We start from the raw sequence: 72,089 nt of genomic DNA, 5'->3' as shown, positions 1-72,089 counted from the left end.
TTAATAGAGAGGAGACAAATGTTGATCTGAATGAAGCACTGGATGTTTTGTGTGTCTCTTTTGCAGTGTGCTAACAGCACCTTTCATGTCACTTGTATCGGATGTTATATTTGCGTCTAATATGCTCATGGGTGTTTATATATCGAATATTAAATCCATTCTTTAATTTCCCAGTAAGCAGTATTTCCATCAGGTATAGGAAATCCATTACTTTTAGTATGAATGGAAACATTGAGCATAATTACATAATTTTTATGACATATGTCACTAACAGTTTACAATTTTTTCTGTTAATTAAAAAAAAATTTGATATGTATATGGTGCAAAATTCTGTTTTGTACATGGATTTTCTTAAGTGGGAGCAATTTCAACTCTTCAGAAATGCCTACAGTTGCATTGATGGGCTAAATTTTGTAATTCTGTATTTGATAGCTTAACACAACTACTTGTCTTTCTTTCATGATTTTATTCCCATTTTGAAGACTAGATGTATATGTGTATACCTTGAATGTAACTTTCGGGCTTGGAGATGAGAAATTAGGATTGTTGAAGCAAATGCGACAAAATTGGATGATCGACCATGATCATATTGAACGTCGATGCTGGCACGAAGGGCCGAATGGCCTACTCCTACACCTATTTTCTCTGTTTCCAATTGGGGATATATGTGATAGGCATTTAATTTTATTCAGCATGTTCCCAATGAAACTATACGTTGGTTTCTGAGGATTTAAGATCAATGCCAACTGTATGTCAATTGCTTCAGAAATTGGTTACATGTAGTAGATAGAAGGAGAAACTTAATGATGTTGAAATAATCTTGAGCTCTGGACCAAGTATGTCAAATCGTGTAATTTCCCTAATGGCAGTTTTCTCAACTGAAATAATTGTGCAACTTTTAGTGTTTTTTTAATAATAAAAGAACTTTACAAAAACTTCTGTTGTATTGTTGAATGTTTTATCATTACCTATATGAAGAAGATAGTTTCAGTTGAAGAGTCCATCAGTAATTGTGCAGTGGCTTCTTTTGAATGGCCTTTAAATTATCCACGTCTGTTTCAGAGCACTGCTGCAGTATGATAAGATGGTAAAATCGGATTCAGACCATCGAGTGTGCATTCATTCCTTCTTCCCATCAGCCTACTTTTTCTACTTCTCACTCACTGTAACTGCAATATTATTTGAAAAGTTAATATAAAAACTGCAGAGGTTGAAAAACCTAAAGCAAGAAAACAGAAAATATTACAACTATTCAATGGGTCAAGCAGTATCTGTGGAGGAAAAGGGCTAATGTTAAAGGTTTATTACCTTTCTACAGCTGGGAAAAGTTAGAATACAACAATATTGTAGAGTGAGGGAAGGGGTGTTGAAAACAAAGGGAAAGTTTGTGATTAGACGGAGACCATGAGAAACAATGCCATAGAAAGTGATGACACCAATCAAGAGGCTTTTAGAAACAAACTTGCAGCTCAAGCAGCACCAGTGGAGGGAGTAGAACTGTGATAATGCTACAGTTTCAGCTGATACAAACTGGAAGTCTTGGTCTTGATGTTGAGTCCTGGGGCCTGTGCCTTTCATGGATGGAAGTTGAGACGTTACTCGTTGATGGTGGGTTTCATTGAAACAGTGTAAGAAGCCATAGACAGAGATTCATTTGTTCATATAGAAAATAATAAAAATGTTTTTTCTCAGAATCTATATTACTAAAAGTAAGAATTTGACAACTTCCTGTTTTTCTGCTTCATGATTTTTGAAAAACGCTGCCACTTATGGCTGTGATTTTTGGCCATCTTACTCAGAGTCCCCCTCCACTGCGCACGTCAAGAGGATTTTTCCCATCGGTGAAAAATAAAAGAATTATTAATGTTTTAAAAATGTTGACATTCTCTCAGCTGCCCCTGCTGGTGGGAGGGGGAGGGGCTATAAAACCCAGAAATGTTGTGCCTCACTCAGTCTCTCTGAGCTGTGAATAACATTGAACACATGTCTACTCAACTGTGAGTGCCCTTAATGTGGTTTGAAAATGAAAATGTGGTTGCTTTGAAATGCTGCACTGCAAATGGTTGTTGGGGATGGTCACTGCTTTGAAATGCTGCACTGCAAATGGTTGTTGGTGGTGGTCACTGCTTTGAAATGCTGCACTGCAAATGGTTGTTGTTGGTGGTCACTGCTTTGAAATGCCGCACTGCAAATGGTTGTTGGTGGTCACTGCTTTGAAATGCCGCACTGCAAATAGTTGTTGGTGGTGGTCACTGCTTTGAAATGCCGCACTGCAAATGGTTGTTGGTGGTGGTCACTGCTTTGAAATGCTGCACTGCAAATGGTTGGTTGGTGGTGGTCACTGCTTTGAAATGCTGCACTGCAAATGGTTGTTGGTGGTGGTCACTGCTTTGAAATGCTGCACTGCAAATGGTTGTTGGTGGTGGTAACTGCTTTGAAATGCTGCACTGCAAATGGTTGTTGGTGGTGATAACTGGACAACTTCCTGTTTGCACTTTATATTGATTTTAGATAAAACGCTACCACTTACGACTGTGATTTTTGGCCATCTTACTCGGACCCCTCCACTCATCAGGTGCAGAGGATTCTTCCTATCAATGAAAAATAAAAGTGTTATTAGTGTTTAAAAAAATGTTGAAAATCTCTCTCCTGTCAATCATACCATGAAAGCCATGCCCCTTCCGGTGGGAGGGGGAGAGATTATAAAACCCAGAAGTGTGGGTGTGGCTCAGTCTCTGCAAGATGGGGGAGGGAGAGGTCACGACTCTGTCTGAGCTGTGAATTAACTGAACACATTGAATGTCTTCTGAACTGTGTGTGTGGTGTTTTGTGTGGTTTTATGGTGGTTTCACCTTGCTTGAAATGGTAGGAAACGGCATTTGAATGTGGTGGCCTTGTACCCTGCATGAAATAGTATGAAACTGCATTTGAAGTTGGTGGCTTTGCACCCTGCATGAAATGGTATGAAACTGCATTTGAATTTGGTTGTCTTGCACCCTGCTTGAAATGGCATGAAATTGCACTTGAATTTGGTGGCCTTGCACCCTGCTTCAAATGGAATTAAACAGCACTAGCATTTGGTGGCCTTGCACCCTGCTTGAAGTGGCATAAAACTGCATGAGTTTGGTGGCCCTACACCCTGCTTGAAGTGGTAGGAAACTGCACTTGAATTTGGTGGCCCTGCACCCTACTTGAAGTGATAGGAAACTGCACTTGAGTTTGGTGGCCCTGCACCCTGCTTGAAGTGGAATGAAACTGCACTTGAATTCGGTGGTCTTGCACCCTGCTTGACGTGGTAGGAAACTGCACCTGAATTTGGTGGCCTTGCACCCTGCTTGAAATGGTAAGAAACTGCACTTGAATTTGGTGGCCTTGCATTCTGCTTGAAATGGTAGGAAACTGCATCTGAATTTGGTGGTCTTGCACCTTGCTTGAAATGGAATTTCAAGGAATAGCTGTGAGTCAACTGCTCGCCCACCAGCCCTGAGTGAGGTGCCAGCACATCAGGCTTGAGTGACTGAGCTGTCAACCCAAAAATCCATTTGGCCCACAATGTCCATACTAACCCCTTTGGAAACCAGTCACTTCAGCCCACAATACCCATACTAGTGCTCCAGAAAGCCCTCCCCCCACTGCCCACAAATATTGGAATTGGTGGAGAGGTGGAATATTGCGTTGGGGAACCAGGCCTCCCGTGTGAACATGACAAAGTCACGTGAATATGCAATTAAAACCTGAGCACGAAAAGTTGGGGTTTTAATCTTAAAAACATAGCTGAAACTGAAGCTAAGGTGACATATTCGCTGAAATGATGCACAGATATTTCCATTTCTGGTTTTAACAGATGCTTTTGCATACTTGGCTTTAGCCAATTTAAATTACAAAAGAATTAACAATTTGAATTTGTAAACTGCATTGGTGCAATGCAAATGGCACAATTAATGTACTGAGCCACTCTACATGTTAAGAAAAATATACTGACTATGTTGCATTATCAGTCTGGATTTTTGAGAACAGAGTTTATTTTTGAAATTAAAAAACAACTTGAATTTAGGTAACACCATTAATATGAAAAAACACCCAAGAAGGATCCTGACCTGAAACATCACCTGTCCATGTCATCCAGGGAGGCTGCCTGACCCACTGAGTTACACCTGTACTTTTTTTTTAATGTAAAGCACCATCTGCATTTCCATGTGTCTACATCCCAAGATGTCTTGCAGAAATATGATCAAATGAAATGTCCCATTCTTCTCAGTGACATTAGGGCAGATGACCAAACGCATGGCCTTGGGCAAATTATTAAAGGAGGTAACAGAAGTTGAGTAGGTGAGATGTTTATGCAGAGATATTCAGAACTTGGGCCCTAAGGAGCAGGAGAATTGTTGCTCTGTGTGGAGTGGTTAAATTTAGGCACGATTAGCAGTAAAATTGTATTAAAGAAAAAAATCTTGCTGGCTTCTTCCAGGAGAAGTAACAGAAAGAGTAGTTTAGTTTAGTGTGGTGGCCAGCCATGGGTAGCGAACCCTTGGCTCAGGAGGGAGAAGTTGAGCATCTCGGAGTGGGAGGCGTGGGTCATGGGGTCTGACCCGGGGTATTTAAGGTCGGGTCACGCCCGGTCACGTTGTCAGAGTTCGAAGCAGCACAGTGCAGTAATAAAGATCATTTCATTCACACAACTCATTTTCGCCTCATTCGTGGATGGTCTCCTGGAGTCCCCGCTACATTAGTTTACTTTAGAGATACAGCGGACAAACAGGCCCTTTTGACCGACTGAGTGCAAGCCACCAAGCGATTCCCTTGCACTAACACTATCCTACCCACACATTAGGGACCAATGATTTTTTTTTACTGAAGCCAATTAACATACAAACCTGCACGTCTTTGGAGTGTGCAAAGAAACTGGACCGCCCCGAGAAAACCCACACAGGTCATCAGGAGAATGTACAAACTCTGTACAGACAGCGCCCATAGATGGAATTGAACTGGATTCCTGGCGCTATAAGGCAGCTCCAAGCAGAAAGAACAGAGAGGGGTGAGACCACACAGAGATTTGAATACAAGGGTGAGAATTTAAAATTGAAATATCCAGCAGGACAATATATGTCAGCTTGTGAAGCATTACTGGATAGAAAGGACACCAGGTTGCAAGTTAAGACCCGAGTTGCAAAATTGTGGATACATTTGAAGAAACGTGGCCATATACATTAGTCAAGGTTAGAAATAACACAATCTTAGGTGTGGTTTAGAAACAGATCTGTTGAGGCAAGAGTGGAATCTGCAATGTCACTGTGGTGAAGATAGATGGTGATGGTATGTCACAAGATCAGAAGTTCCTCTTGGGCTCAACCATTGCTAATTTGCAGTGTGATTCATTTTCAGAGAGAAGCCAGGAAGAAATATGGACATGAAAAAGAGAGTGAGTTGGATGCCCAACACTGTAACTTCATGTTTCACAATTTAGAGTCTGTTAGAAATGGAAGCAGCAGTAGGCCACTCAACTCTGTAGAAGAAGAACTCTAGTATTCAGTAAGATTGGGATGGAACCTTTGTATCAACCCCAGTGTTGAAATTGATCCCCATGTTTGTTGATTCTGCGAATGTCCAAAATTCCTTTGATTACGTTTTTGATTATATTTGAGTGCTCACCTATGGCCTTCCAACAAAATTCCAAAGATTCCAATCCCTCTTGATAAAGATTTAATCTCAGACTTAAATGATCATTGTCCTGAGACTAAGACTCCTGATTCTAAGCTTTTGAGCCAGGATACATAGTCGCTTACCGTGTATCCTGTGTTCAATTCTTGAACAATCTTATGCAATTCAATGAGATTAAAAATGGATCAAATCATAACTGAAGAAGAATGCTGAAAATTACAAGGTTCGAACGATAATGACAAAGTATAATACAGGGCAGCAATGCAAAAAAAGGTATTTCTGCATGTCGTGTGCCTGCTTTGGAGAGTTTAGCATCTTTATGTACCATTTGTACAGTGATAACAACATAATGTTGATATCAATTGTTGAATTGTAGAGAATCAGTGTAGTTTGCTGGAGGTAGAAATACTGTCTACATTCACCATTTACTTTAAAGAACCAGCACATACACACAAAATTGTTATTGGTCCTAGATCATAAATTCATGTTTTGTTTGTTCCCTAAACTCTGTTCCACACTGTAAGTCAAGTACCCATGAGTTATAAATCAATGACAATTTCTAAACCCACCATATTTTGGATTCCAAGTATATGAATGTTTCATTACACATTTGCACCTGATTAATGTTCAGGAAGGAAACCAGTGTATGTGAAAATTTGTCAATTTTAAGTTCTATGAAGTTTTCAAGTTAGTTTATTGCAGTAAAGCACAGCACGTTAATGCCATCTTCAGAAATGTGTAATAAATATTGTGGTTGCAAGATAAGTAATGTAAGTATTTCTTCAAGTAGTTTAAAAGCTTTGATGGACATTAGCACCAAAGATGTTGTTAATAGGTTAACTGACTATTATAAGGTACTGGTCAGTGTAGAAAGAGGCAAAATAATCAAGGGTAATTGATGGGAATGTAAGAGAAAATAAATTGGGGGTTTGGGAGAACAAGGAGAGGGGAAATGATAATGATAGAATTGATCAGCTGAGAGCCAGCAAGGACTCAATGGGCCGAATGGTCATCTTCCACGTACTAATATGTAAGTTATTCAAGGAAGAAGATCTATATCAAATGCATATAGTCGTGACTCATTGTCATTCCATCTTAAATGTCGTGCAGGAAATTTAGGGACTTCTGTTCAGAGTAAACAACACGGTATGTGGGTTTGCCTAGTTTGAGAATAAACAATATGAGCATCCTACATTAAGTAACAGGCGTAAAGTTGTAGCCCGTTTCACAAATACTTGATTCTGTGAAGCATGATTGTGGTTCAGAGAGAATCTGCTATCATGGAACATAGAGCGTAGAATAACACAACACAGGAACCTTTGGTATGTTGCAAGCCTTCTTTACCACTCTACTTACTTGTGTTGCCACTTTTAAGGTGCAGTGGACTTCCACGCCAAGAAACCTCTGCTAAATTTGTTGCAGCAATATTTTTTTTTTAAGATCTTTTCAAATTTTGTATTTTATTTTTAACGTTGTATGTTTCATGTGAATGTTTTTAGCCAAGAACTTTGACCAAAAGCAGATTAGGTAACAAGAGTTTTTTGGCTACAAAAGAGATTTCATTATCTGAGCAATTTAAACATAGCAAAGTACACATAACATGTGTACTTTAGGGGGTGAGCAAATAGTCCAGAAATAGAGGCTGAGTTGATTTAGTGCAGTTAGATAGGTTCATAGAACCCAAACCCAATCTCATCTGAATGTTGTTGTTTAGCACACAATGCCAGGAGTTATTTTAGCTGCAGTGACTACGTTTTACATCATGTTACAGTATTTACCAAGGGGAATCATGCAATAGCAAGAATGTGAAAAAAGTTTACCAGAAGACTACAGTCTCCAGATTCCAGTATCTGGAAGAAGAAACATGGTGTCTGCTCATGATAAACTCTTCGCAATGCTTGGATATTGGGGTCTTGTCCAACTCCTGCTCCCCAACCTGGAACATCCAGCAGTGAAGTGTCATCTCCTCTACCTCCCAAGGTGATCCAGCTCCATTACCAAGACTACAGTTAACCTCAGGTAGATGTTTGGCTTGCATTGGAGAGGCAATACACCATTGTTAACAGGCAACAGAGGGCGTAGTCCAAGGACTTTCTCCATCATAACTGAGAACGTCAATATGACTCACTTGAAGATGATATTTTCATACTATCATCAGCATGTTTCCTGCAGTTCTTGAGGAATTCATTTGACCACTACTACCACACCATCAGAGAAGCTTTTGCACCCTCACTCTCTCCCTCACATTTTGGATAATTGCACGTCTGTTTTCCTTCTTACAGTGTATTAACAGTGATGGAAGAGCATAGCTCTCATTGAGAGGTGCCAGAATCCAAGAAGCTGATTGTTGACCAGGAATAGAGAGCCAAGGAACCATGCACATGTTCTCATTGGTGGGTAGCAGTGGACAGTGTCAACAGCTTTAAGTTCTTGGGCGCACTAATTTCTTATCATCTTTCCTGAGCCCAGCATATCACTACAATTAAAAAAGAAAACTCTCCAACATCTCTACTACCTCAGTAGTTTGAGGAAATTTGGCATATCACCGAATACTCAATCAAAGTTCTGCATGTACACTGTGGAGAGCATCCTTAGTAGTTGCATCAGCCTGCCTTTTTGTTGGATAGGTCAAACAATTCTTGTTCCAAATTTACACTAGCACCATCCCCTAACTCTTTCTCCATTACATTGATGTTTGCATCAGAGCTGCATCCTGGTGCAGAGCTCATACATTTCAATACCACTAACTTCTACCCTACCCTAAAATTAACTTGGACTACTATGACTCCTTTCCCCAATTTATTGATCACCCTTCATCACATGATACAGACTATCCATTGGCGTTTGCTACAAAGCAAACTGCTTATACACTGCTTATACACTCCCGTTGAGTATAGGAGCAAAGAGGTCCTCCTGCAGTTGTACAGGGCCCTAGTGAGACCACATCTGGTGTATTGTTTGCAGTTTTGGTCTCCAAACTTGAGGAAGGACATTCTTGCTATTGAGGGAGTGCAGCATAGGTTCACAAGGTTAATTCCCGGGATGGCGGGACTGTTATATGTCGATAGATTGGAGTGGCTGGGCTTGTATACTCTGGTATTTAGGATGAGAGGGAATCTTATTGAAACATATAAGATTACTAGACTAAGTGGGACCCATTGGGTCCCAGCATCACACGGGAGGGCTGGTCCCCCAATGCAATATTCCACCTCTCCACTAATTCCAATATTGGTGGCCAGTGTGTGTGGGGGGGGGCTTTCTGGAGCACTAGTATGGGTGTTGTGCACGGAAGGGACTGGTTTCCAATGGGCTAGTATGGACATTGTGGGCCGAATGGATTCTTGGGCTGGCGGCTCAGTCACTCAAGCCTGTTGTGCTGGCAGCTCACACGGCTGGTGGGCTCGCAGTTGACTCACGGCTATTCCTTGAAATTCCATTTCAAGCAGGGTCCAAGGGCACCAAATTCAAGTGCAGTTTCATACCATTTCAAGTGGTGTGCAAGGCCACTAAAGAGAGCGAGTTGTGACCTCTCCCTCCCCCATCTTGCAGAGATGCAAAAGTGTGCTTTGGTTTGAAAGTGCTAAACCTGTGTTGTCTTTGGTTTTGAAAGAACTTAAAGCTGTTGACACTGTCCACTGCCATCCACCAATGATAACACGTGCATGGTTCATTTCCCTTTCAAAACCAAAGGCAAGGCAGCTTGCTTCAGCACTTTCAAAACCAAAGGCAAGGCAGCTCGCTTCAGCACTTTCAAAACCAAAGGCAAGGCAGCTTGCTTTAGCACTTTCAAAAACAAAGGCAGCTTGCCTTAGCACTTGCCAAAACAAAGGCAACACAACTTTAGCACTTTTAAACCAAAACACACTTTTGCATTTTCAAACTACATTTTCAAACCACATTAAGGGCACCGACAGGTCAGTAAAACCACTCACAGTTTAGTAGACATGTGTTCAGTATTATTCACATCTCAGACTGAGAATTGCGACACTCGCTCTTCCTTCTTGCAGAGAACTGAGGCACCTCCACACTTCCGGGTTTTATAGTCCCTCCGGAAGGGGTGTGGCCTTCAGGAGAGAGCATTTCAACATTTTTTAAACACTGATAACTCTTTTAATTTTCATCGATGGGAAAAGTCCTCGGCACCTGATGAGCTGAGGGGACTCCGACTAAGATGGCCAAAATTACAGCCGTATGTGGCAGCGTTTTTTCTAAAATCAATATAAAGCGCAAACAGGAAGTGGTCAAGATTAAACTTTTAATTATATAGAAAGCAAGGCAGCTCTAATTTGGCAAGGCAGCTTGCTTTAGCACTTTCAAAACCAAAGGCAAGGCAGCTTGCTTTAGCACTTTAAAAGCCAAAGGCAAGGCAGCTTGCTTTAAACCCCCTTTTCACGGGGCGACTTGACGCAAGAGGTAACCAGAGTTTAACATCGTGGAAACCTCGTGCGGTAACAGTAAGGCATTCGTGGACCACCGTGGCACTAACGGCAGGTAATCGTGTAACTTGGGTACTCGGGAGAAAATTCAAACATGTTTGAATTTGTCCAAGAGTGACTTGTACACTTGTGGTTGAGCATTGCAACATTTTATGAACGTAGTGGCCAGTGCGATATCCGTAGTAACTCTTGCGGTCACCGTGGGAACTCCTGCGAACGGTGAACCCGGAAGATGGATAGAGTGAATCCAGCCAGTTTGCTATTTACATACAAATCTAATAAAACTAGCTAACAAGCATTTAATTAATGTCAGTGTGTCTCTTTTTGTCTGAAAGCAGTTTCTAACTGGAGGAACTCCGCGGGCCAGGCAGCATCTACGGAGGGAAATTGGCAGGCGAGCCTTCCCTCAGGCTGCCTTATCTCTCTACCCCCCCAACTCCCACCCACAGAAATGCTGGAGAAACTCAGCGGGTGCAGCAGCATCTATGGAACGAAGGAAATAGGCAATGTTTCGGCCCGAAAAGTTGCTTATTTCTTGTGTATGTGTCGGAAGGAACAGCAGATGCCGGATTAAAGAGAATGAGTTCGACGGCAGGCAGCATCTTTGGGGAAAAGGAATGGGTGACATTTCGGGTCGAGACCCTTCTGATATGCTGCTTGTCCCGCTGAGCTACATGTTGTGTCTATCTTCATTTTAATCCAGCATCTGCAGTTCCTTCCTGGCCGAACCCGATTGAAAGATGAGAGGCTGGGCGATAGAAATCATTAATTGAATTAAATAACTAGATACACGTCTAATCGTATCTACGGGATTGAACAGGCTAGATGGAGGAAGAATGTTCCCGATGTTGGGGGAGTCCAGAACCAGGGTCCCAGTTTTACAGTCTACCGTGGGAACTCTTTAATTACAGCGGGAAACCTTCAGTTTCCCAGGGGGTCGGGACGGGACTGGATTTGGGAGGGAAAGGCGGGGGAGTCGAGGGAGAGGAGGGGGAGACAGATGGGGGTGTCTTCATTTAGTAGCGGTGGGTGTCTGTCACTGAAACGGGCAGGTGAGATTTCACATTCACCTTGTGTGTGCCTCTCTCTCTATCTCTCTCTCTCTCTCTCCCCTCCCTCCCTCTCACACAGGCATGAATGGAGGAACTCCGCGGGCCAGGCAGCATTTACTGAGGGAAATGGACAGGCGACCCATTCTTCAGGCTGCTTTATGTCTCTCTCTCCCCCCCCCCCCCCCCCCCCCCCCCCCCCCCCCCCCCCCCCCAACTCCCACACACACACGCGAATGCTGGAGAAACTCCGCGGGTGCAGCAGCATCTATGGAAAGAGAGAGAGAGAGAGAGAGAGAGAGAGAGAGAGTGAGTGTCCTGGCCAGTCCTTTGAAGATAGACACCAGTTGCTTGGAGCAACTCAGCGGGACATGCAGCATCTCTGGAGAGAAGGAACGGATGGCGTTTCGGGTTGAGAGCCTTCTTCAGACTGAAAGTTTCACCTCTCAGTAGATCATGAAATAACACAATCATCACGGTCAATGTGAGATACAGTGTTTATTCATATTTGACAAAATAAAAAGACGACTTCTTGCACATATTGAGAGAAGGTGCATCACACCAAACAACATTTGTCTAAAAAAACATAGATTATTCTTCAGCTCATTAAAGAGCTCGGGTGAAAAAAAACAATATAGTGTGTGACAACAAAGTAACATCATTTGTGCAACGTAATTAACTACACTACAGTCCACGATGTTCATTCACGATTAACGGGAAAGATCGGGAGACGGACAAGTCACTCGCACAAATGACAGAATTGCCGAGTACCGTGGGAACTCTTTACTCTACCCACGTTATATCGTGTGATATCATGCTAGACCCCGACCACTCCACTCTGGCTACATCTTGCGTCAAGTCGCCCCGTGAAAACTAGCCATTAGCACTTTCAAAAGGCAACACAGCTTCTTTTAGCACTTTCAAAACCAAAGGCAACACAGCTTTAACACTTTCAAACCAAAACACACTTTTGCATTTTCAAACTACATTTTCAAACCACATTAAGGGCACTGACAGGTCAGTAAAACCACTCACATGTTTAGAAGACATGTGTTAAGTGTTATTCACAACTCAGACTGAGAATTGCGACCTCTTGATCCCCCATCTTGCAGAGAACTGAGGCACCTCCACACTTCCGGGTTTTATAGTCCCTCCAGAAGGGGTGTGGCCTTCAGCAGAGAGAAACTCAACATTTTTTAAACACTAATAACTCTATTATTTTTCATCGATGGGAAAAATCTTCTTGCGTCCTGAGCAGAGGGGGACTCTGAGTAAGATGGCCAAAAATCACAACAGTAAGTGGCAGCGCTTTTTCTAAAATCAATATACAGAACAACAGGAAGTGGTCAAGATCAGTAATAGAGATTAATGGTTTGGACACCCTAGAGGCAGGAAACATGTACCCAATTTTGGGGTAGTCCAGAACTAGGAGCCATAGTTTAAGAATAAGTGGTAAGCCATTTAGAACAGAGATGAGGAAACACTTTTTCACACAGAGAGTTGTGAGTCTGTGGAATTCTCTGCCTCGAAGGGCAGTGGAGGCTGGTTCTCTGGATACTTTCAAGAGAGAGTTACTGCATTTAGTATTCCCGACGTGGCCTCTATTTCACATCGCAAGACCAAATCTTGATTTGGCAACCATTTCGCTGAAAACTTGCTCTTAGTCCACCAAGGCCAGCAGGATCTCCTGGTTACTAACGATTTTACCTCCCCTTCCCATTCTGACCTTTCTGTCCTGGGCCTCCTCCATTGCCAGAGTCAAGCCACATGCAAACTGGAGGAACAGCACTTCATATTCCACTTGGGTAGCTTACAACCTAACAGTATTAAAATTGAATTATCAAATTTTAGGTAAGAAATCTACAAACACCCACCCCCCCATCTATATGGCAATCCTATACATGGCAGAGATGGGATGGAACGAGTAGCTGTCAGGAATACAAATCTTGCACCTTCAGAGTTTCCTTTACCTAGCAGCAATGATTTGGGTAACATCCCAGGAATATAAAATCAAAGGCGTCTTTTAGAATGCTGTTATAGCGTGATGCAGCACCTAAACAAGCTACTTGGCCCAACTCATCCATGTCGACCACGGTGCTCAATCTAAGCTAGTTCCCATGCTAAACAAAAGGAGAAAGTTGACAACAGTGAGCAAGTGGTCCAAAATATATTACCTCATGGGATGAGTTTTAAATGATATTGAAACTAAAAACACTATGTTCTTTAGCGTGGCTGTTATCAGTTTGTAGCAGCTGGTGGAATGTGAAGGGAAGCAGTATAGCCCTGCAGGAACTGGCTGTGCTGCAGAGCACTGTGGAGTAGGTGGCACTAGCAGCTATTTGCAGGGGAGCTCCAAAACATGATGGGATGGTACAACACAACACTATCACTGTACCGGTGACACCAAATTAAATCCAAGTAATTGCAATTAACTGACATTTACATTGATAAAATTGAAATATTGGAAATATTCAGCAGGTTAATTTATGATCTGTAAAGTTGAAAAATTGGTATTCAGGTTTTGACCTTTTGTCAGAAGTGGGAGTTCTGTGACTTCATGAATATTGTGACTCTTAAAAATGAAATGTGAATTGCCTAGAGCTTTTACAAGATTTTACAACTGAGTTCTCTGGACCAGCCAACTCGTTTTCAGTTGCAATGATGGCAAAGCTATCATTTCATGTATCACTCTGTCAAATCATTTAAACCCCACAGCTCCAGGGACCCACGTTCCATCTGGTCAAGGGTGCAGTTTAGTTTGGTTTAGTTTAGAGATACAGCCCTTCGGTGCACCGAGACCGCGCCAAACCAGCGATTCCCGCACACTAACACTAATCTTACACACACTAGGAACCATTTACAATTGTACCAAGCCCATTAACCTACAAACATGTATGTCTTTGGAGTGTGGGAGGAAACCGGAGCTTCCTGGAGAAAACCCACACAATTCACGTACACACTCGTACAGACAGCACCCATGGTCAGGATTGAACCCAGGTCTCTGGCATTGTAAGGCAGCGACTCTACCACTGTGCCACTGTGCAGTCTGTGTGAGATTTTCCTGTGAATGTGTGGAATACAACTCAAAGGCATGCTAATAGGTGTATGCAAATTATCCCTCAGTGTAGGTAAATGGAAAAAGAATCAAGGAGGGTTTTGTGAGCGTGGGAGAGAATAATTTGCATGGTTATAAACGATTAAGAAATAGGGAAAACTGCTATAAACTTTGAAAATGACAGCAGCTTCAGGAATCTGAATAAATGGGAGAATTCACTTTCTGCATAAATTCTACAACCTAGGTTCCTGTGGACAGATAAACACATACAAAGGATTAGTGAAGACTAGGAATTGTCTTGTAGATGAAATCTATTTTGAAGATCTATTTTGACAAGATCTTCAATATTTTATGCATTACCCATTCTATAAGAATCCTTGAAGCACCACAGCTCCAGAACCCTAGGTTCCATCCTGATCTAGGGTGCTACCTGTGTGAGATTTCCTTGTGATTGAGTGAAATATTCCTGGCTGTCTTAGTTTTCCCATGCAATCCAAAGCATGCTAATAATGTAAAGTACTCCTTAAATAGATCTTCACCGGGATGTTAGACACATGTTATTGCAGATGCTTGTTTACAAAATAAGATACAGAGTGCTGGAGCAGCTCAGCAAGTTATGCCCCTGTCCTACTTAGGAAACCTGAACGGAAACCTCTAGAGACTTTGTGCCCCACCCAAGGTTTCCGTGCGGTTCCTGGAGGTTGCAAGGTGGCTGCCGGACCTGCAACCTCCGGCAACCACCTTCAACTAGCATCGCAACCGGCTTTGACTAAAAAAATACCGATTTTTAAAACGGCTACCTATTTTTAGTCGCGGCCGGTTTTGAATTTTTTGAAATAATCGCCGGAACATAGAAGAAGTGTAAACCACTTTCGACCATTAGGGAGACTGACAAAAACCTCCGGGAACCGCACAGAAACCTTGGGTGGGGCACAAAGTCTCCTGAGGTTCCGTTCTGGTTTCCTAAGTGGGACAGGGACATTAGGCAGCATCTCAGGAGAACCTGGATGGATGATGTTTTGGGTTGTGATCTTTCTTCTGTCTGCTGAAAACAAGACACAATGTGCTGTAGTAGCTAAGCAGGCAAGGCAGCATTTCAGTCTAAAGAAGTGTCTAAAATATCGCCTATCCATGATCTTCTGAGATGCGGCCTGGCCTGCTGAGCTACTACAGCACTTTGCTCCTTATATTCACTGGGATGTTACTTGGAACATAGGAGGCTGAGGTGTACAGGATTATGGGGGGTGTGATATAGTGCACACTCAGTCTTTTTCCTTGGGTAGAGGATTCTAAAACTAAAGGGCATTGACAAAGTGAGAGGGGAGAGATTTGAGAGAGACAATAGACAATAGACAATAGGTGCAGGAGTAGGCCATTCGGCCCTTTGAGCCAGCACCGTCATTCAATGTGATCATGGCTGATCATCCCTAATCAGTCCCCCATTCCTGCCTTCTCCCCATATCCCCTTACTCCGCTATCTTTAAGAGCACTATCTAGCTCTCTCTTGAAAGTATCCAGAGAACCGGCCACAACCGCCCTCTGAGGCAGAGAATTCCACAGACTCACAACTCTCTGTGAGAAAAAGTGTTTCCTCGTTTCCATTCTAAATGGCTTACCCCTTATTCTTAAACTGTGGCCCCTGGTTCTGGACTCCCCCAACATCGGGAACATGTTTCCGGCCTCTAGCGTGTCCAAACCCTTAACAATCTTATATGTTTCAAGAAGATCCCTTCTCATCCTTCTAAACTCCAGAGTGTACAAGCCCAGCCGCTCCATTCTCTCAACATATGACAGTCCCACCATCCCAGGAATTAACCTTGTAAACCTACGCTGCACTCCCTCAATAGCAAGAATGTCCTTCCTCAAATTAGGAGACCAAAACTGCACACAATACTCCAGGTCTCACTCGGGCCCTGTACAACTGCAGAAGGACCTCTTTGCTCCTATACTCGAGTCCTCTTGTTATGAAGGCCAACATGCCATTCGCTTTCTTCACTGCCTGCTATACCTGCATGCTTACTTGCATAGACTCATGAACAAGGACCCCCAGATCCCGTTGTACTTCCCCTTTTCATAACTCAGGAGCAACTTTTTACTTGGAGGGAAAACAACTTCATATCTAACTCATAACCAAGCTGACCTCCCGGTGGCTAAGCACTTCAACTCCCCCTCCCACTCTGCCTCCGACCTCTCTGTCCCGGGTCTCCTCCATGGCAACAGCGAGCAGCACCGGAAATTGGAGGAGCAGCACCTCATATTCCGTTTGGGGAGTCTGCACCCCGGGGGCATGAACATCGAATTCTCCCAATTCTGTTAGTCCTTGCTGTCTCCTCCCCTTCCTCAGCCCCCCTGCTGTCTCCTCCCATCCCCCAGCCTTCTGGCTACTCCTCCTTTTCCCTTTCTTGTCCCCACCCACCCCCCGCCCCCGATCAGTCTGAAGAAGGGTTTCGGCCCGAAACGTTGCCTATTTCCTTCGCTCCATAGATGCTGCTGCACCCGCTGAGTTTCTCCAGCTTTTTTGTGTAACCTTCGATTCCCCAGCATCTGCAGTTCCCTCTTAAACAACTTAATATCTAGAATGAGCTGCTAGAGAAAGCTATAGAAGTGGATCCAATTTCAACTTTTAAGGTCCTTTGGATACATATATATATTAGGAGTGGTTTAGAGGGCATTTGCACCAAATGCAGATAGAAGTGACTCACCCAGAATGCCAGAATGTATGGACAAGGTGGGCTGAAGGGACTCTTTCCATGCTGTTCAGCTCTATGATTCTATGACTCGCATGTAAATAAGTGATAAAAGGGTCAAGGAGGACTTGATGAGTTGTAGGAAAGAACAAATTGCAGGATTATAGGGAAGTAAGGGAATTGGACTGATCCCAATAGATATGAGCGACTTTCATGTATGTTATGAAAAAGTGACAAAATGTTCAGATTTCTCAGATTTCTATATCAAGGAATAATGCCAAATTTTGTAAACTGTGGATTGATAAACACTGAGATTATACGTGCGTTTTGATCAAACTGTATCTAATGAAACATTCAGAACTGGTTCTTTGGGAAGCTGTTAATGGCAAAATGGTCAATTTTATTTTATGGATGTTTAAGAAACAGCATTTGCTTCTGCCTATAACCGTATAATGCACTTTTGTTTGTGTTACTTAATCTTGCATCCAAGTTTATTAATTGCACAGAAGCAGACTTGTAGATAAATAGAAGTTTGAAGATTTAGAGATGAATAAAGATGTCTAAATTAGTTTAGAGAGACAATGCGGAAACAGGCCCTTTGGCCGACCGAGTCTACACCGACCAGCAATCCCCGCACATTATCATTATCCTACACACATTAGGGACAATTGTTTATTTATACCAAGCGAATTAACCTACAAACGTGTACGTCTTTGGAGTGTGGGAGGAAACCAACGATCTCGGAGAAAACCCATGCATTCACGGGGAGAACATACAAACTCCGTATGGACAGCACCCTTGGTCGGGATCAAGCCCAGGAAATAAGCCTAGGTACTGTAGGGCAGCAACTCTACCATTGTACACCATTTTAAAACTAAATTAGTTTCATACAAATATATAAAAATGAAAAATAAGAATCCTTCAAATGATGGAGGCAAAAAATCATAATTTTGGGGAACAGGGACTTATTTGTTTTCATTTTACATCTGGAAGTGTATAATCACTGAGAAATAGTCAGATCTAATCTCTGGCACCGTTTTGGAATTGTTCTCGGAATAACTTGAAATTTCCATTTCCGGTTATAGTCAGCGGGCATGATCAGTGCACAGAAGCTACCAGTGGCTGTCTGTACTCTTGCCATATTCCTAATGCTTTCTACCTCAATGCACTTAATGACTTTCCTCCTAAACTTTGACCAAACAGGCTGCAGTATTTTCTAGGCTGCAGTATTGTTGAGAGATAATAGGAATCCACCTATGTAAGCAACAGCTGAACATGCCGATAAAAGGCAAATACAATCTTTTAGAACTCTGCCCATAGAGAATCTGAATTTGTAAGCAAGGAGCTTATTGATTACTGATTCCAAAGTCTGTGAACTGGTATCATGGTTCAATTTTTGCTAAGTGTACCATTTTTAAACATAGGTTACATTCTTTAGGCCAAGTGGTTTGCAAGATTTGCATATCACCTGTCTGATTCTAACTGATGAGAAACAGATTACTGAGTTATCGGCTACCGGGCATTTTAGTGCAGCATTTAAAAGGCCAGGGATGATAGAAGATTTCAAAAGCATTGTTAACCTCTGGTATAATTCAATTGATTGGTACGCAGTTTCAATGGACAGATGTGGAATATTATGCCACAGAGGGGTCATTTGGCTCATTGTATCTGGATCAGATATTTGAAATTAGTTAAGAAACATAGAACATAGATCAGTACAGTACCAAATATGCCCTTCGGCCCACAATGTCTGTGTTGAACATAATGTTAAGACCAAATTTCATACAATGTATTTCTCGTCTTAACCATGCATATTGGTTTTTGTTTAAAAGACAAAGGCAAATATCTTTTCAAATATTCTTCAGGTATCTATGTCCACTCTTTTAGGAAGTGCATTCCAAATGTAACATTATTCATTATTTTAAGACCATTACTTTAAGGCATGATATGGGAAATGGAAGTAAGTACTGCTACTCACATCTTCAGGGACTTGGGTTCAATCCTGGCCTCAGAGTTTATACATTCTTCTGTGACTGTGTGAGCTTCCTCCAGATGTTCCTGTTTCTTCTCTGCATTCTTGCTATTGAGGGAGTGCAGCGCAGGTTCACCAGGTTAATTCCCGGGATGGCAAGACTGGCATATGATGAAAGAATGGATCGACTGGGCTTGTATTCACAGGTTTAGAAGGATGAGAGGGATCTTATGAGAGGGGGGTGGGGGGGGGGGGGGGGGGTTCAGTTGAGACCCAGTGGAGGCCATGGTCCCGTCTCTCTCTCCCTCATAATTCACCCCTCTCCCTCGCACACCCTCTGCGGCAATGGTGGTCCCATGTACCCGTCCCTCGGGTCCGTCTCCACCGCCATTGCAGTAACTCACCCTAACGGCCTTCTCGGAAGAGATCTTCTCCACCAGATCATCAAAACTCGTGGTGCCCACCGTGACGAACACCGACTCCATCCCCTAACTCTCCTCCCCGTGGGCAGTGGGAAAGGTCAGAAGGGATAGAGGGGGGTATAGGGGGAGGTGAGGAGTGGGGGATAGAGGGATAGGAGGGTGGTAGGGAAGGGAGAGGAGTCATGGAAGGAGGGAAGGAGTTGTGGGACGGGTCGCATTGGGGGAACGGGTGAGTGGTGGAATATTGCACTGGGGAACGGGTTGAGGTGGGGGACCAGGTCTCCTGTGTGACAGGGACCCAACGGGTCTCACTTATTCTAGTATCCCTCTAAACCTGCCTTTTCCATGCAATTGTCTAAATGTTTCTTTAACATTGCAATAGGACCTGCCTCAACTACCTCCTCTGGCAGCTTGTTCCATACAGCCACCACCCTTTGTGTAAAAAAGTTACCCCTCAGGTTCCCATCTTTCTCTTCACTTTATGGGCCTGTCCTACTTGGGTGACCTAATCCACAAGTTCTGGCGAGTTTGCCTCGACTCATACTCGCAGCATGGTCGACACGAGGTCATAGGAGGCCTTCGTAACTCTCCTTCATGCTCGAGAGTGGTCTCCGCGTACTCGAGGCCTCAGCTAGGTCGCGGCGTTTTTTGCAATATGTTAAAAAATGCCCGCAAGTACAAAAAGGTCGCCATGGAAAAAATCAATACTTTTTTTTACTCGTAGGTTTAGTCGTAGTAGGTCGTAGTAGGTCGGCATGTTAATCGAGGGTAGCCGAAGGATAGTCTTCATCATAGTCGAAGGGAGGTCGAAGGAGATCGAAGGAGATTGTCTTCACTCTCCACTATTCGGCGTCCAATTTTCCCGAAGTTAGTCATAGATAGTCGTAGCTAGTAGAAGCTGGTCTTCAACATAGTCGAAGGAGGTTGAAGGAGGTCTTCTGCTTAGTCGAAGGAGGTCTTCAACATGTCATTTTTTCAAACTCTTCTAAACTTGCCAATCAGGTCGCCCAAGTGTGACAGCCCCTTTAAACCCATGTTCTCTGATTCCTGATTCCCCTACTCTGGAAGTTTGCCCGGGCTATTCCTCTCAGTGCGTAATAATTCAGGGGTGCTTTTTACCAAATTCAGCCCTTTGAGTTCTGCCCTGTACCAGTTGTTTAAGAGCCCTGGGTCTCTCTTTGCATCCTTTTGAAACATTACATTTTATTAGTGTCCTGAAATGTAGTCCAAAATTAGCTAAGTAAAAAGGAATTGCGGCATCTAGTTTTCAGCACTTGATGTGCTAGGCGCAAGAGAAAAGTTGGAAGTCTGATTTCTTGGCCCCTGCAAGCGTAACCGTTTGATCACATCACCACCCTCACATGTGGGTCTTCTTTGCAGGCCAGTGGGAGGTTCAGCAATGCTTGCTTGGACCATAGGAAGTAAGAGACCATTCAATGTCCACACTAGTCTTTTTTGAAACACGTGCCAGAAGCAAAGAGCTAAAAGGTCCTCCTGCAGTTGTACAGGGCCCTAGTGAGACTGCATCTAGATTATTGTGTACAGTTTTGGTCTCCAAATTTGAGGAAGGACATTCTTGCTATTGAGGGAGTGCAGCGTAGGTTCACAAGCTTAATTACCAGGATGGCGGGACTGTCATATGCTGAGGGAATGGAGCGGCTGGGCTTGTATGCTCTGGAGTTTAGAAGGATGAGAGGGAATCTTATTGAAACATATAAGATTATTAAGGGTTTGGACAAGCTAGAGGCAGGAAACATGTTCCCGATGTTGGGGGAGTCCAGAATGAGGGGCCACAGTTTAAGAATAAGGGTAAGCCATTTAGAATGGAACACTTTTTCACACAGAGAGTTGCAAGTGTGGAATTTTCTGCCTCAGAGGGCGGCGGAGGCCGGTTCCCTGGATACTTTCAAGAAAGAGCTAGATAGGTCTCCTAAAGATCGCGAAGTCAGGGGATATAGGGAGAGGGCAGGAACGGGGTACTGATTGTGGATGATCAGCCATAATCACATTGAACGGCGGTGCTGGCTCGAAAGGCTAAATGACCTATTCCTGCACCTAGTCTCTATTGTCTATTGAAATTGGGAATGAGCAATTACATTGGGTACCAACTTTACACTCTGTACCTTAGATGCTGCTCCAATCCCCATCACTGGCTGACAGGCCAGGAGAGGCCATCACCAGGCCTCTCCTGGCCTATAAAAACCCAGGCATTCGAGCTTGTGCGGAGAAGGTGAGAGAAGAATGGTCAATAGTGTCTGTGTTTTTTAAATTAATTGTCACATACTTTAATTGTTAACACAGTGAAATCATTTTTTTACAAACAATCCAGTAGAGTATCACCATGCCCCTGATTAGCAAGTGTATAGAAATGATCTACTGAGCTGCATTCAGGTGCCATGTTTTTGGTGCCATGTTCAAAGTCCATGCTCTAGTTTGTATGAGCGGTGCCTGTATGAGGCAAGTCCCAGGATGTTGCTGGCCTCCAGCTGTCTTCTTCATTGGATGCCACGTTCCCCTCCTTGCATGTCCTTTGTTCCCCAGTGTCACTCCTGCAGCTGACCACTAGGGTGTGGTGGGCCAGACCTCAATCCCCTCTTTTCTCCTACTGGTCTCGCTCCAAAGTTGAAGAGAAAGGGGTAGAAAATAGGACACCTCCCTGCTAGCCATTTTCCCCTGTCGCAGACTGAATCACTGGGGCAAAGCCGAGACGCACCAACACCACCATGTGGTCAATACTAGGCTACTGGGAGGAAGCCGTAGAAAGCAAGTGCTTCTGCTGAGGCTGAAACTGAGTGGCCAGCACCTCCTCCTGCCCATGGACAATGTGGGACTGTGCTAATACACGGAAGCAACAACTGAGCCACCAGGATCTCCAGAGACCACTAGCGCTGCCTCTTCAAGCACCAAAACTGAGCTGCCATGATAAACCTGAGCCTGCTCGCACCTCTTCTTGAGGCTAGGGTGAACTTGAGGGAGAAGCCTAAATGCCCTTGTCCCACTTAGGAAACCTGAACGGAAACCTCTGGAGACTTTGCACCCTACCCAAGGTTTACGTGTGGTACCCGAAGGTTTTTTGTCAGTATCTGCTTCCAGTACCTGCAACCTCCGGCAACCACCTGCAACCTCCGGGAACCGCACGGAAACCTTGGGTGGGGTGCAAAGTCTCCAGAGGTTTCTGTTTAGATTTCCTAAATGGGACAGGGACATAAGATTACCATGTCTACTTTGAAGACCAGGACTGAGCTGTTGGGACGAGCCCAAGATCGCCAGTGCCTTTACACATGCACCCTGATGTAAGCGCCTCCATGTGGATGGTGACTTTCTTGTCATTATAGATGTTAGTGTTTTACATCTGTTGTTTAACTGTATTTAAAATTGTTTGGTGGAATTTGAACGTGTAGATGGCTCACTTGTCAAATAGCATGATTATGGACTGGTCAAAGACCTCCCACACTGCAGTATCAAACAAGATCAGGCCATAAAATCAAACTGCCAGACCGATACGGGGCAGGACAAAGCCAGGCAGTCGCCACCTTGTATAACTTGGTGACTGAGGGGGATCTGTGGCGCCTTCACGCCCACGTTGGTTTTGCATACAGCCTGTCACCACAGGCGAATCGCCAGCTGCCTCACGAGCAGGTCCAGCCACAAGTGCTCAATAACAACTCCAAGGTCAGACACACTAATTGTTCTTATCTGCACACGGGTTATGATTAGTGAGAATGTAGGTAAAAGGGGCTTCTGGAATAAACGTGACATGAGGTGTCTGGCTCAGCTAAGTGTCGTTTGTTTTTTGATATCTGTCATCGGATTCAGTCGATCCTACAATGCTATCATGCTCGATGTGATCATACATTGTTCCATGCTAAGCTCGATATTTGTTGATTAAGTCTCGAGTCCAGCGCTTTTATTCACATGCCAGATGTTAACTTTCCAATCAATGCGACTGTGTGACATTGGTTTACATGGAGGATTGACACAAAATGTTGGAGTAATGCAGTGGGTCAGGCCACATCTCTAGAGAAAAGGAAGAGGTGATGTTTTGGGTTGAGACCCTTCTTCAGACTGGGCGTTGGGAAGGGAGGAAACTAGAGGTATGAAAAGGTACAAAGGACAAATGAATGAAAGGTATGAAGAGAACAAATCAAAGGAAAGGTGGAGCCCAAAATAGTCTATTGTTGGATTGGGACAAAGGTGATCACAAGTGAATACAAATAGTGAAACTAAGTAGGACGATAGTGAAACGAATAGATTGGGAGAGAGGGAATGCAAGGGTTGAATTTTCTCGGGCTATGCCAATAGATCAATGGTTTTGGCCAATGAAAAGTACGAGAATTGAAGATGGGGCTGGTTGATCAGGCTTGAGGTGGAGTAAACCAAAATGCTCTTTTTCAGTTATTCCAGTGTGTGCATAAAATTCATTTGGCCACAGAGAGGCATTGTCTCATGTACAGATTTATTTATAAAACTATTTTTCTAATAAAAGGGGAATAACTCTGGTATTGATATGTTAAATCTATTAGAACACCAAACTGGAATGGATTGAAGAGAAGATATGTTTTACCCGGTTAAAACATTTTATGAGAGTCAAGTCAGATTTACAGTAATCCTCAATCCTAATAAATATATTAAATTGACAGAAATGTGTTTTGTTGCTCGTACAAAATACGTTATATTAGCCTTGATATGGGAGGATTTAATGGTTCAATCGTTCCTTTATTTTAGCTCATGCACAATTGGCAAACCAACATCTGCTGTTCACTGTTTCTACATTGTATTTCAAACTGGGGACTGCAACCAGTAAAGTCCCACGGGGATTGGCACTGGGTTCTTTGTTTGTCATGTATATTAAAGATTTGGATAAGAATATGTGGCATGATTTGTAAATTTGCTGATCCTTCAAATTCGTATGAATAGACAACAGGTGCAGGAGTAGGCCATTCAGCCCTTCGAGCAAGCACCGCCATTGAATGTGATCACAATCAGTACCCCGTTCCTGCCTGCTCGGCATATCCCCTAACTCCACTATCTTTAAGTGCCCTTTCAAGCTCTCTCTTGAAAGTATCCAGAAAACCGGCCACACTGCCATCTGAGGCAGAGAATTCCACACTCACAACTCTGTGTGAAAAAGTGTCTCATCTCCATTCTAAATGCCTTATCCTTAAACTGTGGCCCAGGTTCTAGACTCCCCCAACATTGGGAACACGTTTCCTGCCTCTAGTGTGCCAAACCCTTAATAATATGTTTCAGTAAGGTGTCCTCTCATCCTTCTAAATCCCAGAGTATACAAGCCCAGCCGCTCCATTCTCTGAGCATATGACAGTCCCACCATCCCAGGAATTAACCTTGTGAACCTACGCTGCACTCCCTCAATAGCAAGAATTTCCTTCCCCAAATTAGGAGACAAAAACTGCACACAATACTCCAGGTGTGGTCTCACTCGGGCCCTGTACAACTACAGAAGGACCTCTTTGCTCCTACACTCAACTCTTCTTGTTATGAAGGACAACACGCCATTCTTTTTCTTCACTGCCTGCTGTACCTGCATCCTTACTTTCATTGACTGATGAACAAGGACCCCCAGATCCCATTATACTTTCCCTTTTCCCAACTTGACACCATTTAGATTATAATCTGCCTTCCTGTTTTTGCTACCGAAGTGGATAACCTCACATTTATCCACATTAATCTGCATCTGCCATGCATCTACCCACTCACCCAACCTGTCCAAGTCACCCTGCATTCTCATAGCATCCTCCTCACAGTTCACACTGCCACCCAGCTTTGTGTCATCTGCAAATTTGGTAATGTTACATAGAAACATAGAAACATAGAAACATAGAAATTAGGTGCAAGAGTAGGCCATTCGGCCCTTCGTGCCTGCACCGCCATTCAATATGATCATGGCTGATCATCCAACTCAGTATCCCGTACCTGCCTTCTCTCCATACCCCCTGATCCCCTTAGCCACAAGGGCCACATCTAACTCCCTCTTAAATATAGCCAATGAACTGGCCTCAACTACCCTCTGTGGCAGAGAGTTCCAGAGATTCACCACTCTCTGTGTGAAAAAAAGTTCTTCTCATCTCGGTTTTAAAGGATTTCCCCCTTATCCTTAAGCTGTGACCCCTTGTCCTGGACTTCCTTAACATCGGGAACTATCTTCCTGCATCTAGCCTGTCCAAACCCTTAAGAATTTTGTAAGTTTCTATAAGATCCCCTCTCAATCTTCTAAATTCTAGAGAGTATAAACCAAGTCTATCCAGTCTTTCTTCATAAGACAGTCCTGACATCCCAGGAATCAGTCTGGTGAACCGTCTCTGCACTCCCTCTATGGCAATAATGTCCTTCCTCAGATTTGGAGACCAAAACTGTACGCAATACTCCAGGTGTGGTCTCACCAAGACCCTGTACAACTGCAGTAGAACCTCTCTGCTCCTATACTCAAATCCTTTTGCAATGAAAGCTAACATACCATTCGCTTTCTTTACTGCCTGCTGCACCTGCATGCCTACCTTCAATGACTGGTGTACCATGACACCCAGGTCTCGCTGCATCTCCCCCTTACCCAATCGGCCACCATTTAGATAATAGTCTGCTTTCCTGTTTTTGCCACCAAAATGGATAACCTCACATTTATCCACATTATACTGCATCTGCCAAACATTTGCCCACTCACCCAGCCTATCCAAGTCACCCTGCAGTCTCCTAGCATCCTCCTCACAGCTAACACTGCCCCCCAGCTTAGTGTCATCCGCAAACTTGGAGATATTGCCTTCAATTCCCTCATCCAGATCATTAATATATATTGTAAATAGCTGGGGTCCCAGCACTGAGCCTTGGGGTACCCCACTAGTCACTGCCTGCCATTGTGAAAAGGACCTGTTTACTCCTACTCTTTGCTTCCTGTTTGCCAGCCAGTTCTCTATCCACATCAATACTGAACCCCCAATGCCTTGTGCTTTAAGTTTGTATACTAATCTCTTATGTGGGACCTTGTCGAAAGCCTTCTGGAAGTCCAGATACACCACATCCACTGGTTCTCCCCTATCCACGCTACTAGTTACATCCTCGAAAAATTCTATAAGATTCGTCAGACATGATTTACCTTTCGTAAATCCATGCTGACTTTGTCCAATGATTTCACAACTTTCCAAATGTGCTGCTATCCCATCTTTAATAACTGACTCTAGCAGTTTCCCCACTACCGATGTTAGACTAACTGGTCTGTAATTCCCCATTTTCTCTCTCCCTCCCTTCTTAAAAAGTGGGGTTACGTTTGCTACCCGCCAATCTTCAGGAACTACTCCAGAATCTAAAGAGTTTTGAAAGATTATTACTAATGCATCCACTATTTCTGGAGCTACTTCCTTAAGTACTCTGGGATGCAGCCTATCTGGCCCTGGAGATTTATCGGCCTTTAATCCATTCAATTTACCCAACACCACTTCCTGGCTAACCTGGATTTCACTCAATTCCTCCAACTCCTTTGACCCGCGGTCCCCTGCTATTTCCGGCAAATCATTTATGTCTTCCTTAGTGAAGACGGAACCAAAGTAGTTATTCAATTGGTCCGCCATATCCTTGTTCCCCATGATCAACTCACCTGTTTCTGACTGCATGGGACCTACATTTGTTTTAACTAATCTCTTTCTTTTCACATATCTATAAAAACATTTGCAGTCAGTTTTTATGTTCCCTGCCAGTTTTCTTTCATAATATATTTTTCCTTTCCTAATTAAGCCCTTTGTCCTCCTCTGCTGGTCTTTGAATTTCTCCCAGTCTTCCGGTATGCTGCTTTTTCTGGCTAATTTGTACGCATCATCCTTCGCTTTGATACTATCCCTGATTTCCCTTGTTATCCATGGATGTACTACCTTCCCTGATTTATTCTTTTGCCAAACTGGGATGAACAATTTTTGTAGTTCATCCATGCAGTCTTTAAATGTCTTCCATTGCATATCCACCGTCAACCCTTTTAGAATTAATTGCCAGTCAATCTTGGCCAATTCACGTCTCATACCCTCAAAGTTACCTTTCTTTAAGTTCAGAACCATTGTTTCTGAATTAACAATGTCACTCTCCATCCTAATGAAGAACTCAACCATATTATGGTCACTCTTGCCCAAGGGGGCACGTACAACAAGATTGCGAACTAACCCTTCCTCATTACTCAATACCCAGTCTAAAATAGCCTGCTCTCTCGTTGGTTCCTCTACATGTTGATTTAGATAACTATCCCGCATACATTCCAAGAAATCCTCTTCCTCAGCACCCCTGCCAATTTGATTCACCCAATCTATATGTAGATTGAAGTCACCCATTATAACCGTTTTGCCTTTGTCGCACGCATTTCTAATTTCCTGTTTGATACCATCTCCAACTTCACTACTACTGTTAGGTGGCCTGTACACAACACCCACCAGCGTTTTCTGCCCCTTAGTGTTTTGCAGCTCTACCCATACCGATTCCACATCCTCCAAACTAATGTCCTTCCTTTCCATTGCATTAATCCCCTCTCTAATCAGTAACGCTACTACCCCCCCGCCTTTTCCTTTCTGTCTATCCCTCCTGAATATTGAATATCCCTGGATGTTCAGCTCCCAGCCTTGGTCACCCTGGAGCCATGTCTCCGTGATCCCAACTATATCATAGTCATTAATAGCTATCTGCACATTCAACTCATCCACCTTATTACGAATGCTCCTTGCATTGAGACACAAACCCTTCAGGCTTGTTTTTACAACACTCTTACCCCTTATACAATTATGTTGAAAAGTGGCCCATGTTACTTTGAATCCCTTCACCTAAATCATTGATGTATATTGTAAATAGCTGTGGTCCCAGCACCATGCCTTGCGGTACCTCAGTAGTCACTGCCTGCCATTCTGAAATGGAGCCGTTAATCCCTACTCTTTGTTTCCTAAAAAAACAGGAAGAATCTTATTTACAACATGATATAGATAAACTAGAAAAGTGGGCAAGGTAATGGAAGATGTAATTTAATTTGTTCAAGGCAAAGTAATGGACTTTGAGAAGATACACCAAGGCTAGCTTACACGATGAATGGCAGGGCCCTGGGGGAATGAACAGGGAGATCTTGCAGTACAAGTACACAGCTCTTTGAAAATGGGAATACTGGTACGCTAGGTTGTGAGAAAGGCATATGGCATGCTTGCCTTCAACAGCTGAGGCACTGAGTATAAGAGTTGGAATGTGTAGGAAGGAACTGCAGATGCTGGTTTAAATTGAAGAAAGACCCAAAATGTTGGAGTAACTCAAAGCTAGCTTTCTGGAGAGAAGGAATGGGTGCGTTTTGGGTCGAGAACCTTCTTGGTTTGAAGAAGGGTGTCGACCCAAATGTCACCCATTTCTTCACTCCAGAGAAGCTGCCTGTCCCACTGAGTTACTCCAATATTTTGTGTCTAAGAGTTGGAATGTCATGTTACAGTTATTAAGTAGGTTGTACATGGAGTATTTTGTCCATTTCTGGTCTTCATGTTATAAAGAAAGACACAGAGAAAGTGTAGGGAAGTTTGACAAGGATGTTGTCTGGATAGGAGGGTTAGATCTGTGTTCCTCGAATGAGGAAGGTTGAGAGATGACATATTAGAGGTCCATAAAGGTATGTGAAGCATGGGTAGCTTAGATAGCCAGTGTCTAATTCCCATGATGAGGAAGTCTGAACTGGAGGCATGGGCTTAAGGTAAGATGGAGGAAACATAAATGGGATCTGGGGGACAAATTTCTCTCTCAAAGAGCCGTTGGTATCTGGAATGAACTGCCAGAGATGCTGGTGGGCAGGGACAGTAACAACATTTATGAAGCATCTGGTCAGCTCCAGGGCAAGGAGAGATATAGAATTAAGTGGAATTAGTAATGGATGTGCATGATGGGCGGCAGAAGTGCCGTGGGCTAAAGGGTCTGTTTCTGTGCTGTACATCGCCATGGCTCCAAATATGGGAGCATCAAAACATTTGATCATTTCTTCATTTGATACTTCATTTAAATCTGATACACAGAAATGGGGAAACAGCTACCCAAAAGAAGAAATTGTAAACCTGGGAGGAAGCAGAAATAATTATGGTTTGGTTTAAACTGTTAAATGCGATTGTACAGTCATGCATGATATGCATTTCTAATGTTGCATCTTTACAAAAGGACATTGTTCAGCAATTGACAATAAGACTTATCTGTAATATTTTATTGCTAGAACAATTGTTAACATGAAAGGACTTTTATAAAGAGACAATAACACGGTTTAAATCCAAATTTGCTTCAAATTTGTACAAATCTTATGATTTTACTCTAACATTGGCATATTAGTTGCCACATCGAAAAGACAACCCAGTGATGTTGTACATTATTTAAACAAGGAACTCGTGATAAAGAGCCTGGATGAATTTAGAAGCAATCAGTAAAAATAGTCTATTTTAACTCAACAGAACTCCGTTCTTAACACTTACACTTTCCCCATGGACATTTTATAGATAATTTTTCACTGAAGAATCATGTTGGCCAACAGTCAAAGTTTGAAAACACTGCAGAGCATTTGTGCCTCTATGAACAGAAGAGGACATTGTATTTGCTCTAAACTACCAGGTTAAAGAATCACTTGTTTAATTTAGAGATAGAGCACAGAAACGGGCTCTTCGGCCCACCGGGTTCGCGCCGACCAGCGATCCCCGCATATTAACACAGTCCTACATTCACTAGGGACAATTTTTACATTTACCAAGCCAATTAACCTACAAACCTGTACGTCTTCTGAGTTCAGAGTATAGTTTTAAACGTTGTAGCATTACAATTCTAGAGTGGAAAAAGTCTAACTTGTGCAATGAGGTAAATTGGAGGCATGGGATTATACCCTAGTTTAAGGCAGAGCCATTCAAAAGCTTGATAAGTGGGAAAGAAGCTGTTCTTGAACCTGGTGGTACGTGCTTTCAATATTTTGTATCTTCTGTCTGACGGGAGCAGGGACAAGATTGAATGACCGGGGTGGAAAAAGGTCTTTGATTATGTTGACTGCCCTCCTAAGGTAGTGTGAAATGTAGATGGAGTCATTGTTGGAGAGTCTGGTCTGTGTGATGGATCGCTTATATCCAGAACTTTGTGCAATTGCTATGGTTAATGCAGAGCTGTTGCCAAATCAAGCTATGATGCAACCTATGATGCAACCAAACATGTTTTTCTATAGTGCATCTACGGGAGTGCTAAGAGTAGTTGTAAATATGTCAAATTTCCTTCATCTCCTGAGGAAGAAGAGGCATTGATAAGTTTTTTTTTTATGGCCTTGGCTTCAATGTAGTTGTCCAGGACAGATTATTTGTAATATTTACACCAAATTTGAAGTTCCCATCCATTTGGTACCATTGATACAGATTGCAGTATGCACTCCATGCTTCCTGAAATCAATAACTAGCTCCTTCATCTTGCTGATGTTACTAAGCTCCCTATCTGCTTCCTGCACTCTGTCTCATTATTGTTCAAGGTTTGACCCACTAATAGTGTCATCTGTAAACTTGTCAATGGAGTTGGAGAAGAATTAGGCTGCACAATCATGAGAGTATAGGGTCTGAACACATTCTTGCGGTGTTAAGAGTTACTCACGAACAATAGTTACACCTTCAACTCCACAATCCCATCCAAATTCATCTCTAGATCACTGGAACACGGAGGAGTAACAATCAGTGAGGATAGGCAATAGTACAGTAAATGCCCTGTCCCACTTTCCCGAGTTACTCACAAACTCTCTCGAGTTTTCTCCTTGATTCGAACTCGGAGAAATACTGTAATAGTCGTTCGTAGGTACTCGGGGCTATTTTTTAAAAACCGGTGGACACTTTTCACCATGTTGAAAAAACATCCCGACTTACCTGATGCCCCGAGTTCCTACGGCTGGCATCACAAGTCGCTACAAAACGTCTACGGACTCCTACAGTCTCCTACGGGCTCCTACGAGCTCGCTACCGACATTACCTGACCTTCGCCGAGTTCAAATCAAGGGAAAAACTCGGGAGAGTTTGAGAGTAACTTGGGAAAGCGGGACAGGGCCTTTACTGTACTATTGCCTATCCTCACTGATTGTTACTCCTCCGTGTTCCAGTGATCTAGAGATGAGTTTGGATGGGATTGTGGAGTTGAAGGTGTAACTATTGTCAATAATTTGGAGTCTGATGTAGGTGTCCTTGTTATTTAGATATTCCAAAGATAAGTGTAGGAGCAGGAAGTGAGTGTTGCAATCCGTTGTGATGGCAGGCAAACTGCAGTGGATCAAGGCTATCTGGGATGCTGCAGATAATGGGCAAGTGAGTGTAATGTGCAAAAAATTGGATAAGTAATGCAATTTTACACATGTGCTCACTGATGTTTTTTTGGTGAGCCAACATGCACCCTATGGAGAAGTAGAATACTTTTGGCAGTAGCTTTCTGATTTCTTCAAGTAGGAAGTCGGCCAAAGTTGCTGTCCAGTTTTCAGTGAAATAAAAATGAGATGCACTAACTTTATTTTTTAATCCTAGTTCAAAACCCTGCAGAGTCATAATGTCAAGTAGGACTTTTCTCTCATTTCCAAGATGTTTAATACAGAGGACTGTAATTGTTTGCGATGAAGTCTTCCAACTGTAATTTCAGTGTACTAAATAATGGCCTTTGAGATGGAGTTTCATTCCAACAATCTTTCATGATGTTGTAGATTGGTTGAGGACAGTCTTTTGGACACTGCATCCGATAGCCTTTGACCAACTCTAATAGTACCATATTATTTGGTATTCCTGTAATTTCAGAAAATGTTAATGCAAGTTGCATTAAAAATATGCCATTCAAAATCAGGATATATTGTAGATTAATATACTTACCGGCATAAGGTATTTTCCCAAATGTAATGATCTCGTACAAAACGACACCAAAGGACCACACATCAGATTTCATTGAAACCTGATTTTTAATTGCAACCTCTGGAGCAGTCCACTTAACTGGAAAGTTACCATCAGATATTTCAGTGGCAGAGGCACCCTGTCATGGGAAGCATGCAACCGTGAAAACTTTGGTTAATTACATTATCAAAGCAACAATTCTACAGCTCAAAATGTAGAAGTGAGCAACTGCAGGTGCTGGATTGCACAAGAAGAGACAAAGTGCTGCAGTAACTCAGCGGGTTGGGCAACATCTCTGGACAACATGGATGGGTAACCTTTCGGGTTAGTACCCTTGTTCAGACTTGGATCATAGGCCTAATTAAAAATGATTAGTGACGTTACTTGTCGTATTTTATTACTGTTTTAACCTCTTTACCTGAAATGATTAGAAAGTAATTTCCAAATTGGAGGCATGTATTTGTACTTGCTTCTTAAGAATGTTCCTTTCCCACTACAGTATAAGATATGCAAAATACTGCAAGTGCTCTTAACCTGAAATTGTATTGTATTGTATTTGTATTGTATTGTATTTTAATGACCACACAGCCAGGCTGGTGGAATTTGTTATCAGTACAGCTGATATCAGGAACAGGTTCCAACATTTCATCAACATTAAACATATAACATAGATATACATACAGACAGACACATTACATAATACATAAGGGCCATGTATAGTACAGAAGCACTGGAATAACATTAGGCAGACTGGGCAGCATTTGTATACAGAGAGACAAAGTTAATATGAGTAGTTCCAGCCATTTCTGCTTTATTGTTAGGGGAGGGAGCCCCACGGTGACCGATCGCATTCTGGTGGTGGGGGCATACTGAAGAAAGCACTGTCACCAGGGCTACAACATGAACCACAACAACCACTCTGAACTGGTGAAGAATGGTTTGCTGGTGCAGACTTTCAAGAGAGTTAGATAAAGATAGTGGAGTTAGGGGATATGGTAATGATTGTGGATGATCAGCCATGATCACAGTGAATGGGGGTGCTGGCTCGAAGGGCTGAATGTCCTACCCCTGCCCCTTTTGTCGATTGCTTTCTTTTTTGCATCTCTTTAATTACTTTGTTCTATATCTCTCTATATTACCTTCTATATCTCTAATTTCCCTTTCCCCTGACTCTCAGTCTGAAGAAGAGTCATGTCCTGAATGTCACCTTCTCCTTTTCTCCAGAGATGTTGTCTGACCACCTGTTACTCCAGCTTTTTGTGTCTATATTCAGTTTAAACCAGCATCTGCAATTCCTTGCTATACATTTTATATTTCTGGCACTCTATGATGCTTTATAGGTATGTGAGATATGTCGTTAGCGGACCAGAGGTGTATTGTCTTTTCATTATCACATAACCTCTGTTGGTCCAGAATAACTGTTAATCCAGAAAGGCTCTGGAACCGAGGGTGTTGGAAAATTGGTCTTCAACTGTAATTAGCACTCGCCCATGGATGCATAGATAAAATGGAGCTGTGACTTATTCTGCTTGTTTAAATTTGAATACAAGATATGTCTTAATCAATTTTGGCAATTGCAATGTGCTTAAAACATAATTTTCCACAATTTATTTTACATAAATATATTCATTGCCTACCTTTAACAATTTTGTTAACCCAAAATCTGAAATTTTACAAAGGATGTTGTCGCCCACAAGAATGTTTCTTGCTGCTAAATCCAGATGGACATAACGGTTGGATTCAAGGTATGACATTCCAGCCGCAATCTGAGCTGCCATGTTGATTAATTGTACGATTGTAAAGCAACCATTAGACTCTGGAAAGGGATGTTCATAATCATCAATCTGACCGTACAGAGTATTTAAATAGAACATTGAACAGTACATTGCACAATTGGTTCTTTCTGCCTGCAGTTCTTTTTACCCAATATGATGCCTAGTTAAACTAATCCCATCTGCCTGTGCATCATCCATATCCTTCTATTCCCTGCACTTCCATGTGCCTATCTAAAAAACCTCTTAAACGCCACAACCAGTCTGCCTCCACCACCTACCCAGCCCCCCACCACTTTCTGTGTATAACAAAAACTTGCCCTGCACATCTCCATTAAACTTCTCACCTTAATGCACTCTAGTGTTGGACATTTCCACCCTGGCAAAAAGATTCTGACTGTCTACCCTATCTAAGCCTCTTATAATTTTCTATGCTCTATCAAGTCTCCCCTCAACCTCCACCATTCCAAAACTAACAACCCTGCCTGTCCACTCTTTCTGTAGTTGAAACCCTTTCATCCAGGCATCATCCTAGTAAAACCCTCTAATCCAGGTAGCATTCTGGTAAAAACAAATTGTTCAGAATATGATAGTTGCAAGTCAGAACAATTTAAAGTTTGTTTTGACTTTAAATGGTCCAGGTACTTACTCCTTAAATAATTCAGTAGATCTCCATGTTTCATCAGTTCAATAACAATGAACAAAGGTTGTGTTCTTGTGCATACAGCATACAGTGTGATCAGATTCCGGTGCTGGAAGCACTTCATAATTTCGGCTTCTTTCAGAAAATTGCTGGAATCTGTATCATCTGTTAATACATAATCGTGGTTTGACTCAGCCAGAACATTTCCAAATATGGATGAGACTGTGCAGCTCAAGATGATGACCCACCGACACGATGGAACACTAAACCAATCAGCAATTAAGAGAAAATCGGCTCGTAACCATGGTGGGTAATCTCATGGTGGGTAGGTAGGTATGCCTGATTTCTATTGAGATGATGCCATGTGGCTCTATACTCAATTCTCCAACACATAAAGAGGATATTTGCTTCACTGTATTCAAGTGCTATGCAATTAGGAGTTTAGTTTAGAGGCACAGAATGGAAATGGCCACTTCAGCCGATTTTCTATTAATTCCACAGTTTAAGGATGGAAGAAAAGGATCAAATAAACCATTTCTCCTACCCAATCTTTTGCAAAGTTTATATCCCAACTGTTTTAAAGTTACATTTCGTAAGGGAGTCAGTAAATTTCTCTCGGCATCAAATTGAGATACAGGGGCATAGGAAAGTTAGCAGATAGCTTTTCTTTGTACCCCTGTCATTGGGACGTTAGTGGGATTTAAGATAAGCACATGCATACACAGGGAATGGAGAGATACAGATTATATGCAGGCAGGTAAGAGTCGGTCGGTCAATCAATCAATCAATCAATCAATCAATCAACCAATCAATCAATCAATCAATCAATCAATCAATCAATCAATCAATCAATCAATCAATCAATCAAATCAATACCTGTACATAAAGTGCAAGTGAAATGAATTTGCCAGCAGTGGTACAATGACAAAGAACACACAAAAACACAATAAAAATTTTACATAAACATCCACCACAGCATTCATCACTGTGGTGGAAGGCACAAAATTTGGCCAGTCCTCCTACATTTTCCCCCGTGGTCGGGACCTCAACCCTCTGCAGCTGCAGCTGTGGGCATCCAGATGAGTAGACAAGGTAAAGTCCAGGTAAGTCCTGAATTGGTGCCTCCCCACCGGAGGCCACGGCTTCAGGTTGGTGTAGGCCGCAGGCCGGTGGTCAAAGATCTAAAGTCTTGGTCTTGGCATCATGTTCGGTACAGACATTGTGGGCTGAAGGGCCTGTTCCTGTGCTGTACTGTTTTATGTTATAATTATCCTCTATTTGTTCCCAACATACTTTCCCTTTTCCTCTTGATTCTATAATGGCATTTCCTGCTTACTCGGAATTAAACTGACTCCTGTCTTGTGGTAATAAAAAGGAACTGCAGATGAAGGGAATTGAAAAATGTAGGTGAACAGAGGGATCTGGGAATAACTGTGCACAGTTCCCTGAAAGTGGAATCTCATGTAGATAGGGTGGTAAAGAAAGCTTTTGGTGTGCTGGCCTTTATAAATCAGAGCATTGAGTATAGAAGTTGGGATGTAATGTTAAAATTGTACAAGGCATTGGTGAGGCCAATTCTGGAGTATGGTGTACAATTTTGGTCGCCTAATTATAGGAAGGATGTTAACAAAATAGAGAGAGTACAGAGGAGATTTACTAGAATGTTGCCTGGGTTTCAGCAACTAAGTTACAGAGAAAGGTTGAACAAGTTAGGGCTTTATTCTTTGGAGCGCAGAAGGTTAAGGGGGGACTTGATAGAGGTTTTTTAAATGATGAGAGGGATAGACAAAGTTGACATGGAAAAGCTTTTCCCACTGAGAGTAGGGAAGATTCAAACAAGGGGACATGACATGAGAATTAAGGGACTGAAGTTTAGGGGTAACATGAGGGGGAACTTCTTTACTCAGAGAGTGGTAGCTGTGTGGAATGAGCTTCCAGTGAAGGTGGTGGAGGCAGGTTTGTTTTTTATCATTTAAAAATAAGTTGGACAGTTATATGGATGGGAAGGGAATGGAGGGTTATGGTCTGAGCGCAGGTATATGGGACTAGGGGAGATTATGTGTTCGGCACGGACTAGAAGGGTCGAGATGGCCTGTTTCCGTGCTGTAATTGTTATATGGTTATATATGGTTATGCTGTTTCATACCAGAGATAAACACAAAACCCTGGAATAACTCAGCAGGTTAAGCAGTATCTCTGGAGAAATTGGATGGGTGGCATTTTGGGTCAGTTTATACCGAAGATGGAAACAAACAAGGGTCCCGACCCAAATCTTCACCTATCCATTTTCTCCAGAGATGCTGCCTGACCCGCTGAGTCGCTCCAGTATTTTGAGTCTCCTTTCATGTTGGTTGTTTTGTGAATTTGTGTTTTTCAATTCCACTTCTGTACTGCTTCGCTGAACCCATCCAAATTTACGCTTGACATTACGATTAACTAAGTTATGAATATAAACTTAAAATATTGTGTTTTGGTATATGTAGCCAATCTGGCAAGATGTGCAAGTTCTTAACCATATTTAATTAAAAACCAAGATTTAAATAATAAATATAAATATAAATCAAACAATTTATTGAAAATCATGATTACCTGCTTTTAACATTTTAATGGCAACAGGTACACTATTGTTCCAGATGGCTTTCCATACCTCTCCATAATTACCAGTTCCTATGCGCTTGACTAAAGTGAATTCTTCTTTTGGTCTTTCCCATTTGCCAACAGTGTTATAAGATAAATGGCGAAGAATTGGCTTTTTCTGTTTGTAAAAAAAATAAAAAAGATTTAGGAAGAATAGGACATTTTAGGTAACTATCACCAAGAGTAGGATATAAAGCTAGATTAACAATGGCCTGTATTTTGTCTACAACACAGCATTAGTTGAGCAGAACTAATAGTTGTCAGCTGAATGTTACTGTCCACAAAGCAAATCCATAACTTTTAGGAGCAGAATTAGACCATTCGGCCAATCAAGTCAACTCTGACATCCAATCATGGCTGATCTATCTTTAACTCTCAACCCCATTCTCCTGCCTTCTTCCCATAACCCCTGACACCTGTACTAATCGAGAATCTGTCAATATTTGCCTTAAATATATCCATTGACTTGGTCTCCACAGCCTTCTGTCGCAATGAATTCCACGATTCATCACCCTCTAGCCAAATAATTTCCTCCTCATCTTTCTAAAGCTATATCTTTTTATTCTGAGGTTATGGCCCTCTGGTCCTAGACTCTCTCACTAATGGAAACATCCTCTCCACATCCACACTATCCAGGCCTTACACTATTCAGTAAGTTTCGATGTCCCAGCCCATCCTTCTAAACTCCAGCAAGTACAGGCCCAGTTTCATCAAACACTCAAATTCCATCAACACCCCATAAATTGATGTCAATTTCCTCATTAATCTTGGGCAAAAATTTCCTGAGAAGGTTATGAAATTTCTTTACACCAATCTTGGTTAGATCTCAGTGACATTAAATTCCGAGGATTTTTGAGGCAAAGCTTTTAACGTCGTTTAATTGTCCTACTTTTACACTTACCTTTTCACTTGGTCTTTTTAATTCAATTCCACAAATTAAGTTGTTTTTATAATGCTTAACTAATTCTTGAATAGTGATAAAACTTGGTCCTCCTTTGATGTAAAATGTGCTGTTTCCATTTTGTGAAATTATAAAATGCATGACAGATTCTTCAGTTAGAACTGAAAAGAAAATTATTAATTATCAATCATCACACTTAATAACGTTAATGTTTGCTCTAAGTGTTAATTTCCTGAGCACAGGAAGTGTAAGTACGACAAAAACTATTGTGAAATCAATTTTTGTTCTTATCTTCTGACTATGATAGGAAAGCACGGGTCTAAACATGTTGAAAGAGAGGAACACCGCTTTTAGGTCTGGCGATAGGGCTTTATACAGCACGGCCCGAGCAAACCTGAAGAGAGGCATCAGAGAGGCCAAATCAAACTACAGGAGGAAGATAGAGGACAACCTGGACAGTAATAACAGCAGGCAGGTGTGACAGGGGATCCAGTATCTCACCAACTATAAGACCAACCTTGGAGCTGTTGAAGGTGACGCCTCGCTGGCAGAGGAGCTGAACCACTTCTTTGCTCGCTTTGAAGTGGAGCCACCCGAGACAGCCACATCACAGCACATGGTCCACAGCAGCCTACCCCTCAAGATAGAGGAGCATGAGGTGAGGCGCACTCTGCGGGCCATCAATCCAAGGAAGGCCACTGGTCCGGACGGCGTATCTGGACGCGTGTTGAAGGACTGCGCAGACCAGCTGGCTGGAGTCCTTACAAGGATTTTTAACCAGTCTCTGGCCCAGTCCACTGTCCCACCCTGTCTGAAGTCCTCCACCATAGTCCCCTTGCCCAAAAAAACCAACATCTCCAGCCTCAACGACTACCGGCCAGTCGCACTCACACCAGTGGTGATGAAGTGTTTTGAAAAACTGGTCCGGGGTCATATCACATCACTTCTGCCCCGAAGCTTTGACCCCCACCAGTTTGCGTACAGAGCGAATAGATCCACAGAGGACGCTGTAGCCACAGCTCTCCATGCTGCACTGTCTCACCTGGAGCAGCGGGGGAGCTACGTGCGGATGCTCTTTGTGGACTACAGCTCTGCTTTTAATACTATCCTTCCCCACAAACTGGGGGACTTGGGACTTCCACACTCCACCTGTACGTGGATAAATAGCTTCCTGTCGGGTCGAAGCAAGAGAGTCAGAGTGGGCCATCACACATCCACGGCCCTCAGCCTCAGTACCGGCTCTCCACAGGGCTGCGTACTGAGCCCCCTGCTCTACACCATCTACACACATGACTGCACCCCCGCCCACCACAGCAACACCATTGTCAAATTTGCGGATGACACTACAGTGGTGGGACTCATCTCCGGGGGGGACGAGTACGCCTACCGGGATGAGGTGGAGCAGCTGACAGTGTGGTGCGAAGAAAATAACCTGCTCCTCAACACCTCAAAGACGAAGGAGGTAATAATAGACTTCAGGAAAAACAAAACGGACATGGTACCACTGACCATCAGAGGGGACTGTGTAGAGAGGGTGGCGGATTTCCGCTTCCTGGGAATCCACATTGAGGAGGACCTGACGTGGAGCGTGAACACCACTGCGCTGCTGAAAAAGGTCCAGCAGAGACTGCACTTCCTGAGGGTGCTCAGGAAGAACAACATCACTCAGAGGCTGCTGCTGTCCTTTTATCGGTGCTCCATTGAGAGCATACTAACATACTGTGTATGCGTGTGGTACACCAGCTGCACAGCGGCTCAGAGGAAAGCGCTCCAGAGGGCCATTGACAATGCCCAGAGGATTGTCGGCTGCCCTCTCCTTACCTTGGAGGACCTACACAGTTCCCGCTGCACCAAAAAAACCCAGAATATAATAAAGGACATCTCCCACCCCGGACACTCCCTGTTTGAACTGTTGCCGTCAGGCAGACGGTACAGATCCACAAGGACAAGGACAAATAGACTAAAAAACAGTTTTTACCCCACTGCTATAAAAGCACTAAATGTAGCCGCCAAGGAACGCAGGGGCGATACAGACTAAGGGACTGTGGTAACGGTGAAATCGACAGAAGGATGGAGGGTTGGGTGTGTATGCGTGCTTTGTCTGTGATATTTATTTATTTGCTTATCTTTATTATTTTACCGTGGATGTTTCGTTAGCTTTAGAAATGTTTGAATGCTGCACTGACTGGCTGACATTTTAAATTTCGTTGTACATGGCCCATGTTACAATGACAATAAAGAAACTATTCTATTCTATTCTACTGTTGTCATAAGTGATTGGAGCAGAATTAGGCCATTGGCCCATCAAGTCTACTCCACCATTCACTCATGGCTGATCTATATCTCCCCCCTAACCCAATTCTCCTGCCTTCTCTTGATAAATTCCTGACACCTGTACTCATCAAGAATCTATCTCTGCCTTAAAAATATCCATTGACTAAGCCTCCACAGCCTTCTGTGGCAGAATTCCACAGATTTACCACCCTCTGACTAAATAAATTCCGCCTCATCTCCTTCCTAATGGAACATTGGTGAAGTTAATACTTCATAATCCCCAAGGAAAAATGCAAAATATTGAAAGTTGGTGGTCAGACATTCAAAATCATAAATAATAATAATTTTTCATGTGCTACCAGCATCAATTTGGCCCCTGTGAAATATAAAGCAAGACATTCTTCAACCTGATTCAATTTTAACCAGTCTACTCCATTTAACCATTTAGACTACTCCAACTGAACTCATGCTACATCCTCTGGAAGTGTGATGGGATCTCAATTGCATGTGGATTAGACAATAGACAATAGGGGCAGGAGTAGGCCATTCGGCCCTTCGAGGGTGATCATTCACTGTGATCATGGCTGATCATCCACAATCAGTACCTCGTTCCCACCTTCTCACCATATCACCTAACTCTACTATCTTTATGAGCTCTACATAACTCTCTCTTGAAAGTATCCAGAGAATTGGCCTCCACTGCCCTCTAAGGCAGAGAATTCCACAGATTTACAACTCTCTGGGTGAAAAGGTTTTCCTCATCTCCGTTCTAAATAGCCTACTCCTTATTCTTAAACTGTGGCCCCTGGTTCTGGACTCCACCAACATCGGGAACATGTTTCCAAACATGACGTATCCAAACCCTTAATAATCTTATATGTTTCAATACGATCCCCTCTCTACTTACACAATTCTTAAGGGGTTGGACAGGCTAGATGCAGGAAGATTGTTCCCGATGTTGGGGAAGTCCAGGACAAGGGGTCACAGCTTAAGGATAAGGGGGAAATCCTTTAAAACCGAGATGAGGAGAACTTTTTTCACACAGAGAGTGGTGAATCTCTGGAACTCTCTGCCACAGAGGGTAGCTGAGGCCAGTTCATTGGCGATATTTAAGAGGGAGTTAGATGTGGCCCTTGTGGCTAAGGGGATCAGAGGGTATGGAGAGAAGGCAGGTACGGGATACTGAGTTGGATGATCAGCCATGATCATATTGAATGGCGGTGCAGGCTCGAAGGGCCGAACGGCCTACTCCTGCACCTAATTTCTATGTTTCTATGTTTCTAACCTTATAAACTCCAGAGTATACAAGCCCAGCTGCTCCATTCTCTCAGCATATGACAGTCCCGCCAAAACCTGACTAAAAATTGAATTGTCAGGTTTTAAGATTTGAGATTTTGAGATTTTCACAGGAAAATTCTTTGAAAAGTTACAAGTTGACAACAATTTTGTTGAAGTATATATGCAGACAGGTAATAAACATTTGAAGAGGCACAAACATCTGATTTTGATGATTAAAGGTAACTTTACATAAAATACATGAATTTCAAAGAACACACAAGAGATGATTATTATCTAATCATATCAGAAATAATTTAATTTGTCCATTAATGTTCTGTCAGAATTTCCATTGGGATAAAGTAATTTGGGATTTATTTTCATATTTTATGATTCCATATAAATGCAAATTATGGAATTACTGCCCTTCAGTTTCCCAACAAGCATCTAGTGAATCCTACATTTAATGTACGGTATTGGGGCAAAGCCTTGACAGTGTATTTATGTTATGCTTAAAACTTTTTACCTGATAATACATATGAATCCAGCAATGATTCACTTTGGCGGACAAGAAACAAACCAACATTTTGACTGGAAGAAAGGTGGTTTTCCGCTTCAAATCGGGTCATATTTCCATAATACCAACTGTAATAGAAGTGAGTATAACATTAAATAAACTCATCGAATATTAATATTTTGCATCGCAATGCAAAATCCAACTGCTTACAAATGGATTATCAGTAATTTTTTCACTTGTATAATGAATAATATCTCAGTGCATTGATCAAATTTGCAGACTTGCACCTTGCAATAAAATGAGAGAAGATTAAGCACTTATTCATGTTATCAATAAAATATATATTCACTCATTTCAGAATATCAGAGTGAGTAGAAGGCTATTAGACCAAATAAATGATTTTATTTTCATCTACATTGTAAAGACTAGTTACATTTTTTTAGATAATAGAATAGATTATACTTATTTCCTTAGGAGAACAAATAAATAAAGTATATATTCTACTCTATTTATTTGTTCTCCTAAGGAGATAAATATAATAATTCTATTATCTAAAAAATAATCAAAGGAAACTATGTTGCTCTTCGATCATTACAAATGCTGAATTGGTTCTAGTACGGCATCCAAGACACACATGCTCATACGCATTTATATGTTGCACTGATTATATGATGGATGCCATGTGGATGAGGATGTTAGCTTATCTTAACATAAACTCACTATGTAGATTATGATATTAGTTTACACTGCTGATCTGATGCCAATACAACCATAAAAGGACTCATCAATTTTGTTCCTGTCATATGGATGAACATAGAGTCCATGATAAAGGATACATTAGGAATGATATGTATAGGCATCATCCACTAAATTCAGGTTAGTTTATGCTCCCTTTCTATTTACCATTTCAGTGATCATAGAAGTGTTTACTGTTATCCTAACTTTTTCAAAGTTGCTGAAGTATTCAAGGAGTGGTGGTGGACTGGTTGTAAAATGAACAAAAGACAAGGTGTTGGAGGAACATAGTTTGCCAAGCAGCATCTGTTGAGGGAAAAGACAGAAAACATTTTGGACCAGAACCCTTCTGCATATGTCCATTACCTCCACAGATGTTGCCTGACACATTGGGTTCCTCCAGCACTTTGTGTTTTGCTCAAGATTCCAGCATCTGCAGTTCCTTGCCTTTGCTAGTGGCTAATACATTGTATCTTCCTACCAGCATTTCTGCCGAAGCTAGTTGCTTGCAGACATGAGTGCATTAATAGCCATAACTTTGGAGTGTTGGGTGATGGGCGGATCAATGGAAGGCCAACAGAGCAGAAGACTAGAAGAAAAGTTGGTGGAGGGGATGAAAAGATTTAATGACAGGTGAGAAGAGAAAGATTTTCAATGGTTGGACAAATGCACCCATATTGATGAAAGAGCAATTCAGCCTAAATTAGTAAGGAATCATTTGTGAAGCATCTGTGCTTTAACAAGGATGCTTTCACTGAAATCTGCCACCTGTTGAGCCTGTGGGTTGGGTTAAAGCACAATGTTAAGGTCACCATGTCAATGACCTCTGGTTCTTTATCTTCTGGCAGGAAATAACTGGAAATATTTGCCGACCAAGACAGCACGGTGGTGCAGTCGTAGAATTGCTGCCTTATTGTGCCAGGGACCTGAGTTCGATCCTGACTACTTGTGCTTGTCTGTAATAAGTTTGTATGCTCTTCCTGTGACCTTGTTTTTTTTTCTCCAAAATCTTCTCTTTCCTCCCACACTCAAGACGTACAGGTCTGTAGGTTAATTGGCTTGGTGCAAATGTAATTTGACCCTAGTGTGTGCAGTATGGTGTTGGAGTGTGGTGGTCGATGCGGACTCGGTGGGCTGAAGGGTCTATTTCCACACTATCTCTAAACAAAACTAGCCCACTGCTGCAAAAGAAGGTCCCCATTGCTCCCTGCTGCTTCAGAGCTGATAGATCATTTTGTAGCCAAAGAGCAGCAGGCAGAATGTGTATAGGCACAAAGTGCTGGAGTATCGCAACAGGTCAGGCTGCACCTCTGGAGATAAAGGATGGGTGATGTTTCAGGTCGGAACTGTTCTTCAGGGTCTGAAGAAGGGTTTTGACCCAAATTGCCACCCATCCTTTTTCTCCAAAGATGCTGCCTGACCCATTGATTTATTCCAGCACTTTGTGCCCATCTTGATATAAACCATCATCTGCAGTTCCTTTCTGCACAAGCAGAATGTGTAATTGGTTAATGATGTTATGCAGGCTTAATCGTGCTACATAACATCATTGAGCAAAAATATTTTTTTGTGTGCATTACATAGCAATCCTGTTCAATACTAAAAACAAGATATTCCACTTCTGCAATGTCGGGCTGCAATGGAACATTATGAAGTCTAATTTTTGGTCTTGTGCCTGCAGCCATGATGCCTGTGTAATCTGCCGTGCAACATGCAATTCAACCTCCTCAAACAACTAAATGCCTATTCTAAGTGACAAGGCCTAACTGTCTATGATACAGTTCTAGAATTCATTGTGTAAGCCTGTCCTAATGACGTGGGTAGCATGCATTCAATGAGAGCCCTGCTACCATGTGAAATGTAATAGAGAAAACAAAACTGTCATGCTTAAACAGTGCTTCGGTTGCCTGGCCTGCTTTGCTGGAAGTCCAGAGTATTCGGCAGAGTACGTCTCATGATTTATGGTGTTCACCAACATGCTCCACTGCCACATTATCATGAGACCACATTCCTTTTCATCAGCTTTATGCCAAATGCTGAGAAACAGGAAAACGATGGTGCAGCAGTAGAGCTGCCACCTTACAGCGCCAGAGACCTGAGTTCGATCCTGACCAAGGGTGCTGTCTGTGTAAAGTTTGTACGTTCTCCCCGCGACCTTATCCCCGTGACCTGCATGGTATTTCTCCGGTTTCCTCCCACGCTCCAAAGACGTACAGGTTTGTAGGCTAATTGGTTTGGTAAATTGTAAATTGTCCCTAGTGTATACGATAATGCTAGTGTATGGAGTTCGCTGGTCAGCGTGGACTCAGTGTGCCAAAGGGACTCTTTCTGTGCTATATTCCTCTATCCTAACAAATGTGGAGGGGTTTCAGCATACGTTGCAAAGGAGGCGTGAGACATCGGCCGGCAGAAGCTGCAACTTGGAGAGTTCACTAATATCCTGGCTGTATTGGCCTCCACTGAAAAGGTTGAGCAGAGGTGCTGAAAATCTTGTACAAATATTCCTTGGCAAAGTGTTCAAGCTTTCTGGCAGGAGAAACCATGATTGTCTTTCCATTGGTGAAGCTCCTACTTAGCACCTTGTAATTCACCAGATGTGGATTCTGCCTTTTTGCAATTCTCCAAATGTTGTACATTGTCAGTATTTGGACTGATGGTCACAAATGAAATCGAGTGATGCTGTATTTTCCTCTTCACTCCCTCCAGGGTCTACCGCTGTGTCCTGGGCAATTTGGAGCTCTTGGTAATCTGAGTGAAGAGAGGGAAAAGTTTAATGTTATCGTGAATGAAGAAAGGGAGAAGTACGAGGGTGAACATCTATGCGTGACTTCAATCGTCCCCCTGAACTTCAATCTACTCTAATCCATGCGCCTGACCATCCCATCTCAGATCCTCCTGATCCATCTTCCTGAGATCTTCGAATCTTCCTGACCCATCGATAGCCTTCCTACTTGCTCTATCCTACCTCTGAGCTACTCTGCTATGGCTCCTTATTCTGGCTGGCTAAGCCCAGAAAATGAATGTATTAAACATTTTTTTTTAAAAGTATATCGCAGCATTGACAACCTTCCCCCCCCCCCCCCCCCCCCCCCCCCCCCCCCCCCCCCCCCAATCCAACTTCTTCTCACCTCAAAGTTGTTTTCCAGGTCTCTGTCCCTTGGACAAACAGAGCTCTCCGCTTCCGCCATGTTCTGAAGTTTCGGATCATTATCGAGTGTTTATTTGTGAAAGACATGAGCCACAATTTAATGGAGGGCAATAGAAATTCCACATGCATCATTGTGATAATATATGTCTGTCTTCCACAATTTATCTGTGCTGATTCAAAAAATCACAATCACATTTGTTTAGTTCGAGTGTTAATCCCACCCTCAAGCAGAAATAATTTAGTAAAATAATTAAATGGGAACGATAGTTATTTATACTTATTATCTGCCATTGCATTTTGCACTAATAATGGAATATTTTATTTATTGAAGTTTTTATTTTGTTCATTGTGTTATTTATTGAATACTGTATTTACAGATCTGTTACGCTGCTGCCAGTAAGAATTTCATTGTTCCTTTTCCGTACATACGACAATTGTCACTTTAGACTTTCTTTTCATGGGACTTTTAGTTATGCTGTAACAATTACTATAGTTTTGAAGTCTGCCTTTTAAATCATGATTGCCCTTTTCAGATGAGACGTTATGGATTTTCATTCAGGAAACGCTCTCTACCTTTGCTTTTGTAAGCAGAAAGATCATAAAACAGAAACAGCATGGTGAGGCTGCATTACATTATCAAGATACATTGCCTTTTTCGGTATCAGTTCACAGAATGCCTGGCAGGCAGTTCACTTTCCTATGCAAGCCATTTACAAGTTATGTACAATGCTGCAAACTGACCGGCCTACTCGCCTACTAGTGCCTTTTAAGGCTCGAAATGTCATCATTTCTATTCTGCAGTATCATCAGAGGCCATCCAACTGTTGTGATAGATACTCAGAGCTTAAGTTCCATCCTCTGTACTGTTAAGTGTGAAGGATTGTAATGGCTTTTTGGAATGTTACTTCTGAGATGTGGGACTATTCTAGTCATAGGTTCATGTCATAGGAGCAGAAGTATGCCATTCGGCCCATCAAATCTACTTTGTCATCCATGGCAGATCTATCTTTCCTCTCAACCCCATTCTTCTGCCTTCCCCCATAAACCCTTGACACCCTTATTAATCAAGAGTCTGTTAATCTCCAACTTAAACATCCAACGATGGCCTCTGCAGCCATCTTTGGTAATTAATTCCAAAGATTCCACTGACTAAAGAAAATCCTTATCTCCTTTCTAAAGGTACATCCTTTTATTTTGTGGCCTCTAGTCATAGACTCTCCCACTCGTGAAAATATCTTCTCCCCATCCACTCTATCCAGGTCTTAACCTTTTCGACAAGTTTCAATGAAGCCCCCTCATCCTTCTAAACTCCAGCGAGTACAGGTCGTCAACCCCTCATTGTATGTTAGCCCAATCATCTCTGGGATCATTCTTGTAAACCTCCCCTGGACCTTTTCTAACACCAGCACATCCTTCCTCAGATATGGGGCCCAAATTGCTCACAATACCCTAAATGCAGTCTGACCAGTGCCTTTTAAAGCCTTGGCATTACATTCCTGTATTCGTGCTCTTCTTGAAATAAATGCCATCAAATGCAAGTCAAACATGTATTAATTCCAGATCTGTCTTCACACCATAAATGGCATTTTGCAGGCAGCTGGTCACCAGCTACTACGCAATGTCCAGTTTCATTCTGTGTGGATTGTTGCCAGCTTAATGATTGAGACACAGTGTGTAGTAAATCATCTTATGTGCTGTTAATACTCACAGTTCTTCCTCCAGACTCTTAACCTTTGCCAGTATCTCAACAGGAACAAACCCAGAGCATGATTTTTTATGCCTGGAGGGTTGAGAATCTTTCCAGACTTTCTGAGCAAGCCACCAGTCCCCTTCCTTACTGAGGATCTCCAAGAACTCTCCTTTGGTTACTGTCAACTCTTCGTGATTCTGGGCAACATAGTTAAACAGTACAACATAGGAACTGAGAATTTCATTGCTGTGTAACCCAATATTTTCCACATTAGTGTCTGGGTCTGCAGTACCAGGACCTGAGGTTGGTAATCCCCGCTCATCAATGTTCGTAGTTGGGACACACAGTTGAGTGCGCACAGCTGTTCCAGTTGACTCATTCAGGTTCTGCCTTGTACCACCTGGTAGAATGACACTTTTCTCGTTCTTCGAAGTGGAATTATGATTTAACGGAATTCTGAAGCAACAGCATACCGCTTCCATTGTAACGTTGTGTAAAACTCCAAACAAATGCTCGTCTTCAAAGAACTGGGCTCGCCGATAATAAATTGTTACATTTCTAAGCAAGTGGAAGCTTAAGAGTGACGTTGCGGAAATGCCTTCCATTTGATTGCGAAATTACATTTGTGGTTGGGAGAACATGATTCATTTTGTCATTTTGCATGAAAAAAAAGATTGTTTGCATGGACAATTAAGTTAGTTGAAAAACCAAATGAGAAAGTTGGGAAGACTTTACTACAGAAATAAATGACAAAAAAGATTCTTATTAATTTGGCTGTGACTCTCTCTTAGTTAACCATCAGCACTTCTCAGCATTTCCCTGAGCAAGGCTTGTTCTAGCTCTGTTGTGTGCTGTGTTTATATGTGTATGTACTGTACATGCAAAGGTCAGGGCAGATCCTTTCAGACAGTTCTTGCTGGTGATACCCGCAGGGTAACCATAGACTGGATAGTTAAGTGGGCACCACATTACTTACAACAAAAATGGGATAAATAGACCTTGTTGGCCTCAATTGATATACTAGGTTTGAAATGGACAAAATGATGTATCATTTTTTAAATCTACAATAAAATAGCTGGAATAGCTATTTAAATCACAAAATGTTGTTTCCAATGGATGATGATATACTGAGGTACAATGGGTAGGATTTGTTTCAATCAAACGCCACAAAATTTGTGTGGGTACAAAGTGCCACAACCATTTGTCTCTAATGGGAGTAATGCAGATGGCATTCAAAACAAAATGACTCCAAGTAACCAAGAGCAGTAACTTCTCAGGGGGCTGGTGTTCAATAATGCTTCTCCTTGCCTTCCAAGGCACTTGTAACTGCTGCTAGTCATTCAGTTGTCCATACTGCGAATTGGGTCCATGTGCCTCGTAATGACATGCAATGTCTCTGGTGGGCTTCGCAGATGCCCGTAGGCACAGAGCGAGTGAATGGAAACCTTCCTGCTGATGTACAGTGACTGCTGTTCTGCCACCATCTTCAAAGCTATCCTCGTCTAGAATGTAAAATCTTGCCCACATAGAACTGAAAGTTTGGCAGAACTCTTTTGTTTGTACCTTCTCATCCTGGACACTGAGGCTGTTTAATTTAAACATTAAAGATGAGATTATTCAATCCATTCTTTCTTGTTGCGACTTGTTGCATTCTGCAGCCGGGGGAGGAGCACGGCTCCTGGCGGTGGGGGGACGCACCAGCAGCTGGGGGAAGGGGACGGCTTCAGGCAGGGGCTAGCGGGTGCTTTCTGTAGCCGGGGGATGGGGACGGCTTCAGGTGGGGGGCATCCTGCAGCCAGGGGGATGGATGGGTAGGGGGGTTGTGAGTGTGGGGGGGGGGGGGGGTGGGGGCAAGGGGGGGGGAATTGTGGGGGCAAGGGGGGGTTGTGGTGGAGGGTGTGTGTGTGTGGGGGAGGGTGGGGGGCAGTGGGCGTTGTGACCGGAGGGGGTGATGCTCGAGCTGATGGTGTGATGGGGACTCACAGTGGTCGCTGGTGGCTGGACCTTTTCCTCCGCCAATGTGACAGTTCATTTTTTAAAAAGCAGATAGCAACAACTGTTGAAGGTAGACCATGGCAATCTTTCATTAAATTGTCAGACGGAAGTGGCGAGATACAAGGAGCTCCCATTCTCGGAACAAAGGCGAGTTAGCACAATTATACATTTTTCTTATCAGTAAAACACTCCTACCAAGTCTAAATATGGCATGACTGAAAGATTCTGTAGCCTTTCACAATATAGAAAGGCTGGGTCTAAATCGAGCTCATCCCATGACTAGTTATTACTTATCGCTGGAGTGTCAGCTATTTTTTTTTTTTCAATCTTGGCTTCTTTATGTTCTTGATGCACATGTTAATACTGCAGGCTGCCATCTTAATGTCTTTATTGAAAAGCTAACCTGTCCTCAATATTGTGTTTCATATAATCTACAAAGTCATTCAGGCTTGGCACCGAGCCATTCTTTGTTCTACTAGTCCATGCTTTTGCAGAAGAACAGCTCCATTTTAGATTTGACTATTAGATTTGACTATTAGCTCTTTTATTCCCTCCTTTTTATCAAACGTGATAACATTCAGAGTCCTTGGTAGGTATAGACAATGGTCGCAAGTATTAGAGCAATGATTAGCAGAATGATAGAGCAATAATGTATCACAGTACCCCAAAGTCCACCAAACCAAAGGTATGGCTACCAGTTGAATGGTACCCTAAAGTCCATCAAACCAATGGTTGGGCAACCTGTTCTCACTCTCTTCATTGACAACCATCCTGATGAAGCTTTTTTAGGGTCAATGGATCAGGTGCCACCTGTAGGTGGTGTAATCCTTTCAGCCGATATTGGGGTTGTGCCATTAAGTTTGCACCTGTCTGAGGGTGTTGCCAGTTTCTTGTTAGATCGTTGCACAGGTGAGGTGCCTCTCTCCCCCCCCCCGTCGTCGTCCTGTGGTGGGGTTCACCACCTTGATCTAGACGCTAGTGTATCCGTGGGTTTGGACAACTTCTCCTAGTAGATTTGGGTGGACCACTTTCACATCACCACATAGAAGTGGCTGCTGGACTGGAAGCCAAAGACAAAGCCAGCATATATTGCACTCTGTGTTGACATAGAAGGTGCCATTGAAGTTGATGTAATTGAACTCGTCAAATCTGTCAGCATGGCCAGGGTCAGAGTTGTCAGTCTGATGAAACTCCCTGCCCTTGTTGCGCACTACCCAGTTAGGAACGATCTGCACCGTCTCCTTTGGAACTTCCTCAGGTCAGTCTCACTGATGGCGCTGTTCTCGGGGCACATGTCATAGATATCTGGGATGTTGTTCTCAAAGTCCTCCTTGCAGTTGTCTCCTCTGCTGTCACCACCGGCATTGATCTGGCCAGGGTTGGGAACAAAACAGCAATTGTCCTTCTCATCAGAAACGCCATCATTGCCATCCTCATCAATGTCCTGATCACACTGATTATCCACCAGTTCTGAGTCATTGTTTTCCTGGATAGGGTTAGGCATAATCTCTTTCAAGGGGTCCAACTGTTTCAAAATGTTCAGCTTCTCTCTCTCTAGACCCTTGCTCATACGATAGAGCTCAAAATGTTTCAAGATTGTTGCAAGAAATTCAGTCTAAAATTGAGAAACTTGTCTCTCCTACTTCCTATTGCAAACAATCCCTCGTTTAAACCGTCTACTTTAGATAGGGTGTTTGTTCAATGAAAAAAACTGGAAATTAACTCTGTGGGAGACCTCTATAAGAAAAGGACTCTCTTTTCTTTTCAAGAACTACAGGAGAAGTACCACTTGAACGCAAATAATTTTTTTAGATACCTTGAAATCCGAGATTATGTGAAAACATAATACAATATTGTCCTTTTATGGGTACAGATATATTAGACGATTGTTTGAATAGACATGCCGATACAAGTAAGTTGATATCTTACATTTATAACACTCTCTCAAATATTGATACCCCACCTTCTGAGATTTATAGGCGAGCATGGGAGGATGAGTTGTATAAAAATACAAAATTTCTGATTGGGAATATTCAATACCATTTCCAAAATACTCAAAATTCAACTGGAGTCGGATGCAAAACTAATAATATTAGGAATGTCAGAATGTCAGAGGCTGCTCTAATTTAATGACATTCCAAAGACGTTTCCTTGACTATGGCTTAATAACTGCAATAAAACATACTTAAATTCTGGAAAAAGATAACAGTTCCCACAGTGAAGATGTGGATCACAGAAATGACCGAGACACTACATTTAGAAAAAATAAGGTTTGTTTTGGCTGATAAATCAGACCAATTTTCCAAAATATGGTCTCCTTTCATTGAATTTCTTCAATAACAGAATGGTTGAAAACAAATTTAAAACCAATGCTTGGGTTGGGTGAGCGGGGGTGGGGAAGGATAGTGGGACAGAACTCCGTTCTTCTTTTCTCTTTTTCTCTCTCACTTTTTTGTCAGTTCAGAGGTTCTTTCTTCTCTCTTTTTTGTATCTTTCTTCTTTTTCTTCATTCTTTCCTTTTGACTTTTCTTTTTTTCCTCTGATTCAATTATCAGTTTATAAAATGCTAATACTGAAGCTGTACGAAAATTGTATAATTGTTATGTCAGTTGCTTTCTTCTTGTACAATTGCTTCTAATAAAATAAACATTACAAGAAAAAACAAAAAAAAACAATTAATGTCCTTAGATTGCAAGCTCATTCAGTGACATCCTATTTCATCTGACAGGAACCATTTCATCAAAAGGGTTATATGTGTATATATATACAAATATAGCCTGTTACTTGATGTCATCTATCCCGATAGACTTTGGGAGAAATTAAAAAAAAAAACACATTGCAAAATTCTAAACACCGTAAAATTAAGATGCCAGTATCTTGTTATCATAGCCTTGAAAAGAACACTGAGCTTCTCTAGTCAGATAAGAGTCAGAACTTGGATGAGTGGCAACAAAAGAACATGGAGAAATATAAGATAAGAGCCAGAACTTCCTTGAATACTTTTGAAATAACTTTTTGGTTTTAACTAATACTAACTGTCGAACAAAGAAAATCGAGTACAAAAACAGGTAAATACACATCAGGTATCCAAGAGGAGTTAGCTAAAGTGACGTAGCCCCCTCGTTTCCAAAAATTGATGCAAAACATTAGAGACGTCTCTCTGTATTAATTTTATATTTTCCTCCCTTATCTGACAAAAGCCGTTCTGTTTACAAGGGAATTATTTCTATGGGAACCAATTTGCAGAATTGATGCAGAATTAACAAGCTAGGAAATTCCCCTGGCAGATTTTGTGAACTGGGACTGGGAGGTTTGCAAAAGTTGTCTTCTTTGTTGTAGTGAGAATTTAAAATGAACAAAGGGAGTAGTTCATATAATGGTGGGCATGCTAATGTTTAAAATGGGAGTGGTTTGAGCTGTGATTGGACAATGATCCAGATTGTGTTTGGCCACCTCCCCCTTCTTCTATAGACAGAGTCGCCATAGCCAGAAATAGGGTCTCGAGAGGTTCTTGAGACGACCTCGAGAAGACTTACCGGTACTGGTTTTGTTCTCTGAACTCTTGCTATTAAACATTCTTGCTATTGAGCTATTGTTCTCTGAACATTCTTGCTATTGCAGCGTAGGTTTACAAGGTTAATTCCCGGGATGGCGGGACTGTCATATGCTGAGAGAATGGAGCGGCTGGGCTTGTACTCTCTGGAGCTTAGAAGATTGATAGGAGATCTCATTGAAACATATAAGATTGTTAAGGGTTTGGACACGCTAGAGGCAGGAAACATGTTCCCGATGTTGGGGGAGTCCAGAACCAGGGGCCACAGTTTAAGAATAAGGAGTAAGGCATTTAGAACGGTGATGAGGAAACACTTTTTCTCGCAGAGAGTGGTGAGTCTGTGGAATGCTCTACCTCAGAGGGCAGTGGAGGCTGGTTCTCTGGATGCTTTCAAGAGAGAGCTAGATTGGGCTCTTAAAAATAGCAGAGTCAGGGGATATGGGGAGAAGGCAGGTATGGGGTACTGATTGGGGATGATCAGCCATGATCACATTGAATGGTGGTGCTGGCATGAAGGGCCGAATGGCCTACTCCTGCGCCTATTGTCTATTGTCAAATGTGAAAGTTTGTTTCTTAAAAAGCAGATAGCAACACCGTTGAAGATAGACGACGGCAATCATTAATTAAATCGTCAGACAGAAGTGGCGAGATACAAAACGTTGCTCAGTGCTTCTCGGGCTCCCACTCTTAGAACAAAGGTGAGTTAGCACAATTATACATTTTTCTTATCAGTAAAACACTCCTACCAAGTCTAAATATGGCATGACTGAAAGATTCTGTACCTTTCACAATATAGGAAAGCTGTGTCCAAATCGAGCTCGTCCAATGACAAATTATTACTTATCTCTGGAGTGTCAGCTATTTTTTTTCAATCTTGGCTTCTTTATGGCCTTGAAGAAGCACATGTTATTACTGCGGGCTGCCATCTTAATGTCTTTATTGAAAAGACAACATGTCCTCCATATTGTGTTTCATATAAATTTACAAAGTCATTCAGACTTGGCACTGAGTCATTCTTTGTTCTACTAGTCCATGCTTTTCTAGAAGAACGACTCAATTTTAGATTTGACCATTAGATTTGATTATTAGCTCTTTCACTGGGAGCAGATTCTCCACTTTCCGTTTAGCGGCATCTCCCGCCATCTGGGCATGGCCGTTTCCGGTCCTTCCGAAAATTGTCCGGTTGGAAACCTCCGCCAGCCATCCTCAGCTCCGGTAAAGATGAAATGGCGCAGGAATGGGTGGACCGTCACATAGAGTGACAGGAGAAAAGACCAATCCACGCGGCGCTGAAAGGCAGGAGAGGAGATTGATCTGCGCACACGCGTTTTTTAAGATTTTTTAAACCTCGCTAACGTTTACATTAGACCACCGATCGGAACGCGAACGTTGAGTAAGCTGGTGAAAAATCGTTGCGCTATCGCGTACCGTTTTTGCGTAAATAAAATTACCACACAAAGTGAGACCACACCTGGAGTATTGCGTGCAGTTTTAGTCTCCAAATCTGAGAAAGGACATTATTGCCATAGAGGGAGTGCAGAGAAGGTTCACCAGACTGATTCCTGGGATGTCAGGACTGTCTTATGAAGAAAGACTGGATAGACTTGGTTTATAGAGCGAATAGGTCCACAGAGGACGCTGTAGCCACAGCTCTCCATGCTGCACTGTCTCACCTGGAGCAGCGGGGGAGCTACGTGCGGATGCTCTTTGTGGACTACAGCTCTGCTTTTAATACTATCCTTCCCCACAAACTGGTGGACAAACTGGGGGACTTGGGACTTCCACACTCCACCTGTACGTGGATAAATAGCTTCCTGTCGGGTCGAAGCCAGAGAGTCAGAGTGGGCTATCACACTTCCACGGCCCTCAGCCTCAGTACCGGCTCTCCACAGGGCTGCGTACTGAGCCCCCTGCTCTACACCATCTACACGCATGACTGCACCCCCGCCCACCACAGCAACACCATTGTCAAATTTGCGGATGACACTACAGTGGTGGGACTCATCTCCGCGGGGGACGAGTACGCCTACCGGGATGAGGTGGAGCAGCTGACAGTGTGGTGCGAAGGAAATAACCTGCTCCTCAACACCTCAAAGGCGAAGGAGGTAATAATAGACTTCAGGAAAAACAAAACGGACATGGTACCACTGACCATCAGAGGGGACTGTGTAGAGAGGGTGGCGGATTTCCGCTTCCTGGGAATCCACATTGAGGAGGACCTGACGTGGAGCGTGAACACCACTGCGCTGCTGAAAAAGGTCCAGCAGAGACTGCACTTCCTGAGGGTGCTCAGGAAGAACAACATCACTCAGAGGCTGCTGCTGTCCTTTTATCGGTGCTCCATTGAGAGCATACTAACATACTGTGTATGCGTGTGGTACACCAGCTGCACAGCGGCTCAGAGGAAAGCGCTCCAGAGGGCCATTGACAACGCCCAGAGGATTGTCGGCTGCCCTCTCCTTACCTTGGAGGACCTACACAGTTCCCGCTGCACCAAAAAAACCCAGAATATAATAAAGGACATCTCCCACCCCGGACACTCCCTGTTTGAACTGTTGCCGTCAGGCAGACGGTACAGATCCACAAGGACAAGGACAAATAGACTAAAAAACAGTTTTACCCCACTGCTATAAAAGCACTAAATGTGGCCGCCAAGGAACGCAGGGGCGATACAGACTAAGGGACTGTGGTAACGGTGAAATCGACAGAAGGATGGAGGGTTGGGTGTGTATGCGTGCTTTGTCTGTGATTTTTATTTATTTGCTTATCTTTATTATTTTACCGTGGATGTTTCGTTAGCTTTAGAAATGTTTGAATGCTGCACTGACTGGCTGACATTTTAAATTTCGTTGTACATGGCCCATGTTACAATGACAATAAAGAAACTATTCTATATTCTATTCTATACTCTCTAGAATTTAGGAGATTGAGAGGGGATCTTATAGAAACTTACAAAATTCTAAAGGGGTTGGACAGGCTAGATGCAGGAAGATTGTTCCTGATGTTGGGGAAGTCCAGGACAAGGGGTCACAGCTTAAGGATAAGGGGGAAATCCTTTAAAACCGAGATGAGGAGAACTTTTTTCACACAGAGAGTGGTGAATCTCTGGAACTCTCTGCCACAGAGGGTAGTTGAGGCCAGTTCATTGGCTATATTTAAGAGAGAGTTAGATGTGGCCCTTGTGGCCAAGGGGATCAGAGGGTATGGAGAGAAGGCAGGTACGGGATACTGAGTTGGATGATCAGCCATGATCATATTAAATGGCGGTGCAGGCTCGAAGGGCCGAATGGCCTACTCCTGCACCTAATTTCTATGTTTCTATGTTTCTAACACACTTTTCGTTTTCAAACACAGTTTCAAACACGCCATAGGCAGATGGTTGGGCAACCAAAATGTCAGTTATCCATGTTCTCCAGGGATGCTGCTTGGCCTGCTGAGTTTGTCAAACACTTTATCTTTTATTGTAAACCAGCACCTGCAGTTCAGTTTGTAACTTCAGTAACTTTGTAACTTCAGCCCACAATGTCTGCCATAAGTGATGCCAAAATCTCATCCACCCACATATAATCAATATCCCTCCATTCCCTGCATATCATTGTGTCTATCTAAAAGCTTCTTAAATGGCATTATCATATCTGGCTCCACCACCAACTAGAGCAGCGCATTCCAGGCACCTATCACCGTCTGTGTAAAAAAAGACCTGCTTGTATACCTTCTTTAAACTTTGCCCTTCTACCTAACATTATGCCCTCTAGTCTTCCCATTGACTTCAATTTAGCCAGAGCTCCTTCATGAAGCAAATGCTGCAGCAGTGTCATTTATGGAATTTCTACTGGAAAAACTTGCACTGAGGAGCAGCTTCAGAAACTGCAGGTCTGTAGTTTCTACAGGCAGGATGTTGTCTGGCTTCATATCTTTATTCTCTTCCACGCTATCAACTCTTCCTTGATAATATGAAATGAATCAAATTGACTACAGGCTAATTTCTACAATTGTGTGGATCCTGGGGCAGGTCGAGATGAATAATTCTCACAGCAGTTCTGTTTTGACCTGTTTGCAGATGTTGTAGGTTTGATTGGAACACCCACAGGCTAGGTGCTGGCATTATTAAGGATAGGGTGTTTTTGAAACAACCTCCTCCTCCACTTGGCCCTGTAATCCATCCCTTCTACCCCACCACTCATGACTAGATGTGACAAGAATGCACAGCGTTAATTTGTTCTGATGATTGTGTAGCTCCGTCTCTTCCACATTAATCTTGCCGATCACAATGTGTGTTATCCTGCATTACAGCTTCATCTTTGGTCATTCGGCTGCTGCTTCTGGCAGCTCTTCTGCATTCCTCATTGAACCGTGGTTGATCCTCCTGTCTTGATTACAATGATAAGGTGAGACATTGGCAAAGTCAACAGCTTAGACCAGTGGTTCCCAACGTGGGGCGTATGCCCCATAGGGGGGCAATTTGATTTTTAAGAGGGGCAATTTCCACCTAATGTTTTTTTCTTTTTTTTTACAATTTTTTAGTAATTTCTTGCTCAGAACTTTAACTGTCTTTTGTTTATTTCATTTTTCTTTTTCATGGATGCCATGTTCTTTTGAAGCTTGTTTAAACCAAGGTATTGGCATTTTAAGCTTCTTCAGCTGAAACGGAGTTCACTTCTTCAGCTGAAACGGAGATCACCACATGGGCGGGAGGGGGGGGGGGGGGGGAGGAGGCATGAGGATTTTCGAGGTGATTAGGTGGGGCATGGCCAAAAAAAGGTTGGGAACCACTGGCTTAGACTGTTGTGTAGTAGGACACAAGCGCAGGAAACAACAAAATGCAGGAAGAATAATCTAAACGTGACTGCTCATCTTGCAAGCAGGTTGAAATGCTGACTTATGCAAGTGTTCCTTTCTGTTACACTCTTCTCACCCACCTCATCTGGCAGCACAGAAGCAATCAACATAATCAAGCAAGGGCTTAAAACATGCCCATCCCTCTGTTGCATTCAGATAAATGATTGCAATGAGACTCTTTTCATTTTTATACTGTTAACTTATAAATCATCTGACCATTTCAATTGAGGAAAGGTTATTAATAAGTTAAGCTGTCTTCACAAAGAGCATTTTGAACTGCCTTTCATATAGTCACACATTGTCATGCCTTTAAAATTGACTACCCAATTTTGCATTCATTGCGGGATGTAAGTGTTCACACTTGATATGCTTGCACTTAAATCATTGAAGTTGACATATACACACACATATACACATGTTCAAGATCAGACTTTTAATAAGTATATGATGATAGGTAGATAAAAATCGTGAGGGGCATTAGCTAAGGTGAATAGCCACAGTCTTTTCCCTAGGGTAGGGGAGTCTACAACTAAATGGCATAGCAAGGTGAGAGGAGAAAGATTTACAAGGGAACTGAGGGGAAACTTTTTCTCACAGACATTGGTGCAGATGTGGAATGAGCTGTCAGGGTTAGTAATGGAGGCGCATACAATGACAATCATTTGAAAAACACTTGGAGAGGAATGTGTATGGGAAATGTTTGTTGGCATATGTGTCAGATGCAGCCAAGTGGGACTAGCTTGGTTAGGCAACTTGGTTGGCATGGACAAATAGGCCAAAGGGATGTTTTCATGCTGTGTAGCTCTGACAGAATCAATGAGAGAGTGCAGTGGAGATTAATCAAGGTGTTGCTTGGAATGGAGGACAAGATATAGTAAAGATGAACTGGATCACTTTTCTTTTGAAGCAGATAGGTGATCAAATAAAATCTTTAAAGATGAATGCTGTTGGTAGATGGATACCAGAGGGCGTGTTTCCATTTTGTTTAAATAAATTACTTTGCTTGAAACAGAGTTAACTAGAGACCATCAGTATAAGGCAATCACTAAGATGTCCCTTAAAAGATGTGAAAAAGATGTAACAGTGTGTCAATATTAATCAAAAGCCATTTAAAATAGTTGGAAGTAAATGCAATGGAGTCATTCACAAATATGGAATACATGATAGTGGATTTAAGAGCTAATTTGCCTCATTTTCTTCCACAAGAAGTTATGTCAGATGGTGTTCAATTGGAAACAATCTGAATTGAAGTGAAATAGTCAAAGTAATATATCACTTCTCTTTTCATACCAGCTGCAAAAGAGGAAGCAGAAGTATTAAGTTGCATTGTAAAGATAAAGTGAAGAATAGATTGTGGGGTGGTCAATTGAACACAGAAGAATATAGCACAGGAATAGGTCCTTTGGTCCACAATGTCCATGCTAAACATGATGCCGAGTTGCTACTTGAAAATCCATGTGCCTATCTAAAAGCTACTCATATACCACATCATATTTGTCTCCATCACCACCCATGGCAGCACATTCCAGGCACCCACCATTTGCTGTGCTAAAAAAAAACGTCCCCGCCTACATCCTTTAAATTTTTGCAATCCTAAACTCATCAAAGCATTCGACATTTCTTCTGAAGTATCGCATCTGCTGCCATTACTTCTTGCGCTGTAATGCCTCACCCAGTACGGTTAGTAATGTCATGTATTTCTAGTAAATGTGCTTAAGAAAAGTCATGATTTCACAAGGCTGTGATGGATGGCTTACAAATGACAATAATTGCTGCTGTGGAACAGAGCAGAAGACTGAAGTAATTTAACTGACAGTGTAGCCACATTTTCCAGGCGATTAATGCAAATCTCCAATGCAAAACAGAATACTTTCTGGGGATTCTTTGGTGCTTGAGTGCTCTTCCAGTATTCTTAATGGCAAACTCCCAAGGAGAGCCTTCTCTGAGACACTAAGAAATGTGAGTTTGATCACATTGAAATCATCCATCGGCCCGAGGTTTCCAGTTGTCTAGAAGCCATTTAATACACAGTATATATATATATATATATTATATATATATATATATATACACATACATATATATATGTATATATGTATCTTGTCCATATATATATGTCCTCCATATATATATACACATACATACATATATATACACACATACATACATATATATATATATATATATATATATATATATATATATATATATATATATATATATATATATATATATATATACATACATATATATAGTATACAGTATACAAGATTGTCAATTATTCCTGTCACTTTCAATGCATTAATAAAATGCTTGGTTGAACTGGATAGTGTAACATTACACTGATTACATTCAATTATTGTGAGCAGTGCAAAAATGTGGTACTTCTACTCCTGAGACCTGATCAGTAATGAAAGTAAGCAGGTGCTGCAGGCAGTGAAGAAAGCAAATGGTATGTTGGCCTTCTTAACAAGAGTATAGGAGCAAAGAGGTTCTTCTGCAGTTGTACAGAGTCCTAGTGAGACCACACCTGGAGTATTGTGTGCAGTTTTGTTCTCCAAATTTGAGGAAGGACATTTTTGCAATAGAGGGAGTGCAGTGTAGGTTCACAAGGTTAATTCCCAGGATCACGGGACTGTCATATGCTGAGAGAATGGAGCAGCTGGACTTGTATACTCTGGAATTTAAAAGGATGAGAGGGTAGTTTATTGAAACATATAAGATTATTAAGGGTTTGGACATGCCAGATGTTCCCGATGTTGGGGGAGTCCAGAACCAGGGGCCACAGTTTAAGAATAAGGAGTAAGCCATTTAGAAGGGAGATGAGGAAACACTTTTTCACACAGAGAGTTGTGAGTCTGTGGAACTCTTTTCCTCAAAGGGCAATGAGGGCCGGTTCTTTGGATACTTTCAAGAGAGAGCTAGATAGGGCTCTTAAAGACAGGGGAGTCAGGAGATATGGGGAGAAGGCAGAAATGGGGTACTGATTGCGGAATGATCAGCCATGATCACATTGACTGGCGGTGTTAGCTCAAAGGGCCGAATGGCCTACTCCTGCACCTATTGTCTATTGTCTTTTGTCTATTCATCATTGCCAAATAACCTCGATGAAACATATACCACATTCATCTCACTGAGGTTCATAAATTCATGTCATAGGAACAGAATTGAGCTATTCGACCCATCAAATCTACTTCACAACTCAATCAAGGCTGATCTAGCTTTCCCTCTCAACCCCATTCTCCTGCTTTCTCCAGATTACCTTTGACACCCTTACTAATCAAGACAATGTTAATTTCTGCTTTAAATATACCCAATAACATGGCCTCCACAGCTGTGTGGCAATTAATTCCACAGATTCACCACCATCTGACTAAAGAAAATCCTTTGCATCTCCTTTCTAAAGTTGCGCACTTTTATTCAGATGCTGTGCCTTCTGGTCCTAGACTCTCCCACGATTGGAAACAGTCTCTACACATTCACTCTATCCAGGCTTTTCACTATCCGATAAGTTTCAATGAGAATGATGAATGACACACATCAGTGGCAGCTTTAGACTATAGAGATACAACGTGAAAACCTGCCCTTTGACCCACCGAATCTGTGCTGGCCAGTGATCACATTGTACACTGTCATATAAGATTGGCATAATTTACAATTTTTTTACCGAAGCCAATTAACCTACAAACCTGTACGTTTTTGGGGTGTGGGATGACACCAGAGGACCTGGAGAAAACCCACGCAGTCACGAAGAACATACAAACTCCATACAGACAGCACCCCTAGTCAGGATTGAACCCGGATTTCTGGCGTTGTAAGGGAGCAACTCTACCACCGTGCTACTCACCGTGACTAGAATAATCCAACAGCCAAGGAGTTGAAGGTCACTTCACTGTGGCCTTTCACCATGGAAATAACAGTCCAGATATGAGGGTAGACACTTATGTTTAGATATGGTCGGATACGAGTGTGGCCAAAAGTTGTACTGCAGAATGTCTAATTTTTCTGTCATTACCACTGTAGAAAATTTTACTTTAGAGTCACGTGAGTGACTACGTGAAGAAGACCCCGTCCAGGCGCACACGCGTCATATCGTCAGACGCATAGCAAAGCGACCGGTTGTAGAGGGGCAGAGCTCCTCCAGCGGTAAGTTTTAAAAAGCCTGAAGGTCGCTTTCAGGTCACTTTCTTCGGGGAATAGACTTGTAGTTTGTACAATACAAGTTTATAATGGAGAAAGTGCGTAAAGGAAAGGGGAGGCGTACCGCAGGTAAAACTCGAGAAGACCACGGGTCTGCGAGCAGCGGGCGCCCGCTTAATGAGTCGGTGGCAGCGAGGCAGAAGCGGTCATTGAAAGTACCGTCGCAGCGCCGTTGGGGCGGAAGGCCAGCAAAAATCTGTTCGGCCAGTGGACTCTGAGGAGTCAGACCCAGAGGTTTCTCTTTCCTCAGGCAGACGTTATGTCTGCTTGGGTCGCAAATTTAGAATTCCTCATGGAAAAAATGATTTATCAGGACCCACTCCAGGAGGAGTACAGTCCGCATTCACCTATGGGAGAGCTAGCACAGACAGCGCCTGAAAAAGGTCTGGCTAACAGGAGAGCCAGCACCAGCAATTTATGCGTTGGCCTACAGGAGAGCCAGCGCCAGCAGCGCCTGAAAGAGTGTTGCCAATGCATGGGCCTACAGGAGAGCCCGCGCTGGGAGCACCTGAAGCAGGGATACCAGACCGCCCCCAACATGAGGAGGATTATTTTACGGGTCAGCAAGATTCGGATGACGAATCATTTGAGGACCAGAGCCCAATAACAGAGCCTAAAATCCCAGGCCTGGCCCAAAGGTTTGCCATTCCCAGACTACTAGGGAACCATTGGGAGATGAATGGCAATGACAATAAATTACTTGCTCTCCCATCAGCTGCAGGAACTCACTATGGACGAGACTGCCAAAAAAATATGAAACCCCGCAGAATTGCACACTATTAGCAGTCCCAGCAGTTAATAATGTAATATGGGGCTATTTGGGCATTGCAGTACGCGCACAAGAAATGAAATTACAGCGGGTGCTGAAGTTGCTGGGATCAGGCATTACGACTTTCGCCAGAGGCTTGGATGAGGAGCACATGTCTGTATCACAACAGGATGCCTTAGCACTCATGTGTAGTGCGCATTTTGAAATAGACTGTATTCGTAAAAGTGCTATAATACCTAACATAACCCTAAGTTTGCGGGGCTCTGTAAAACAACTAATATTCAATTACTTAATCTGCTTTTTGGAGAGGATCCAGCCAAAAGGGTAAAAGACCTGAATGAAGAAGCAAAAACCGTGGGGATGATGAAACCACCGGTGCTCGGCAGATCAGTTCGAAAGCAGTTTCCCTACCAACGTGCGGTGACTGGGGCCGGTGAAGGAACAAGTCGTTCTTTCCCATATATGCGTTATTGGCGCACTGCTCCTGGGACACGTGGAGGTTACAGTTTTCCCACTAGGAGCAGGGGACAACAATTTTCACCGGCAAACCCCGAGGTAGGTGGGTCTGGTCCTGATAGAAACATATTAAGTGTTTCACACTTACAAGTTGGAGGGAGGTTACAATTCTTCCTGAAAGAATGGCAAGAAATAACATCTGATGCATTTATACTGTGCAGTATAGTGGGGTTTAGAATTGAATACTACCCAAATTTGGGTCCTCCTACTCAGCATGTTTCAAGCCGGACACGTATTTTCTCACAAGAAGAGAATAAAAAGATTCATGCAGAACTTGAAAAATTGTGTAAAAAAGGGGTATTGAGAAGTCAGTTCACCAACGTCACCAATTTGTGTCAAGTATTTTTCCTAGAGCAAAAATGGATGGTGGGTGTAGAATCATTCTCAATTTGATAAGTCTTAACCCCTTTGTATAGTATAAATATTTTAAAATTGAGACATTTGCAAATGCTATACAGCTAATTTCGAGAAAATGCTATATGGCTAGCATAGGTTGGTGGCCGATTGGGAAAGGGGGAGATACAGCGAGACCTGGGTGTCATGGTACACCAGTCATTGAAGGTAGGCATGCAGGTGCAGCAGGCAGTAAAGAAAGCAAATGGTATGTTGGCTTTAATAGCAAGAGGATTTGAGTATAGGAGCAGGGAGGTTCTACTGCAGTTGTACAGGGTCTTGGTGAGACCACACCTGGAGTATTGCGTGCAGTTTTGGTCTCCAAATCTGAGGAAAGACATTATTGCCATAGAGGGAGTGCAGAGAAGGTTCACCAGACTGATTCCTGGGATGTCAGGACTGTCTTATGAAGAAAGACTGGATAGACTTGGTTTATACTCTCTAGAATTTAGAAGATTGAGAGGGGATCTTATAGAAACTTACAAAATTCTTAAGGGGTTGGACAGGCTAGATGCAGGAAGATTGTTCCCGATATTGGGGAAGTCCAGGACAAGGGGTCACAGCTTTAGGATAAGGGGGAAATCCTTTAGAACCGAGATGAGGAGAACTTTTTTCACACAGAGAGTGGTGAATCTCTGGAACTCTCTGCCACAGAGGGTAGTTGAGGCCAGTTCATTGGCTATATTTAAGAGGGAGTTAGATGTGGCCCTTGTGGCCAAGGGATCAGAGGGTATGGAGAGAAGGCAGGTATGGGATACTGAGTTGGATGATCAGCCATGATCATATTGAATGGCGGTGCAGACTCGAAGGGCCGAATGGCCTACTCCTGCACCTAATTTCTATGTTTCTATAGATCTTCAAGATGCATATTACTCTGTGGCTGTGCATGGTAATGATCGGAGATATTTAAAATTCAGCTGGATGAGTCAATAATGGCAATTTAAAGCATTGCCTAATGAGTTAACCTCAGCTCCTAGATTATTTACCAAATTATTAAAACCAGTCTTAGCACTACTAAGAGCACAGGGCCATTTGGTAATGGCCTATTTGGATGATATTTTGATTGTAGAGGACACTCGGGCTACAACGGAAGCATCGGTGTCAGTAGTTAAGCTCACCTTCGAGAGACTGGGGTTTATCATTGATCACAAAGCCCCTTATGATAATTCCCAAACGGAAAAACCTACTTGTGCACCCTGTAACTGGTGATTCGCATCCTTTACATGATCATATTGGTTTGTTGATTTGTAGATTCTAAGGAGGCCATATCTCGGAAGAGGACTATCAGATCGTACTGTGGATGTTATTGCGGCAGTCTGGAGGGATAGTACCCAGAAGCAGTACATTTCTTACATAAGGAAATGGGAGGTGTTCTGTTTAAGGCAAAATATTTCATACCACACTGCAGACATCCCAGATGTGTTAGAGTTTCTGTCAACTCTCTATTTCGATTTTAAGTTAAGCTATATTGCGATCAATACTGCAAGGAGTGCCCTCTCTGCATATCTAAGGAGGGAATCAGAACAATATCCTTTAACATAGAAACATAGAAACATAGAAAATATATGCAGGAGTAGGCCATTCGGCCCTTCGAGCCTGCACCACCATTCGATATGATCATGGCTGATCATCCAACTCAGTATCCCATCCCTGCCTTCTTTCCATACCCCCTGATCCCTTTAGCCACAAGGGCCACATCTAACTTTCTCTTAAATATAGCCAATGAACTGGCCTCAACTACCTTCTGTGGCAGGGAATTCCACAGATTCACCACTCTCTGTGTAAAAAATGATTTTCTCATCATGGTCCTAAAAGACTTCCCTCTTATCCTTAAACTGTGACCCCTAGTTCTGGACTTCCCCAACATCGGGAATAATCTTCCTGCATCTAGCCTGTCCAACCACTTAAGAATTTTTGTAAGTCTCTATAAGATCCCCCCTTAATCTTCTAAATTCTAGCGTGTACATGCCGAGTCTATCCAGTCTTTCTTCATATGAAAGTCCTGCCATCCCAGGAATCAGTCTGGTGAACCTTCTCTGTACTCCCTCTATGGCAAGAATGTCTTTCCTCAGATTAGGATACCAAAACTGTACGCAATACTCCAGGTGTGGTCTCACCAAGACCCTGTACAACTGCAGTAGAACCTCCCTGCTTTTATACTCAAATCCTTGTGTTATGAATGCTAACATACCATTTGTTTTCTTCACTGCCTGGTGCACCTGCATTCCTACTTTCAATGACTGGTGTACCATGACATCCAGGTCTCGTTGCATCTCCCCTTTTCCTAATTGGCCATCATTCAGATAACAGTCTACTTTCCTGTTTTTGCAACCAAAGTGGATAACCTCACATTTATCCACATTATATTGCATCTGCCATGCATTTGCCCACTCACCCAGCCTATCCAAGTCAGCTTGCAGCCTCCTAGCATCCTCCTCACAGCTAACACTGCCCCCCAGCTTTGTGACATCCACAAACATGGAGATGTTGCATTCAATTCCCTCATCCAGATCATTAATATATATTGTAAATAGCTGGGGTCCCAGCACTGAGCCTTGCGGTACCCCACTAATCACTGCCTGCCATTCTGAAAATGACCCGTTTACTCCTACTCTTTGCTTCCTGTCTGTGAGCCAGTTCTCAATCCACATCAATACTGAACCCCCAATACCATGTGCTTTAAGTTTGTATACTAACCTCTTATGTGGGACCTTGTCGAAAGCCTTCTGAAAGTCCAGATATAACACATCCACTGGTTCTCCCTTATTCACTCTACTAGTTACATCCTATAAGATTCGTCAGACATGATTTACCTTTCGTAAATTCATGCTGACTTTGTCCAATGATTTCACCACTTTCCAAATGTGCTGCTATCCTATCTTTAATAACTGACTCCAGAATTTTCCCCACCACCGATGTTAGACTAACTGGTCTGTAATTCCCCGTTTTCTCTCTCCCTCCCTTTTTAAAAAGTGGGGTTACATTAGCTACCCTCCAGTCCTCAGGAACTACTCCAGAATCTAAAATGTTTTGAAATATTATCACTAATGCATCCACTATTTCTGCGGCTACTTTCTTAAGTACTCTGGGATGCAACTTATCTGGCCCTGGGGATTTATCGGCCATTAATCCATTCAATTTACCTAACACCACTTCCCGGCTAACCTGGATTTCACTCAGTTCCTCCATTTTATTTAACCCCCGGTCCCTCTCTATTTCTGGCAGATTACTTATGTCTTCCTTAGTGAAGACAGAACCAAAGTAGTTATTCAATTGGTCCGCCATATCCTTGTTCCCCATGATCAATTCGCCTGTTTCTGACTGCAAGGGACCTACATTTGTTTTTCTTTTAACTAACTCTTCACATATCTATAAAAACGTTTGCAGTCAGTTTTTATGTTCCCTGCCAGTTTTCTTTCATAATCTATTTTCCCTTTCCTAATTAAGACTTTTGTCCTCCTCTGCTGGACTCTGAATTTCTCCTAGTCCTCTGGTAGGCTGCTTTTTCTGGCTAATTTGTACGCTTCATCGTTTGTTTTGAAACTATCCCTGATTTCCCTTTTTATCCACGAATGCACTACCTTCCCTGATTTATTCTGTAGGGTCACACCCTTTCATCTGTAGGTTTATGAGGGGAATTTTCAAATCTAAGCCTCCTAGATTCAGATTCAGATTCAGGTATACAGTAATCTGGATACAGTAATCTGGAATGTAAGGGACGTGCTGATGTTCCTTCGTCAATGGACTCCTATTTCAGCTCTGTCTTTGGCAAAAGTTACCATGAAGGTAGTCATGCCCAAGGCACTGGTTTCAGCACAGAGTGTGCAGACATTGCAGAAACTATGAATAGACAGGATGGAAATAGCTGCAGATGCCATTATGTTCTATGTCTATGATTTTCTCAAACAGGGCAGACCTGGGGTCATGGGGTGTAAGTTGATTTTTTCAGCATATCCTACTGTTTCACGTCTATGTGTAGTGTCACATTTACGATGTTACATTGAAGCCACCAGAACCTTAAGAGGTGCAGAATCAGCAGCATTCTTTATCAGACATAAGAAGCCGCTTAAGAAAGTGTCGGTTCAGACTATCTCAAGGCTGAAGCAGGTGCTGGTTGATGCAGGTATTAATACTGACAAATTTAAATCTCATTCCACCAGGGCGGCATCAACATTGGCGGCCGAGGATTTGGACGTCCCAATAGACCATATTCTCGCGGCCGCAGGATGGGTAAGTGAACGGATGTTTCACAAGGATTACCATAAGGTGATTACAGAACCTGGGGTATTTGGTGGTGCTGTTTTGGATTCAGTTTTAAGTTTCCCCCGGGGATAGAGGGGTTACTATTGTTTTGGCCCTTGTGGCCAAGGGGATCAGAGGGTATGGAGAAAAGGCAGGTACGGGATACTGAGTTGGATGATCAGCCATGATCATATTAAATGGCGGTGCAGGCTCGAAGGGCCGAATGGCCTACTCCTGCACCTAATTTCTATGTTTCTATGTTTCTATGTTTTGTTGTGATAAATAAACCATTAACTGTGGGGGGGCGGGGAGAAGAAAGGAAAAAGGAGGAGGAGCCCGAAGGCTGAGGGATGGGAAGAGACAACATGAGGGCTAAGGAAGGGGAGGAGACAGCAAGGACTAATAAAATTGGGAGAATTCAATGCTCATGCCCCCAGGATGCTGAGTCCCCAAGCGGAATATGAGGTGCTGTTCCTCCAATTTCTGGTGTTGCTCGCTCTAGCCATGGAGGAGACCCAGGACAGAGATGTCAGATACAGAGTGGGAGGGGGAGTTGAAGTGCTGAGCCACCGGGAGGTCAGGTTGGTTATTGCAGACCGAGCGGAGGTGTTCGGCGAAATGATCGTCCAGCCTCCGCTTGGTCTCATCGATATAGATCTGCTGACATCTAAAGCAGCGGATGCAATAGATGAGGTTGGAGGAGATGCAGGTGAACCTCTGTCGCACCTGGAACGACTGCTTGGGTCCTTGAATGGAGTCGAGGAGGGAGGTAAAGGGACAAGTGTTGCATCTCTTGCGGTTGCAATGGAAAGTGCCCAGGGAGGCGGTGGTACGGGAGGGAAGGAAATAATTGACAAGGGAGTTATGGAGGGAGCGGTCTTTGCGGAAGGCAGACATGGGGGGAAATGGGAAAATGTGGCGAGTGATGGGGTCACGTTGGAGGTGGCGAAACTGACGGAGGATTACTTGTTGTATGTGACGGCTGGTGGGGTGAAAGGTGAGGACTAGGGGGACTCTGCCCTTGTTGCGAGTGGGGGGATGGGGAGAGAGAGCAGTGTTGCGGGGTATGGAAGAGACCCTGGTGCGAGCCTCATCTATGGTGGAGGAGGGGAACCCCCGTTCCCTGAAGATTGAGGACATTTCAGATGCCCTGGTGTAGAACACCTCATCCTGGGAGCAGATAGCCATGGGAGTCAGTGGGTTTATAGTGGATGTCGGTCAGAAGTCTATCACCTGCAATGGAGATGGTGAGGTCAAGGAATGGTAGGGAAGTGTCGGAAATGGTCCAGGTGTATTTGAGTGCCGGATGGAAGGGAGTCGTTTTTCAGAAGGGAAACCAGGCTACTGATACAGAATTAAAAATCAATGTTGGAGAGGTTTAGGGAGAGAAGAACAAATAGAAGATGTATAGGAAGGAACTGCAGATGCTGGTTTAAACTGAAGATAGATACAAATCGCTGTAGTAACTCAGCAGGACAGGCAGGATCACTGGAGAGAAGGAATGGATAATGTTTTGGATCGAGTCCCTGGTCTTGACCCGAAACCTCACCCATTTATTTTTTCTCAACAAATAGAATATGTTGTTTGCAATGACTGCCAAAGATGGTGCTGGAAATTCTACAGTCAATTGCAGGTAGAGTATGGGGAATAAATGTAAATATAGTTGTTATTAGAAATCCAAAAACTAATATTTAAAATCTGTGAACTCTGACCAACTCTTAACAGATGATAGATGAATCTTTCTTCTGCAAATCTTCTTCTCATTGCTTTCTATTTTAGTTACTAATGGTTAAAGAATTTTCTTACTCATATTACTTTTTCCTTCCAAAAGTCCCTGCTACTTCCTCTTGCAACTTTCTGACAGATAGGTTCTGGACTCAGCGTCCAGATTTGCTCATCACTGTTCAAGTAGGAAATGAGTGCTGAACACAGTTCTCCAAATAACAACATTTTGTACAGCTGTGACATGGCATGCCAACTTCTGTACTCAATACGCTGACCAAAGCTGGGTTAGTGCAGCTGGTAGAACTGCTGTCTCACATCGCTCAAGGCTTAGGTTCGAGCCCGATCTTGGGTGCTTACAGTGTGGAGTTTGTGCATTCTATCTGTAACCGGATGGGTCTCCTCCGGGTGCTCAAGCTGCCTCCCACATCCTCAAAATGTGAGCATTTGTGGGTTAGTTGTCCTCTGAAAATGTGTAGGGAATGGCTGAGAAAGTGGGATAGCATAGAATGGGTGATCAATGATTGGTCTTGACTTGTTGGCCCAAAGAGCTTATTCCATTCTATAGCTTGTAATCAATTAAAACTACATATGTGCAGCTTGTACTTTAGACTTTAGAGATACAATGTGGAAGCAGGCTCTTCGGTCCACCAAGCCCACACTGACCAATGATCATGGCGGTCACGGTGGTGCAGCGGTAGAGTTGCTGCCTTACAGCGAATGCCTGGGTTCTATCCCGACTCTGGGTGCTGTCTGTACGGAGTTTGTATGTTCTCCCCGTGATCTGCGTGGGTTTTCTCTGAGATCTTCGGTTTCCTCGGACACTCAAGACGTACATGTTTTTTTAGGTTAATAGGCTTGGTAAATGTAAAAATTGTCCCTAGTGGGTGTAGGATAATATTAATGTGCAGGGGTTGCTGATCGGCACAGACCTGGTGGACCGAAGGGCTTGTTTCGCATTGTATTTCTAAACTAAACCCCGTACACTTTCACTATCCTACACACTATGGACAATTTACTGAAGCTAATAAACCTACAAAAGTCTACATCTTTGGAGTGGAGGGGGAAACTAGAGCATTCAGAGGAAACCCATGCGGTCACAGAGAGAATATACAAACTCTATTCTGACAGCACCCGTTGTCAGTTATCGAACCCGGCCTGGTCGCTCCGTTACAAGAAGGATGTAGAGGCTTTGGAGAGGATGCAAGAGGTTGACTAGTTTAATACCAGGATTAAAGCGTATTAGCCATAAGGAGATGTTGAACAAACTTGGATTGTGTTCTTTGGACTGTTGGAGGCTAAGGGCAAACCTGATAGCAGTATATAAAATTATGAGACATAGGTTGACGGTCAGAAACCCTTTCCGAGGGTGATAATGCAAATACCAGAAGTCATGGCTTTAAGGTGGAAGGGAGAAATGTGTGGGGCATGTTTTGTTTTTTACCTAGAGATGGTGGTGTCAGGGAAGGTGAGGGAAGGTCTCCTAAATGATTTTACCATGTTGTATGCAAATGCAAACGTGTCACATGTACCCAGTTGCAGTGAAAATATAATTGAAGTAGAAATGACAGCAACATTTAAGAGGTATTCAGACATGCACATAAGCATTCAGAGAATGTAGATATTGAAAGAGATATACTGTAGATCTTGTACAGGCAGATGTGATTAGTTTAAATTGACAACATGGCCGCTACAACGGCGGCACGGTGGAGCAGCAGTAGAGTGGCTGCCTTACAGCGCTTGCAGTGCCAGAGATGCAGGTTCGATCCCGACTGCAGGTGCTGCCTGTATGGAGTTTGCACGTTCTCCCTGTGTGTGCATGGGCTTTCTCCGAGATCTTCGGTTTCCTCCTACACTCCAAAGACTTACAGGTTTGTAGGTTAATTGGCTTGGACTTGTACACTTGGTATAAGTGTAAATTGTTCCTAGTGTGTGCAGGCTTGTGTTCATGTGCGGGGATTGCTGGTTGGCGTGGAATCGCAGGGCCGAGGGCATGTTTCACACTGTATCTCTAAACTAAAATAAACCGCAGGCCAAAGTGCATGTTCCTGTGCTGCTCTATGCTCTATGAAATCAATGGGAAAACAAATTGCGGGATGTGCTTGTGTAAAATG

General features: G+C 42.8%; 2 protein-coding genes across 2 annotated transcripts in view; one reads left to right on the top strand and one right to left on the bottom strand.

Moving 5' to 3' along the window:
* LOC129696311 (pancreatic progenitor cell differentiation and proliferation factor-like protein) overlaps positions 1 to 935 on the top strand; it is a 7,140-nt gene extending 6,205 nt beyond the window's left edge. Inside the window, exon 5 of the mRNA XM_055634101.1 lies at positions 1 to 935. This exon is cut by the window's left edge and continues 348 nt beyond it. The gene's annotated coding sequence lies outside the window, so the exon portion shown is untranslated.
* A 30,385-nt stretch (positions 936 to 31,320) lies between these two features.
* Positions 31,321 to 48,228, bottom strand: LOC129696046 (tyrosine-protein kinase SRK2-like). Its single transcript, XM_055633453.1, has 7 exons — positions 47,765 to 48,228; positions 42,183 to 42,301; positions 38,108 to 38,268; positions 37,159 to 37,354; positions 34,576 to 34,734; positions 33,792 to 33,970; positions 31,321 to 32,293 (listed from the first exon to the last, which is right to left on the bottom strand). The coding sequence occupies exons 1-7, from the start codon at positions 48,226 to 48,228 to the stop codon at positions 31,859 to 31,861; spliced, it is 1,713 nt and encodes a 570-aa protein (XP_055489428.1). The 3' UTR covers positions 31,321 to 31,858.
* Between the last annotated feature and the right edge of the window lie 23,861 nt (positions 48,229 to 72,089).

Source organism: Leucoraja erinacea, chromosome 4 (assembly GCF_028641065.1).
Source record: "Leucoraja erinacea ecotype New England chromosome 4, Leri_hhj_1, whole genome shotgun sequence".
NCBI classification, from domain to species: domain Eukaryota; kingdom Metazoa; phylum Chordata; class Chondrichthyes; order Rajiformes; family Rajidae; genus Leucoraja; species Leucoraja erinaceus.
This window is presented reverse-complemented; position numbering and strand designations above follow the sequence as displayed.

What these genes read in the sequence shown, in the direction of transcription:
- LOC129696046 (XM_055633453.1), bottom strand. Translation starts at nt 48,228, where the DNA reads ATGGAAGCGGTATGCTGTTGCTTCAGAATTCCGTTAAATCATAATTCC. An exon ending in TCTACTGAATTATTTAAGGA is followed by an intron (nt 33,971 to 34,575) that starts GTAAGTACCTGG and finishes ATCCCTTTCCAG; the next exon opens with AGTCTAATGGTTGCTTTACA. An exon ending in GGTTAACAAAATTGTTAAAG is followed by an intron (nt 32,294 to 33,791) that starts GTAGGCAATGAA and finishes TTCCCATGACAG; the next exon opens with GGTGCCTCTGCCACTGAAAT.